Genomic DNA, 72,089 nt, shown 5'->3' with positions numbered 1-72,089 from the left:
CTCGGCGATTCCCGCTACGACGACGACGACCGGTCTCTCCGGCGTCGGCTCATCTGCAGGCAGACCATTTTGGCCTCCGCCTCCTCTCCTCGTCGCGCGTGTGCTATCTTCGCCAGAGGGTTGGTCCTTTCCTAGTCATCATCCACTGTTGAGGGACGATTACCCCGCCAGGAGGGCCGCGGAATCATCCTTCCCCCGTCGGTTGGTTGTGTACCACCGGGGAGCTCGTCCATTGCCAAGGAGCGGTAGGGCGGGGGCTGGTGGCCAGATCTGGCCGGCCCGAGGGTGGGTCTCGAGGCTGGGGGTCGCCCAGGGGTGGGAAAAGAGGGTCCTTTCCGCCCATCTCTTTGGTCGTTGTAGTTACACATCTAGGATAGAGGTAGTGTCAAGGTCTTGGATTCCGGGGCAGCGGCCTTGGTGGTGGTAGCCGTGGTGCTCGTGGGTGGAGCTCGCAGTTGGGGGTGTGGACTGGTTGCCATGGTCAATGGCGGCGGCGGCTGGTGATGGTGGTACGACAAATGGGCTTGGTGTACTCTGTCTGGGAGATGTAGAGGGCATGCCGAGGTGAAAACCCATTTTGGCTATGCCAGGTCGAGGATCACAACATCTATGGTGTCGTTCCCTTCTTGAATACGTCGTCGCGAGTCTTCTTCGTCTACGTTGTTCCTCCAGGGGAACCCCGACCCCTGGATCGGGCGGTGGCGGTATTTTACTGTCGTTTCCTTCTTAAAGGCGCCATCTTGGAGCTCCTGACTCGTCATACACAGCTTCTGTTTGTAGCTATTCTTATCACCCTTGTATTGAGCCTTGAGTGTGTGTATTGTGGTGCTGAGTGGGGTGTGTTGAGTTGTATGATGATTGATCGTTGCTTTATATATAAAACAGGGACACCCTACCCTTATGAACACCTTCGAGAGACTGAGCCGGCATATTATCTTGAGATTTACGAAGTCGCCGTAGGTGCCTCGCTGTCGATGGGAACGTGTCCTTCCATTGAAAACGCATCGCCGAAAATCTTGAAATAAATTCAGAAATAATGCGAGTATCAGGACTTGAACCCTGGTGGGTTAGGATACCATTGTCCCTCTAACCACCCAACCACAGGATGGTTTGCATATACATGTGATGCATTTGATGCTAATAAAATGTATTCATGAAACAAAACATGGTCGGTCGGTCTTATGTATGACCTCACCCCACTCACATGCATGACCGATCGACTAGTTCTTGTCAATCCGATTTGATCACCAAAACAATGAATGATGCTAGAGCAGCAAGCTAGCCTTAGAATATTCCATGCATGCATGACTAAATTTTTCAAACCATCCATTGGCCACATATTTGACGATACTAATTAAACAAGCCGGTGGGTTTGATGCAAATCAGATGATTTTTATTTAAACCGGACCACATTCTTGACATATTTAATTAAACAAAAGCGTCCAAAAGTTAACATAGTATAAATCTTCGTTGGCCTCCGTGCTCGAAGTCCTTGTTCCTCATGTCCAGCATCTTCCCAGACAGGGTGCCTCGGGAAGTGAAACTGTGGGCCGCAGACAAGGAAGCATAAGGCATGGGGCATGTCTGTGCCCACATGGGACAGGAAATACCTCCCTCTCCCATTCCCTACTCTTCCTTGTTGGAGTCTGTATCCAGGACGTCACCAGTGGAGGTAAGGTCCATAATGGACGTGGACGGCGCGGCCTCGTGGTTCCAAGTGGGCGGGGGCACCGACTTGTTGTCAGAGGCCTCCTCCAGTGCTCGGTTGTCATCGCTCACACACGGCGAGCTAGCCGTCCAGCCGACCTCTATCCGCAGCGCACGAGGGTCTGCCAACGAGCCGCAAGGCCGTCCAGCTCGTGCTTCTGCTATGTCGAGATGCTCTCCCACATCTCTTTAGAGCTCGCGGTCATGGCGAAGGTGGTGCACGGAGTAGGAACAAGAGTGGGGATGGTGCGGTGTGGTTCGTGCCGGGCGTGGGCATGTATAAATAGCGGACACCAGCTAGGCCAAGCGGTGGGTTGTTTCAATGCGGACGGTAGAGTGGGTTTATCGGCTGTCGCGCATGTTTTATGCCGCCAGGCGGACAGACAAGCAACCATTGCGAATGCGGCCGATAGTCATCTCGTCATGTCCAGTCACGTATCTTCGGCACTGAACATGCGCAGAGACCAAGAGAACACATGGGCAGTGCTCTCGGCCAACGTGCCGCTACAATGTCCGCTCCAGTGTCAAGTAGCGTCTGCTCTGGGTCGGCATGAATGCGGCGGCAGGGAGTTGAGGTGCGTTCATGCGGGAGAGGCTTTTGGGCAAGGCTGAGGTGTCCGACGCGTATATGGCAGAGATCCGGACGGCCGCAAAGCTGCCCCTCGTTTGCGGGATTTCGAACAACCGGGCGCGTCCATGAACCGATGAGATACCATGTTGGATGACAAGCTGCGTCCGAACAGATACATCTAGACATTTGTGTGCGTTTTGAGGGTACGTGTTGGAGATGCCTAATTCTGTTCTTTTAAGCGCCAACTTTCACAATTTCAAAAAGTTTCCCGAACCGGCAAGCCACTAAGTGATGCTATATGGTGCCTTTAATGCCGAATCTCGGGAGCAACTAATTAACAAGCGCTTCTTCGGGAGCCTCGTAATGATCACATGATGGTGGGATGAGAGCGTGCCACTTGGCGCGCTTTGGGTGCTCTCTTTGGATTTTTTTTATTTTCCGCACGCGTTTTCAGCTTTTTAAACGGGTTTTCCCTGTTTTTTCGACCTTTTGGTTTTCCACCGGTCTTCCTTAGCTTTTGGGAAAAAAATTTAAACTTTTGTTTTGTGCGAACAAACATGTTTTTTTTCTTCTGCGAGAGACACGATTTTGCTTTTGCGAAAGCCACTGAGTGATGCTATATGGTGCCTTTAACACCGAATCTCGGGAGCAACTAGTTAACAAGCGCTCCTTCGGGAGCCTCACAACGATCACTTGGTGGTGGGCTGAGAGTGTGCCACTTGGCGCGCTTTGGGCACTCCCTTTGGATTTTGTTTTTTTTAATTTTTCCGCACGCGTTTTCGGCTTTTTAAATGGGTTTCCTTGTTTTTTTGACCTTTTGGTTTTCCATGGGTCTTTTTTAGCTTTTGGGAAAAAAAATTGAACCTTTTTTTGCTTCCGCGAGAGGCACGATTTTGCTTTTGCGAAAGGCACAATCATGCCTCTCGGAAACGAAAAAAAACACGTTTTTTGTTTTTTTTTTCCTTCTGCGAGAGGCACGGTTTTGCTTCTGCGAGAGACACGGTTGTGCTTTTATGAGAGACTCGGCCATGCCTCTCGAAAACGAAAAAATACGTGTTTTTGTTTTTTTATTCCGCGAGAGGCACGGTTGTGCTTTCGCGAGAGGCACAGCCGTGCCTCTCAGAAATGAAAAAAATGCATTTTTTTTGTTCTTTCGCGAAAGCCACGGTCGTGCCTCTTTCGGAAAGTGGAAGAACGTGCTACCGGTTTGGTTTTTCTATCCGTTTTTCTGTGAAAAAAAGTTCATCAAAACCTATGAACATGAGATTTAATTTTGAAGATCTCATCACAAGGAATCCAATGATGATAACTACTCGAGATTTTGACGTACGGTAAGAGATACAATGTTTTGAATAAACGGATGTACGAAAAAAAAAAACTTTTAGGTTGCGACAAGTGACATGCATGTAGTGTGCCATTTGTTGTAACATAAAAAGATGGGAGTGATCTTTGAAAGAAGTAATCTTAACTACTGATTTCGCCGAATCTCCGCTCACGCGCAGGCTCACCTGGGCCTAGCCGAATAAAGGCGGACAGACCTGGTCGCTCGGGCTGTAGGCACCTGGGCCTAGCCGAACAAAGGCGGACATACCTGGTTGCTCGGGCTGCAGGCTCCTTCTTTAGCGCCGTACGATAGTTAGTTGATGGGTGAACCACAAGTCAAGGCGCCATATATACATTTAACATTCTTGAAATGCTTGATTAGCATTTTTAAAATACATGTTTATATTTTTTAATACAATACGAAAATAATATTTTTATGAATAGTTTTTAATATATACATTTAACACTTTTCAAATACATGTAAACATTTTTTAAAATATGGACAACATTTTTCTATACACATTTATTTTTTTTCAAATGATTGATTAATATTTTTCAGATACTTTTTTTCTTGATTAATATTTTTTAAATACATGAACTTTTTTTACACAAATTCTATATTTTTTGTGAACATTGTTCTTATATATGAGAAATAGTTTCTCTATACACATTAAACATTTTTTGAATGCTTGGTTAGCACTTTTTTTCAAATGTTTTATGTAAAGTGTTTTTCTAATATATCCATTTAGAGTATTTGGTAGTAAAGACAAAAGTGGAGTAATGAAAAAAAAACGTAAGAAAAAACAAAGAAACGATGTCGTGGCTTCGCTGCGTATCACTATAAGCAAGACATAGGGGCACCCCGATGGAAGTGTTTGTTGCGTGGTGCACATGGGCCACATTATCTAGTCCCGGCCCATGAACTCCTGTACGCACGCACGATTAATTTGCGAAGTATTTGAAGGACGCGGATTTGATGAACATGGTTCCACCCGCACCTATTATGAATAGTAAATTCAGAAAAATACTAGAAAAAATATATGATTTTTTTCTAACATACATAGTCAACCGGTAGCATATGAAGTTTCACAAAAAAATGGCATCCATGGAAATCTGGGCAAAAATGACGAAATTGAAGCTATCTTAAAAAAACACTATTTGATGAATAGTATGGTCCCAATTGTATTTTATTCACTAAGAATACCCTCATGTGTCGGTACTTCCCGAAACTTCACACATGAGTGGAATGGCCAAATCAAATTTCATACCCAAAATTTTAGATTTTTTTAATTTTTTTCTAGTAACTTTTTTCAAGCAACGCACATACTCAACCAATGGGCACCAAGGGGCCACAACGGCGGTAGAGAATGCATGGGATCCGTTGATCCAGCCCAGCCTGTTGGATGTATACGTTTTTAAAATTATGTATGTTGACAATTTGTAATGTAGATTTACATAGTTAAATACGATTATAAAACTATTTCTGTTTTGCACCATACGTTTAGCAAAATATTGATCCCCCCTCCCCCGCAACCAAGCAACCGAGCGGGGCTTGGCATCTGAAAATCATCCCGCGCAAGGGCACAATAAGTTTTAATCGTTGAAACTTACGATTTTGCATCTGAAAATTCTGATTTTCTCGGTCGCGAGTATGAAGTTTCAGAGTTGAAATTTTAAGCTTTTTTTTTGTCGGCCGCAGGTGCTAAAGTCGTGATTTTATCAGTCGTTCGTAGTAAGTTTCAAGAGTTGAAACTTAACATTTTTTTTGAAATTTCACCAAAAACGTATTCAAAATGAGTCTTATTTGAAAGCTCTTGTCACGAAAAATATGAATATGAAAATAGAATTTAATTTGATTTTTCCATTCGAAAGATATGAAAGTTTGAAAATCAAAAGCTAAAAGAAAAAACACGCGCGATAGACTCAATGACGCCGCACATGCGTGCCACAGATTCTCAACATTCTTGAACACAACCGCGAAGCCACACTGTCGACCTAGACTGTAGAATTGTTTTCAGCAGTGTCCTAGACTGTAGACTGGAACGCTATGTCAGTGATGGGCTGCATTATATGGGTTTGGGTATCACTCGGCCGGCTCATGGACTCGCTGCTAAGGAGTGCGAGTACAGCGACGGCGGGCCCAAAATGCGCGTCCTTCTCCACCAGGGAATCCCGGAGCGCGCATCTGGTCGCCGCGGCACACCCATCCCCTCCCCTCGCCTCCGGTCCGACACAAGCCAGCGAGAGCTGCTCATTTCCTGCTACTGTTTTAGGGCATGTACAATGATGTTATCTTAGGAGTGCCACGTAAGATAAATGATGAGGTGGAGAAGAGAGAACTCATAAGAAAAAGTTTGTTTTCTCTTGAGTTTTAGGCTATATGTGCATTGCGCACATGGTACCACCACGACACGAGGCAGCTCATGGCTCTCGTGTGCTGGGTGTGCTTCCATTTGGGCACAAAAGGTTTGTCTTCTTGTATTTAAGAGAAGACAAAAGATGATCTCTTAGCACAATATGTCTCACCACGTTTTTAGAAATAACTAGTTATTGAAGATAAGGCTAACAGATGACCCATTGTAGAATTTTTTTTTGTTATTTCTAAATTACATGCAAGACTTAAGATAAGACTATTTTATCAACCATTGTACATGCCTGCGTACGACTATGGTTTATTTCTGGCGGTTAGAATTAATTTTCACTTTACTCTGCCCTCGGTTGCTGCATGAGCAAACAATTGCTTAAATTGAGGATGGAGTTCAGTTACTTACTTTTACCTAGCATTCTCATGAGTGGCATTTTTATACCATTGCTACATGAACGACGTTTGTCCAGCCGAAACTTGCACGACATGGCCTAGACAACAGCATGCGGTGAGATTAGATATCGTGCATGTGTCGTTCATCAAAAGGTCGTCCTTGAAGTAATTCCGTTTTATACCGCAGTTCTGCATGCACAGCAAGGACTGTCTGCTGTGGGTATTATATGGTTGCTCTACCTGCAAGTTTGGCATGAGATTCGTTATTCGTGTCATGTTGGCAATCCTTCTCTCTGTGCAGCACAAGCCAAAAATGCAATCTGGTTTATTGTGGGCGGAAATCAGCCCCCATTGATGGGCTAGACTAATCTGCACAAGAAGGCAGGCACTGACTGACTCGCGAGGCCACTGTACACGACCACAAGAAATTAGTCGAATGCGAGCAAAACAACCAACGTCAACGTCCTCTTGAGTCAAGGTGCGTATCTTTGTCCCGTATGGACTTGGCAGCGGCGACGCTCTGCGCGCCGTTCCCTTTCTTGGGTGCGTTATCGTGGAGCTTAGATGTGCTAGGTCGTAGCATGGTGGGTGTTTAGTTCGTTCGGTGCTCGTTGCTGGTAGCATGGTCGCGTGCGTTCTACGTGTGCAAGATATCTCAGAATTGGCTTTGTAAGAGGGCTACCTCACCATTTTGTCTTGTTCGACCGTGTACTTCTTCGGATGTTACTTTATTTACAAAACGGGGTAAAAGTCTGTTTTGGAAGAACGATGTTGTTCATGTTCTTGTCAACCCTATACAACCCATGCCCTCACACCTACATCATAAATATCTTTTAATGATCACTTTCATCTTAAAGTTCATTTCTTACAAGAGACACTTGGATTTGCTCTTGCCCTCCCACAACTATAGACACTTACCTAAAGGCAGCCTACAGAAATTAGACCTTTCCATTTACATGGAAGACCTTCTCTTATCTCTATTTCTAATGTCTCAGTTGGTAGAATAACCTCCACGCTTTATTTTCGTTTGACTTTTTTGTCCCACCTCGCACCACCCCTACCTAAAAAAATCCTGTTCGCCGCCCCTCCTCTCGATCCACCCCCTCCTGCTGCAACCTCTCGCTTTCCCTCGTTTCCCGCTCCACCGCCGCTGCCCCATCTCCCGCTCCGCCACCGCCGCCCCTACTGCTCCACCGGACCGACCGCTTCTTCGAGCGCGGCGGCAGGAGCAGGTCCACCTCTCCTCACTTTCCCCCACCGCCGCCCCCACTGTGCCTCCTCTTATGTTTCGACCTGCACAGCGGGAAGGAGAAGATGAGTAGAGCTCCTAGCACGATGAGCGGTCAAATCCATGGTGGGTGGTGCCTCCCCAAGCTCCCGTCGGGGCGATGCACTGGCAGCCGCACCCTCCCCTCTCACGTGCATCGTGATACGTCTCCGTCGTATCTACTTTTCCAAACACTTGTGCCCTTGTTTTGGACTCTAACCTGTATGATTTGAATGAAATTAACCCGGACTGACGCTGTTTTCAACAAAATTGCCATGATGTTGTTTTATGTGCAGAAAACAAATATTCTCGGAATGACCTGAAACTCCACGGAACATCTTAGAAAAAATAATAAAAAAATCCTCGCCAAAGATGAAGACCAGGGGGCCCACACCCTGTCCACGAGGGTGGGGGGCGCGCCCCCTACCTCGTGGGCCCCCTGGAAACCCTCCGACGCCAACTCCAACTCTATATATGTGCTTTCGGAGAGAAAAAATTAGAGAGAAGAAATCATCGCGTTTTACGATACGGAGCCGCCGCCAAGCCCTAAAACCTCTCGGGAGGGCTGATCTGGAGTCCGTTCGGGGCTCCGGAGAGGGGGATTCGTCGCCGTCGTCATCATCAACCATCCTCCATCACCAATTTCATGATGCTCACCGCCGAGTAATTCCATCATAGGCTTGCTGGACGGTGATGGGTTGGATGAGATTTATCATGTAATCGAGTTAGTTTTGTTAGGGTTTGATCCCTAGTATCCACTATGTTCTGAGATTGATGTTGCTATGACTTTGCTATGCTTAATGCTTGTCACTAGGGACCGAGTGCCATGATTTTAGATCTGAACCTATTATGTTTCCATGAATATATATGTGTGTTCTTTATCCTATCTTGCAAGTCTATAGTCACCTATTATGTGTTATGATCCGACAACTCCGAAGTGACAATAATCGGGATACTTCTCGGTGATGACCATAGTTTGAGGAGTTCATGTATTCACTATGTGCTAATCCTTTGTTTCGGTTCTCTATTAAAAGGAGGCCTTAGTATCCCTTAGTTTCCATTAGGAGCCCGCTGCCACGGGAGGGTAGGACAAAAGAGTTGTTATGGGAAATAGTATGTGGTTACCGAAGGTTGTTCGGAGTCCTGGATGAGATCCCGGACGTGACGAGGAGCTCCAGAATGGTCCGGAGGTGAAGATCGGTATATTGGACAAAGAGTATTGGAGTCCGGAATTGTTCCGGGGGTACCAGGTGATGACCAGCGTGTCCGAAAGGGGTTTCGGAGGCCCCGGAAAGCGTTGGGGGGGGGGAGGGGCTTATGGGCCAAGGGGAGAGGGCACATCAGCCCACTAAGGGTCTGAGCGCCCCTCCCATCCCATCTTACGTAACCAGGAGAGGTGGGGGCGCCACCCCTAGGGCAGCCGCCCCTCCCGGCTTGGGGGGCAAGTTTCCTAGGGGGTGGGGGCGCCCAAACCCATCTAGGGTTTCCCCTGTGGCCGCCGCCCCTCTCCTAGGGAACCCTAGGGCGCCTCCCCCTCCTCCCTTCCCCCTATATATAGTGAGGGAGAGAGAGGGCAGCCGCACCCTTCCCCTGGCGCAGCCCTCTCCCTCCTCCAACACCTCGTCTTCCTCCGTAGTGCTTGGCGAAGCCCTGCCGGAGAACCACGAGCTCCATCACCACCATGCCGTCGTGCTGTCGGAGTTTTCCGTCAACTTCTCCTCTCCCCTTGCTGGATCAAGAAGGAGGAGACGTCCCCGGGCTGTACGTGTGTTGAACGCGGAGGTGCCGTCCGTTCGGCACTAGGATCATCGGTGATTTGGATCACGACGAGTACGACTCCACCAACCCCGTTCACTTGAACGCTTCCGCTTAGCGATCTACAAGGGTATGTAGATGCACTCTCCTTCCCCTCGTTGCTAGATTACTCCATAGATTGATCTTGGTGATGCGTAGAAAATTTTGAATTTCTGCTACGATCCCCAACAATGGCATCATGAGCTAGGTCTATGCGTAGTTTCTATGCACGAGTAGAACACAAAGTAGTTGTGGGCGTCGATTTTGTCAATTTACTTGCCGTTACTAGTCTTATCTTGATTCGGCGGCATCGTGGGATGAAGCGGCCCGGACCGACCTTACACGTACTCTTACGTGAGACAGGTTCCACCGACTGACATGCACTAGTTGCATAAGGTGGCTAGCGGGTGTCTGTCTCTCCCACTTTAGTCGGAATGGATTCGATGAAAAGGGTCCTTATGAAGGGTAAATAGAAATTGGCATATCATGTTGTGGTTTTGGCGTAGGTAAGAAACGTTCTTGCTAAGAAACCTATAGCAGCCACGTAAAAATTTGCAACAACAATTAGGGGACGTCTAACTTGTTTTTGCAGCATATGCCGTGTGATGTGATATGGCCAAAAGGATGTGATGAATGATATATGTGATGTATGAGATTGATCATGTTCTTGTAATAGGAATCACAACTTGCATGTCGATGAGTATGACAACCAGCAGGAGCCATAGGAGTTGTCTTAATTTATTTATGACCTGCGTGTCAACATAAACGTCATGTAATTACTTTACTTTATTGCTAACCGTTTGCTGTAGTAGTAGAAGTAATAGTTGGCGAGACAACTTCATGAAGACACAATGATGGAGATCATGATGATGGAGATCATGGTGTCATGCCGGTGACGATGATAATCATGGGGCCCAGAAGATGGAGATCAAAAGGAGCGAAGTGATGATGGCCATATCATGTCACTATTTGATTGCATGTGATGTTTATCATGTTTTTACATCTTATTTGCTTAGAACGACGGTAGCTTAAATAAGATGATCCCTCCCTAAAATTTCAAGAAAAGTGTTCTCCCTAACTGTGCACCGTTGCGAAGGTTCGTTGTTTCGAAGCACCACGTGATGATCGGGTGTGATAGATTCTAACGTTCGAATACAACGGGTGTTGACGAGCCTCGCATGTACAGACATGGCCTCGGAACACATGCGAAATACTTAGGTTGACTTGACGAGCCTAACATGTACAGACATGGCCTCGGAACATGGAGGACCTAAAGGTCAAACATGAGTCGTATAGAAGATGCGATCAACATGAGATGTTCACCGATGATGACTAGTCCGTCTCACGTGATGATCGGACACGGCCTAGTCGATTCGGATCATGTATCACTTAGATGACTAGAGGGATGTCTATCTGAGTGGGAGTTCATGAAATAATTAGATGAACTCAATTATCATGAACATAGTCAAAAGGACTTTGTAAATTATGTCGTAGCTTACGCTTTAGTTCTACTGTTTTAGATATGTTCCTAAAGAAAATTTAGTTGAAAGTTGATAGTAGCAATTATGCGGACTGGGTCCGTAAACTGAGGATTGTCCTCATTGCTGCGCAGAAGTATTATGTCCCTAATGCACCGCTCAGTGAGCTGAACCTCGAGCGTCGGTTGTGGATGTTGCAAACATCTGACATACACGTTTTGATGACTACATGATAGTTCAGTGCGTAATGCTAAATGGTTTAGAATTGAGGCACCAAGGACGTTTTTGAAACATCGCAGAACATATGAGATGTTCCAAGGACTGAAATTGGGATTTCAGGCTAGTGCCCACGTCAAGAGGTATGAGACCTTTGACAAGTTTCCTAAGCCTACAAACTAAGGAGAAAAGCTCAATCGTTGAGCATGTGCTCAGATTGTATGAGTACTACAATCGCTTGAATCGAGTGGGAGTTAATCTTCCAGATAAGATAGTGATGGTTCTCCAAAGTCACTGCCATCAAGATACTAGAGCTTCGTGATGAACTATAACATATCAGGGATAGATATGATCCTTGAGCTATTCGCGACACCGCGAAAGTAGAAATCAAAAGGAAGCATCAATTGTTGATGGCTAGTAAAACCACTAGTTTCAAGAAGGGCAAGGGCAAGAAAGGGATACTTCATGAAACAACAAATCAGTTGCTGCTCTAATGAAGAAACCCAAAGTTGAACCCAAGCCCGAGACTAAGTGCTTCTGTAATAAGGGGAACGGTCACTGAAGCAGAACCACCCTAGATACTTGGTAGATGAGAAGGCTGGCAAGGATGACAGAAGTATGTATTGGACATACATTATATTAAATGTGTACTTTACTAGTACTCCTAGTAACAGCAGGGTATTAGATACCAGTTCGGTTGCTAAGTGTTAGTAACTCGAAATAAAGGGCTACAGAATAAACGGAGACTAGCCAAAGGTGAGACGACGATATGTGTTGGAAGTGTTTCCAAGGTTGATGTGATCAAACATCGCACGCTCCGTCTGCCATCGAGATTGGTGTTTGCGTTGAGCATAGACATGATTGGATTATGTTTATCGCAATACGATTATTCATTTAAGGAGAATAATGGTTACTCTATTTATTTGAATAATACCTTCAATGGTCTTGCACCTAAAATGAATGGTTTATTGAATCCCGATCGTAGTGATACACATGTTCATGCCAAAAGATATAAAATAGTGGTGATAGTACCACATACTTGTGGCACTGCAATTTGAGTCATAATGGTATAAAACGCATGAAGAAGCTCCATGTTGATGGATCTTTGGACTCACTTGATTTTGAATCACTTGAGACATGCGAACCATGCCTATTGGTATATATGCATGAAGAAACTCCATACAGATGGATCGTTTGGGCTCACTTGATTTTGAATCACTTGAGACATGCAAATCATACCACATGGGCAAGATGACTGAAAGGCCTCGTTTCAGTAAGATGGAACAAGAAAGCAACTTGTTGGAAGTAATACATTTTGATGTGTGCAGTCCAATGAGTGCTGAGGCATGTAGTGGATATCGTTATGTTCTTACTTCACAGAAGATTTGAGTAGATGCTGAGTATATTTACTTGATGAAACAAAAGTCTGAATTATTGAAAGCTTCAAGTAATTTCAGAGTGAAGTTGAAGATCATCGTGACAAGAGGATAAAATGTCTATGATATGATCATAGAGATGAATATCTGAGTTACGAGTTTGGCACACAATTAAGACATTGTGGAAATTGTTTCACGACTAATGCCGCCTGGAACACCATAGTGTGATGGTGTGTCCGAACATCATAGCTGCACCCTATTGGATGTGGTGCATACCATGATGTCTCTTATCGAATTACCACTATAGTTTATGGGTAGGCATTAGAGACAACCGCATTCACTTTAAATAGGGCACCACACAATTCCGTTTGAGTCGACACCGTATGAACTATGGTTCAGAGAAACTTAAGCTGTCGTTTCTTAAAAGTTTGGGGCTGCGATGCTTATGTGAAAAAGTTTCAGGCTGATAAGCTCGAACCCAAAGCGGATAAATGCATCTTCATAGGACACCCAAAACAGTTGGGTATACCTCCTGTCTCAGATCCGAAAGCAATAGGGATTGTTTCTAGAACCGGGTCCTTTCTCGAGGAAAAGTTTCTCTCGAAAGAATTGAGTGGGAGGATGGTGGAGACTTGATGAGGTTATTGAACCGTCACTTCAACTAGTGTGTAGCAAGGCACAGGGAGTTGTTCCTGTGGCACTTACACCAATTGAAGTGGAAGCTTATGATAGTGATCATGAAACTTCGGATCAAGTCACTACCAAACCTCGTATGACGACAAGGATGCATACTACTTCAGAGTGGTACGTAATCCTGTCTTGGAAGTCATGTTGCTAGACAATAATGAACCTATGAGCTATGGAGAAGCGATGGTGGGCCCGGATTCCAAGAATGGCTCGAGGCCATAAAATCCGAGAGAGGATCCATATATGAAAACAAAGTGTAGACTTTGGAAGAACTACTTGATGGTCGTAAGGCTGTTAGGTACATATGGATTTTAAGAAGAAGACGGACGTGGACGGTAATGTCACCATCTGTGAAGCTCGACTTGTGGCGAAGAGTTTTTCACAAGTTCAAGTAGTTGACTACGATGAGATTTTCTCACCCGTAGCGATGCTTAAGTCCGTCAGAATCATGTTAGCATAAGCTGCATTTATGAAATCTGGCAGATGGATGTAAAAGCAAGTTTCCTTACCAGTTTTCGTAAGGAAAGGTTGTATGTGATACAATCAGAAAGGTTTTGTCTATCCTAAGGATGCTAAAAGGTATGCTAGCTCCAGCGATCCTTCCATGGACTAGAGCAAGCATCTCGGAGTCGGAATATACACTATGATGGAGTAATCAAAGTTTATGGGTTTATACAAAGTTTGTTAGAAACTTGTATTTACAATAAAGTGAGTGGGAGCAGTACGACATTTCTGATAAGTATATGTGGATGACATATTGTTGATCCGAAATGATGTAGAATTTCTGGAAAGCATATAGGGTTATTTGAAAGGTGTTTTTCAATGGAAAACCTGGATTAAGCTACTTGAACATTGAGCATCAAGATCTATAAGGATAGATCAAAAACGCTTAATGGTACTTTCAAATGAGCACATACCTTGACATGATCTTGAAGGTGTTCAAGATGGATCAGCCAAAGAAGGAGTTCTTGCCTGAGTTGTAAGGTATGAAGTTAAGACGTAAAGCTCGACCACGGCAGAAGAAAGAGGAAGGACGAAGGTCGTCCCCTATGCTTTTGTCATAGGCTCTATATGGTATGCCATGCTGAGTACCGCACCTGATGTGTGCCTTGCCACATGTCTGGCAAGAGGGTACAAAGGTGATCTAGGAGTAGATCACCAGTAGCTGTCAAAATTATCCTTAGAGGAATAAGGATATGTTTCTCGGTTATGGAGGTGATAAAGAGTTCGACGTAAAGAGTTACGTCGATGCAAGCTTAACACCTATCTAGATAGCTCTGAGTAGAGATACCGGATATGTATAATGGAGCAACAGTTTAGAATAGCTCCAAGTAGAACAGTTATTTGAAATGGCTCCAAATATAGCGTAGAGATTTGCGAAGTACATACGGATCTGAATGTTGCAGACCCGTTGACTAAAACCTCTCTCACAAGCAACATGATCAAACCCAGAACTCATTGAGTGTTAATCACATAGTGAGGTGAACTAGATTATTGACTCTAGTAAACTCTTTGGATGTTGGTCACATGGCGATGTGACCTGTGAGTGTTAATCACATGGTGATGTGAACTAGATTATTGACTCTAGTGCAAGTGGGAGACTGTTGGAAATATGCCCTAGAGGCAATAACAAATTAGTTATTATTATATTTCCTTGTTCATGATAATCAATTATTATCCATGCTATAATTGTATTGATAGGAAACTCAGATACATGTGTGGATACATAGACAACACCATGTCCCTAGTAAGCCTCTAGTTGACTAGCTTGTTGATCAATAGATGGTTACGGTTTCCTGACCATGGACATTGGATGTCGTCGATAACGGGATCACGTCATTAGGAGAATGATGTGATGGACAAGACCCAATCCTAAGCCTAGCACAAAGATCGTGTAGTTCGTATGCTAAAGCTTTTCTAATGTCAAGTATCATTTCCTTAGACCATGAGATTGTGCAACTCCTGGATACCGTAGGAATGCTTTGGGTGTACCAAACATCACCACGTAACTGGGTGGCTATAAAGGTGCACTACGGGTATCTTCGAAAGTGTCTGTTGGGTTGGCACGAATCGAGACTGGGATTTGTCACTCCGTGTGACGGAGAGGTATCTCTGGGCCCACTCGGTAGGACATCATCATAATGTGCACAATGTGACCAAGGAGTTGATCACGGGATGATGTGTTACGGAACGAGTAAAAGAGACTTGCCGGTAACGAGATTGAACAAGGTATCGGATACCGACGATCGAATCTCGGGCAAGTACAATACCGCTGGACAAAGGGAATTGAATACGGGATTGATCGAATCCCCGACATCGTGGTTCATCCGATGAGATCATCGTGGAACATGTGGGAGCCAATATGGGTATCCAGATCCCGCTATTGGTTATTGGCCGGAGAGGTGTCTCGGTCATGTCTGTATGGTTCCCGAACCCGTAGGGTCTACACACTTAAGGTTCGGTGACGCTAGAGTTGTTATGGGAAATAGTATGTGGTTACCGAAGGTTGTTCGGAGTCCTGGATGAGATCCCGGACGTGATGAGGAGCTCCAGAATGGTCCGGAGGTGAAGATCGGTATATTGGACGAAGAGTATTGGAGTCCGGAATTGTTCCGGGGGTACCAGGTGATGACCAGCGTGTCCGAAAGGGGTTTCGGAGGCCCCGGCAAGCGTTGGGGGGGGGGCTTATGGGCCAAGGGGAGAGGGCACATCAGCCCACTAAGGGTCTGAGCGCCCCTCCCATCCCATCTTACGTAACCAGGAGAGGTGGGGGCGCCACCCCTAGGGCAGCCGCCCCTCCCGGCTTGGGGGGCAAGTTTCCTAGGGGGTGGGGGCGCCCAAACCCATCTAGGGTTTCCCCTGTGGCCGCCGCCCCTCTCCTAGGGAACCCTAGGGCGCCTCCCCCTCCTCCCTTCCCCCTATATATAGTGAGGGAGAGAGAGGGCAGCTGCACCCTTCCCCTGGCGCAGCCCTCTCCCTCCTCCAACACCTCGTCTTCCTCCGTAGTGCTTGGCGAAGCCCTGTTGGAGAACCACGAGCTCCATCACCACCATGCCGTCGTGCTGTCGGAGTTTTCCCTCAAATTCTCCTCTCCCCTTGCTGGATCAAGAAGGAGGAGACGTCCCCGGGCTGTACGTGTGTTGAACGCAGAGGTGCCGTCCGTTCAGCACTAGGATCATCGATGATTTGGATCACGACGAGTACGACTCCACCAACCCCGTTCACTTGAACGCTTCCGCTTAGCGATCTACAAGGGTATGTAGATGCACTCTCCTTCCCCTCGTTGCTAGATTACTCCATAGATTGATCTTGGTGATGCGTAGAAAATTTTGAATTTCTGCTACGATCCCCAACAAAGACAACAATTTATCCCTCAACTACGAGGGGAGGTAAGGAACTGCCATCTAGCCTTGCACTTGATTCACCTTCTGTTATGAGTAAGCTAGCGACACCTAAACCTGCTTCTGCTATTCGTTCCGATATGTCGCATGTTATTAATGATGCCACTTCTGCTATGCATGATACTTATGATGAAACTTCTTCTATGCCTGATACTACTGTGCCCCTTAGTGAATTTCTTGATGAACAAATTGCTAGGGCTAGAGAGAAAGAAATTATTGAATCTGAATACGATGATGAAAGTGATGATGAAGATATGCCTCTTATTCCTGAGGGTTATCTTTTTGATATGGAATCTTCTGCCGCTATTTTAGCTTGCAAAGATAGATATGAGCTCAAGAGGTTATTAGTTAAATGGAACAAAGAATCACTTAGAGATAAAATGAAACCTGACCCTGCTTTTGCTACTTCACCTATCTGTGTTCCCGATAAGGATTATGAATTCTCTGTTGATCCTGATATAATTACTTTGGTTGAATCTGATCCTTTTTATGGCTATGAATCTGAAACTGTTGTGGCACATCTTACTAAATTAAATGATATAGCTGCCCTGTTCACAAAAGATGAGAGATCTCATTACTTTTATATACTTAAAATATTTCTGTTCTCACTAAAGGGCGATGCTAAGATATGGTTTAATTCTCTTGATCCTGGTTGTGTGCGTAGTCCCCAGGATATGATTTATTACTTCTCTGCTAAATATTTCCCTGCTCATAAGAAACAAGCTGCTTTGAGGGAAATATACAACTTTGTGCAAATTAAAGAAGAGAGCCTCCCACAAGCTTGGGGGAGGCTTCTCAAGTTACTTAATGCTTTGCCTGATCATCCTCTTAAGAAACCTGAAATACTTGATATCTTTTATAATGGACTAACCGATGCTTCCAGAGATTAACTGGATAGTTGTGCTGGTTCTCTTTTCAGGGAAACAACACCGGATGAAGCTGAAATTCTATTGAATAATATGTTGACAAATGAAAATAATTGGGCACCTCCTGAGCCAGCTCCTGCTCCAATTACTGAGCTTATTCTTAAACCAACTCCGAAGAAGAGAGGTGTTCTATTTCTTAGTCCCGAAGATATGCAAGAGGCAAAGAAATCTATGAAAGAAAAAGGTATTAAAGCTGAAGATGTTAAGAATTTACCTCCTATTGAAGAAATACATGGTCTTAATATACCGCCTGTTGAAGAATATATGATCTCAATCCTTTATTTATTGAAGAACCTCCTGATCCCGATATCCCGACACAGGTAGTAAAGGTAAATTCTCTCTATAGATATGATAAAGCTGAAGTCCCTCCTACTAAAATTGCTAGTCAGTGCTTGGATGAGTTTGATAGCTTTATGTTTAAGCAAGACGACTTCAATGTTTATTTTGGAAGACAATTAAAAGAAAATGCTTATATGATTAGACGCTTGGGTGATTATATGGCTAATATTAGAGGTGAACTTAAACTTGTTAGCAAACATGCTTCTATGGTTACCACTCAAGTAGAACAAGTACTTAAAGCTCAAAAAGATGTGCTTGATGAAATGAATAGTAAGAAAAATGATTATGCTGTTAGAGTGCCTACTAGAACTGGTAGAATGACTCAGGAACCTTTGTATCCTGAAGGCCACCCTAAGAGAATCGAGCAAGATGCTCAAAGAAATAATATTGATGCACCTAGTTCTTCTAAAAAGAAGAAAAAGAAAAATGATAGAACTGTGCAAACTTCTAGTGAACCTATTGCTGAACCACCTGATAATCCAAATGATATATCTATGTCTGATGCTGAAACACAATCTGGTAATGATCATGAACCTAGTGAAAATATTAATGATGATGTTCATGATGATGCTCAACCTAGTAATAATAATGATGTAGAAATTGAACCTGCTGTTGATCTTGATAACCCACAATCAAAGAATCAACGTTACGATAAAAGAGACTTTGTTGCTAGGAAACATGGTAAAGAAAGAGAACCATGGGCTCAGAAACCCATGCCTTTTCCTCCCAAATCATCCAAGAAAAAGGATGATGAGGATTTTGAGCGATCTGCTGAAATGATTAGACCTATCTTTTTACGTATGCGATTGACTGATGTGCTCAAAACAAATCCTTATGCTAAATATATGAAGGATATTATTACTAATAAAAGAAAGATACCGGAAGCTGAAATTTCCACCATGCTAGCTAATTATACTTTTAAGGGTGGAATACCAAAGAAACTTGGAGATCCCGAAGTACCTACTATACCATGCTCCATTAAAAGAAATTATATTAAAACTGCTTTATGTGATCTTGGAGCCGGTGTTAGTGTTATGCCTCTCTCTTTATATCATAGACTTGACTTGAATAAGTTGACACCTACTGAAATATCTTTGCAAATGGCTGATAAATCAACTGCTATACCTGTCGGTATTTGTGAGGACGTGCTTGTTGTGGTTGCAAATGTTACTATTTTAACGGACTTTGTTATTCTTGATATTCCCGAGGATGATAGTATGTCTATTATTCTTGGAAGACCTTTTCTTAATACTGCAGGGGCTGTTATTGATTGCAACAAAGGCAATGTGACTTTTCATGTTAATGGTAATGAGCATACGGTACACTTTCCGAGGAAACAACCTCAAGTTCATAGTATCAACTCTATTGGAAAAATTCCATCAATTATAATTGGAGGTTTTGAATTTCCTCTCCCTACTGTCAAAAAGAAATATGATATACTTATTATTGGGGATGTGCATATCCCCGTTGAGTTAACCTAGTGCTATTCAAAATTTCTTCGATTTCATGATTATCGGAATGAGTTTGTTAACAAGGCTTGATCAACCTTGTTAGTGGATTCCTTTTGGTGAGCATGAGATGGATGAAACTAGAAGCACAAACTTCTGTACCCCTTCTATACTTTCTGTTATTTAGTAGAAATAAAGTAAAAATAGTATTTTTCTGTCTATTTCCTGACTTATCCGTGCAATGTAAAAATATCCTGAAAATAAAAGTCCTCATAATGCCATGCCAATTTAATATGATTTTTTCAGGAATATTTGAGGATTTACTGTGCAAAAATTACCGCGGTGGGAGCTGCCACCTGGCCACGAGGGTGGAGGGCGCGCCCTACCCCCCTGGGCGTGCCCCCTGCCTCGTGGGCCCACGGTGGCCCTTCTCCACTTATCCCAGCACCCATCTTCTTCCTCTGTCTCACACAAACCCGAAAAACCAACTCAAGCACGAGTTCCAGCAACTTTTGCTATGATTTTCGATCTCCTTGCTCAAAGCACCTCTCGCAAAACTGCTTGGGGAGATTGTTCCTTGGTATGTGACTCCTCCATTGGTCCAATTAGTTTTTGTTCTAGTGCTTTATTCTTTGCAAATTTGTGCTGCATAGGTGGCCATGTTCTTGAGCTTGCATGTCAAATTTATATGGTTCCAAGTAGTTCTAATGCTTGATATAGGCTCTAGGCACTTGTAGGCGTAGTTGCTATCAGTTTTATTGAAGTTGGTTCACTTTTGTTTGAAGTTACTAAAAATTTCAGATTATTTTAGAAAAATAATGAAGAGACTTTTGAGGGGCTCATCGAGCCGAAGCTCAAAGGAGAAACAAAATGAAGAAGCTCAGAGGCCCAAATATAATTTGCCTCGTACCGCGGAGATTCGGCCGTGTGAATGGCCTTCTGATAATTTCTTGAGAGAGGCCGGGATTTATGAGGACTTCTATTCATTGATTGAAAATGCTGGCCTCACCGACTTCATCCGCGACCAACGTCCACAGTATCTCTTACTCACAAATACTTTTGTGCAAAACTTCTACTTTTACCCTAAGGAATCACCTCCTTCAGTAGAGTTTCATTTATATGACGTTGTGAAGAAAATGCCATTGTCTGAATTTTACGCAGTTTGCAACATACCCCCTGAGGGTACTTTAGAGGAACCACCCCGTAAGGAGTTGGAACCATTTATTAAACTTATCTCTATGGGAGAAACCAGGAAGGTTTCTGATGCGAGGATCACTAGCATATATTTTCCTGTCTTACGCTATTTTGCTTTATTTGCTAGTTGATGCTTGATTGGTCGTGGGAACTGTGGGAACCTTAGTGTTCCTGATATTATTATTCTGTTCCATGGTTTATACCATGACAACACTGTTAGTATGGGCGGAATTATTGCTAGACGGTTAAGGCTTAACCGTACTAAGGGTCCCATCTTTGGAGGCATTTATGCTTCACGTCTCACTGCATACTTTAACATAGCTATTAGGCATGATGAGAAAGAAGAAAAATTGCTGCGTAGTGCTTATCTAGATTATAAGAGTATGTTAGCACATGATTTTCTTGTTAAGGGCAAGGATGGAGAGCTCAAATATAAGTTATATTTTGATAAACATTATCCTGAAATTATTACATTTCCTGCTCCTTCTTTGTTTAATTTTGTAGGACCCTATCTCGTTACGTGGGCTGCCGTCCAGGCTTACAAGAACCCTACACCAGCCCCGGAACCGGAACCACAAGATGAGCCTCCACGACAATCTGTTTATTCTTGGGATCCAGAGATGACTGTCAGCCAGTGGCAGTCAGAGTCCTCTTCTTCGTCACAGTATGATCCCAACTATTCTTCGCCGCAGTACGACCCCTACTACACTTACGGGTATCCGCCAGGCTACACCTGGCAATAGACCAACTTATGCCAAAAGCCTAAGCTTGGGGGAGTACGTATTTCTCACCGACATTACATTTATGTTCACACACACTCATTGCTAGATGTCGGTGCTCATACTTTTTCACTATAATATCCATGCTAGTTTATTTTCTTTTTCTTGCTTTCTTCTTGTGTGTTTGTTAAACCTTAAGAAAAACCAAAAAAATTAGTAGTAGTTTGCTTTTCTGTTGTAGTAGTAGTAATTAAAAAGAAAACCCAAAAATATTTCCCATTCTTTTTTTGCTTGTTGGGAGCTTTCCCATGTAAATAGTTTTATTTTCTTTCCTTCTCTTTGGGGGTCAGTAGGAGAAGACCATGATTAAATTGTTGTAGTGACTCTTATATGCATTATTGTTGAATTAACCCAGAGCCCATATTGCCTTGTCTTCTCCTGTCTATTGAATGCTCGCAGATTCCAGCTTAGTCCAATGCACATGCACTCTTATTATTATTCACACCATTCGGTCGTGCAAGTGAAAGGCAATTATGATGATATATGATGGACTGACTGAGATGAGAAAAGCTGGTATGAACTCGACATCTTTTGTTTTTGTAAATATGATGAGTTCATCATTCCTGATTTAGCTTATTATGAATAAACATGCTTGCAATGACAATTAGTTCATAGTTGCTTATGCCATGCTTGATTAGCTATGAGTTATAATGGTTTACCTTGCGTGCCAACATGCTATTGAGATGGTTATGATGTGGTATGATGGGGTGGTATCCTCCTTAAATGATTTAAGTGACTTGACTTGGCACATGTTCACGCATGTAGTTGAAACAAATCAACATAGCCTTCACGATATTTATGTTCATGGTGGATTATATCCTACTCATGCTTGCATCCAATGTTTATTAATTTTAATGCATGTACATGGCTGTTGTCGCTCTCTAGTTGGTCGCTTCCCAGTCTTTTGCTAGCCTTCACTTGTACTAAGCGGGAATACTGCTTGTGTATGAAATCCCTTAAACCCCAAAGTTATTCCAGATGAGTCCACTATACCTTCCTATATGCGGTATCTACCTGCCGTTCCAAGTAAATTTGTATGTGCCAAACTCTAAACCTTCAAATAAACATTCTGTTTTGTATGCTCGAATAGCTCATGTATCAACCAAGGCTGTCCTTATCTTCCGTGTTAGGCGGGTTATTCTCAAGAGGAGTGGACTCCGCTCCTCACTCACGAGAAAATGGCTGGTCACCGGGATGCCCAGTCCCATGCTTTATGCAAACTAAATCAAAATTAATTGCAAACAAAACTCCCCCTGGGACCTGATGTATGTTGGAGACACTCGTTGTTTCGAGCAAGTCATGGATTGATGCTTGTTGGTGGAGGGGGAGTATAAACTTTACCATTCTGTTTGGGAACCGCCTATAATGTGTTTAGCATGGAAGATATCGCCATCTCTTAGTTGCTATGTTGACAATGAAAGTATACCGCTCAAAATACAATTTATCTCTATTTCAAAACCGAGCTCTGGCACCTCTACAAATCCCTGCTTCCCTCTGCGAAGGGCCTATCCATTTACTTTTATGTTGAGTCATCACCCTCTTATTAAAAAGCACTAGCTGGAGAGCACAGCTGTCATTTGCATTCATCACTGTTAATTTATATTGGGTGTGACTATGATTGGATCTCTTTTACCATGAATTACAATGTCTAGTCAGTCCTTGATCTTTAAAGGTGCTCTGCATTTATGTTTTGCGGTCTCAGAAAGGGCTAGCGAGATACCATCTTGTTATATCATATTATGATTGTTTTGAGAAAGTGTTGTCATCCGAGATTTATTATTATGGCTCGCTAGTTGATTATGCTATTGATATGAGTAATTATGAGACCTGAGAATTATTGCAAATGTGGTTAGTTATGATCTTTGCTGAAAACTTGAATGCTGGCTTGACATAGTTACAACAACAAGAGCAAACAGAGTTTGTAAAAGTTTTTCTTTCTTTCTTTCAGTTTGTCAACTGAATTGCTTGAGGACAAGCAAGGGTTTAAGCTTGGGGGAGTTGATACGTCTCCGTCGTATCTACTTTTCCAAACACTTTTGCCCTTGTTTTGGACTCTAACTTGTATGATTTGAATGGAACTAACCCGGACTGACGCTGTTTTCAGCAGAATTGCCATGTGTTGTTTTATGTGCAGAAAACAAATATTCTCGGAATGACCTGAAACTCCACGGAACATCTTAGAAAAAATAATAAAAAATCCTCGCCAAAGATGAAGACCAGGGGGCCCACACCCTGTCCACGAGGGTGGGGGGCGTGCCCCCCTCCCTAGGGCGCGCCCCCTACCTCGTGAGCCCCCTGGAAACCCTCCGACGCCAACTCCAACTCTATATATGTGCTTTCAGAGAGAAAAAATCAGAGAGAAGAAATCATCGCGTTTTACGATACGGAGCCGCCGCCAAGCCCTAAAACCTCTCGGGAGGGCTAATCTGGAGTCCGTTCGGGGCTCCGGAGAGGGGGATTCATCGCCGTCGTCATCATCAACCATCCTCCATCACCAATTTCATGATGCTCACCGCCGTGCGTGAGTAATTCCATCATAGGCTTGCTGGACGGTGATGGGTTGGATGAGATTTATCATGTAATCGAGTTAGTTTTGTTAGGGTTTGATCCCTAGTATCCACTATGTTCTGAGATTGATGTTACTATGACTTTGCTATGCTTAATGCTTGTCACTAGGGCCCGAGTGCCATGATTTCAGATCTGAACCTATTATGTTTCCATGAATATATGTGTGTTCTTGATCCTATCTTGCAAGTCTATAGTCACCTATTATGTGTTATGATCCGACAACTCCGAAGTGACAATAATCGGGATACTTCTCGGTGATGACCATAGTTTGAGGAGTTCATGTATTCACTATGTGCTAATGCTTTGTTCCGGTTCTCTATTAAAAGGAGGCCTTAATATCCCTTAGTTTCCATTAGGACCCCGCTGCCACGGGAGGGTAGGACAAAATATGTCATGCAAGTTCTTTTCCATAAGCACGTATGACTATATTCGGAATACATGCCTACATTACATTGATGAATTGGAGCTAGTTCTGTGTCACCCTATGTTATGACTGTTACATGATGAACCGCATCCAGCATAATTATCCATCACTAATCCGGTGCCTACGAGTTTTCCATATACTGGTTCTCGCTTATTTACTTTCCCGCTGCTACAGTTACAATCACTACAAAATACCAAAAATATTTACTTTTGCTTGCACTACTCTTTTGTTACCGTTACCACCACTATCATATTACTGTGCTACTAAACACTTTGCTGCAGATACTAAGTTTCCAGGTGTGGTTGAATTGACAACTCAGCTGCTAATACTTGAGAATATTCTTTGGCTCCCCTTGTGTCAAATCAACACATTTGGGTTGAATACTCTACCCTCGAAAGCTGTTGCGATCCCCTATACTTGTGGGTTATCAAGACCTTTTTCTGGCGCCGTTGCCAGGGATCATAGCTCTATTCTTTGAGTCACTTGGGATTTATATCTGCTGGACACTATGAAGAACTTGAAAGACGCTAAGACAACAATTTATCCCTCAACTACGAGGGGAGGTAAGGAACTGCCATCTAGCCTTGCACTTGATTCACCTTCTGTTACGAGGGGAGGTAAGGAATCTCGGGCAAGTAACATACCAATGGACAAAGGGAATTACGTATGTTGTCATTGCGGTTTGATTGATAAAGATCTTCGTAGAATATGTAGGAGCTAATATGGGCATCCAGGTTCCGGTATTGATTATTGACCGAAGAGGTGTCTCGGTCAAGTCTACATAGTTCTAGAACCTGTAGGGTACGCACGCTTAACACTCGTTGATGATATAATGTTATATGAGTTATGTGTTTTGGTGACCGAATGTTGTTCAGAGTCCCGGATGAGATCACGGACATGCCGAGAGTCTCAAAATGGTCAAGAGCTAAAGATTGATATATAGGACGATGGTATTTGGACATCGGAAGTGCTTTGGGACGTACCGGGAAGGAATAGGGTCACCGAAAGGGGTTCCAGGCACCCCCCCGGCAAGTTATGGGCCTTATGGGCCAAAGGAGTGGACAGACCAGCCCACAAGGGGGCTGGTGCGCCCCCTCCCTTTGGCCAGCCCTAGGGAAGGAAAACGGGGAGGGCTAGCCCCTACTGCCTTTCCCTCTGATGGAAGAAAGGAAAGGGGGGGGCACCCTCCTCTGCCTTTCCCCGCACTCCAAATAAGGAAAGGGGGGGGGGGTGGTGGCTTGGAAGGGATCCCAAGTAGGATTCCTCCTACTTGGGCGCCTCCTTTGGCTGCTCCTCCCTCCCTCCCACCTATATATATGTGGGAGCGGGGCGCCTAGCACACACCAGACAATTGTTTAGCCATGTGCGGTGCCCCCCTCCACCGTTTACACCATCGGTCATATTTTCGTAGTGCTTAGGCGCAGTCCTGCGGAGGTCACTTCACCATCACTGTCACCACGCCGTCGTGATGACGGAACTCATCTACTACCTCGCTGTTTTCCTGGATCAAGAAGGCGGAGGACATCACCGAGCTGAACGTGTGCTGAACGCGGAGGTGCCGTACGTTCGGTACTAGATCAGTTGGATCGCGAAGAAAGTTCAACTACATCAACCGCGTTGTGAAACACTTCCATTTACGGTCTACGAGGGTACGTAGACACACTCTCCCCTCTCGTTACTATGCATCTCCTTGATAGATCTTGCGTGTGCGTAGAAATTTTTTGGTTTTCCATGCAACATTTCTCAATAGCGGCATCCGAGCCAGGTCTATGCGTAGATGATATGCACGAGTAGAACACAAAGAGTTGTGGGTGGTGATAGTCGTACTGCTTACCACCAACGTCTTATTTTGATTCGGCGGTATTGTGGGATGAAGCGGCCCGGACCAACCTTACATGTCCACGCACATGAGACCGGTTCCACCGACAGACATACAACTAGTTTTTCATAAAGTTTGCTGGCAGGTGTCTGTTTCTCCTACTTTAGTTGAATCGAATTTGACTACGTCCGGTCCTTGAAGAAGGTTGAAACAATAAAACTTGATGAAACACCGTTGTGGTTTTTGCGTAGGTAAGAACGGTTCTTGCTAGAAGCCCATAGCAGCCGCGTAAAACTTGCAATAACAAAGTAGAGGAAGTCTAATTTGTTTTTGCAGGGCATGTTGTGATGTGATATGGTCAAGATATGATGTGATATATGTTGATGTATGAGATGATCATGTTTTGTAATATCGACAACCGGCAGGAGCCTTAGTGTTGTCTCTTTATTGTATGAAGTGCAAACGCCATGTAATTGCTTTTCTTTATCACTATGCGTTAGCGATAGTTGTAGAAGCAATAGTTGGCATGACGACCTCGACGCAACGACCCTACGATGGAGATCAAGGTGTCAAGCCGGTGACGATGGAGATCATGACGATGCTTTGGCGATGGAGATCAAAAGCACAAGATGATGATGGCCATATCCTATCACATATTTTGATTGCATGTGATGTTTATATTTTATGCATCTTATTTTGCTTAGATCGGCGGTAGCATTATAAGATGACCCCTTCACTAAATTTCAAGATAAAAATATTCTCCCCGAGTAATCACTATTGCCAAAGTTCATCGTTTCGAAGCACCATGTGATGATCGGGTGTGATAGACTCTACATTCACATACAATGGGTGTAAGACAATTTTTGCACATGCAGAATACTTGGGTTAAACTTGACAAGCCTAGCATGTACATACATGGTCTCGGAACACTAGAGACCGAAAGGTCGAACGTGCGTCATATAGTAGATATGCTCAACATAGAGATGTTCACTATTGATGACTACCCCATCTCACGTGATGATCGGACTTGGGTTAGTTGATTTGGATCATGTATCACTTAGATAACTTGAGGGATGTTTATTTAAGTGGGAGTTATTTAGTAATTTGATTAATTAAACTTAATTTATCATGAACTTAGTCTTATAGTTTTGCATGTCTATGTTGTAGATCAATAGCTCGTGACATAGCTCCCCTATATTTTTGATATGTTCCTAAAGAAAACTAAGTTGAAAGATGACGGTAGCAATAATGCGGACTAGGTCCGTAATCTGAGGATTATCCTCATTGCTGCACATAAGAATTATGTCCTTGATGCACCGCTAGGTGAGACCTGTTGCAGGAGCTGATGCAGACATTATGAACGTTTGACAAGCTCGATATGATGACTACTTGATAGTTTAGTGCGCCATGCTTTACGGCTTAGAATCGGGGCTTGAAAGACGTTTTGAACGCCATGGAACATATGAGATGTTCTAAGAGCTGAAATTGGCATTTCAGACTTATGCCCGTGTTGAGAGGTATGAGACCTCTGACAAGTACTTTGCCTACAAGATGAAGGAGAATAGCTCAGCCAGTGAGCATGTACTCAGAATGTCTAAGTACTAAAATTTCTTGAATCAAGTGGGAGTTAATCTTCGAAATAAGATAGTGATTGACAAATTTCTCTAGTCACTATCACCAAGCTACTAGAACTTCGTGATGAACTATAATATGCAAGGGATGACGAAAATGATTCCCGAGCTCTTCGCGATGCTGAAATCGGCGAAGGTAGAATTAAAGAAAGAGCATAAAGTGTTGATGGTTAACAAGACCACTAGTTTCAAGAAAAAAGGTGAGGAAAAGAAAGAAAACTTCAAGAAGAATGGCAAGCAAGTTGCCACTCACGTGAAGAAGCCCAAAGCTGGACCCAAGCCTAAAACTGAGTGCTTCTACTACAAAGGGAATAGTCACTGAAAGCGGAACTACCTCAAATACTTGGTGGATAAGAAGGTTGACAAAGTGAACAAAAGTATATTTGATATACATGTTATTGATGTGTACTTTACTAGTGTTCATAGCAATCCCTGGGTATTTGATACCGGTTCAGTTGCTGAGATTAGTAGTTCGAAACGGGAGTTGCAGAATGAAGGGAGACTAGTTAAGGACGAGGTGACGATGTGTGTTGGAGGTAATTCCAAGGTTGATACGATCACCATCGCACACTCCCTCTACCTTCGGGATTAGTGTTGAACCTAAATAAATGTTATTTGGTGTTTGCGTTGAGCATGAATATGATTAGATCATGTTTATTGCAATACAGTTATTCATTTAAATCAGAAAATAATTGTTGTTCTGTTTACATGAATAAAACCTTCTATGGTCATACACCCGATGTGAATGGTTTATTGAATCTCGATTATAGTGATACACATATTCATAATATTGATGGCAAAAAATGCAAAGGGTACAATGATAGTGCAACATACTTGTGGCACTGCCGTTTAGGTCATATTGGTGTGAAGCGCATGAAGAAACTCCATGCGGTTGGATTTTTGGAATCACTTGATTATGAATCATTTGATGCTTGCGAACCATGCCTCATGGGCAAGATGACTAAAACTCCGTTCTTCGGAACAATGGATCGAGCTAATGACTTGTTGGAAATAATACATACCGATATATGCGGTCCAATGAGTATTGAGGCACGCGGCGGGTATCGTTATTTTTTAACCTTCACAGATGATTTGAGTAGGTATGTGTATATCTACTTAATGAAACACAAGTCTGAAACATTTGAAAGTTCAAAGAATTTTAGAGTGAAGTGGAGAATTATCGTAACAAAAAATAAAGTTTCTACGATCTGATCACGGAGACGAATATTTGAGTTACGAGTTTGTCCTTCATTTAAAACAATGTGAAATTGTTTCACAACTCACACCACCTGAAACACCACAGCGTAATGGTATGTCTGAACGTCGTAACCGTACTTTATCGGATATGGTGCGTTCTATGATGTCTCTTACTGATATACCACTATCGTTTTGGGATTATGCATTAGAGAAAACCGCATTCACGTTAAATAGAGCACCGTCTAAATCCGTTGAGCAAACAATTACTTAGTATTCTCCTGATTGACATCTTCATACTCGCAGTTCTTCATGGACAGCAAGGACTCGCTGCTGTGGCTATGTATGATTGGTCTACTCTGCAGACTGCAAGTTTGGCATGAGATTCGTGTCATGCTGGCAATTCTTTTCTCTTTGCACCACGAAGCACAAACCGAAACAATGCCATGCGATTTCAAAGACTTGTCAGTGCCCCCTTTGATGGGCTAGAGTAACGTGCACAAGAAGACAGTCATTGACCGACTGACTTGGGAGGTCATTGCTGTGCGACCGGCTGGCAACAAGTAGTGGAGTGTGGCCAAATCAACCACCTCGACGTCCACAAGTAAGTAGTGGAGTGTGGCCAAATTAACCACGTCAACGTCTACTGGAGTCTTGTTGTCCGCCATGTCTTGTTAGTTGGGTCAAGTGTCGTCATTTATTTTGACTAACAAGCCACTAAAAAGCTCTTTGGGGCCTCGTTAGATAGTTTTGTCTCCCTATATATATGAAGGAAGGGTGGGGGATATCGCACAACATGGGGCGGATGAGAATGAGGTGCTTAAAGCTTCTTTTACAGAAAGAGAGGCTAATTTTGAGGCTATCGCGCAATGAAACATAATAAGGCACATGGGCCGGATGGATTTTCGATAGCATTCTATCACAAGTGTTGGAAGATCATTAAGGAGGGGGGGGGGGGTCTTATGCCCGTGTTTCAGGATGTGCTTAATGGACAGCTTCATCTTTTTAAACTTAACTTTGGGACAATCGCTCTGCTGCCCAAGAAGGAAGAGGCAGTTCGCAATGAACAATTCAGACCAATTTATTTGCTTAATCTTAGTTCTAAGTTTTTTTATTAAAATGGATACTAATCGTCTCACACAGATTGCGCACTCTATGATCAAGCCAACTTAGACTGACTTGCGAGGTCAATGTTATGGGACCAACAACAAGTATTGGAATGTGGCCAAATCAACCATGTAAACTTCCACAAGTAAGTAGTGGAGTGTGGCCAAATCAAGCACGTCAATGTCTTCTGGAGTCCTGGTGTGTACTTCCTCCGTTTCTAAATATTCGACCTTTTAAAGATTTCAATATAGACTATATACGAAGCAAAATGAGTGAATCTGCACTTTAAAATGTGTCTATATACATCCGTAGGTAGTACATATTGAAATCTCTAAAAGGTCTTATATTGAAAAACGGAGGGAGTACCATTCTTGTTCTCCAGCATGTCTTGTTAGTTGGGACAAGTATCACCATATGTTTCCGCTAGCAAGCTATATAAGAGAAGGCCCTCCTGAACCATTCACTTTACAACACTGTGAAATCCTCAAATACATATACTGATGTCTAAACTGAATCTCAAGTGCAATTGGGAGCTGTGAAAGGGGGTGTGGATCATGAGCATTTTGCCAGTGATCTATGCACTACTCCCTTTGTTGGTACTCGGGTCACGAGGAAAGCTAGCTGCGCTAGCATCAGGAGGCGTAACAAGTTACAACCCTACAGGAGGCTGGGTGCAACCCTCACATGGCACGCTCCACGGTTGCCCAAAGAGCTGTGGAAATGTGAGCATCGGCTACCCCTTCGGCATCGGATCCAGGTGTTCCCGGGGGGCCGACTTCAACCTCACCTACAACGACACCGCGCGTTCCCCTAGACTGTATTTGCGTGATGGCATCACCCAGGTGATTAGCTTTGAAGAATCTTTTCTGGTAGTAACTCCATCACGGCCTCCTTCTCGCATACCATGCCTATGCAACCTGGTGTCAGTGTCTACAACTTGTCTTTGAAACTGCCAATCCAACTGTGTTGCTGCCAAGAAAAACAGGACAGACTATGCATGTATCAGTGAGCATGCCGAGTGCTTTGACGGAAGCCATGGCTACAACTGCATGTGCAGCATTGGCTATACAGGCAACCCCTACTTTCCAGATGGTTGCTCCAAGCTCGACAACAGAGGTAAATCCTCTTTTCCTAATCTGGCGACCAAACATACAACTATTAAGAATTTTGTGCATTGATAGTACATGCTAACTTTTGACTGATTAAACTAGGGTATAATCCAATTCCGAGCAGGGCTGATTGCACCCGTTGGTGTGGTAACGCTACTGTGCAATTCCCATTTGGCTTAGAAGAGGGTTGCTTTGCAAGTGAAGATTTTCACCTCAACTGCACAAATACGACGTCATCAGCTGCCCTGATCTTGTTGGAGGCGAAACAGGTCATCGGCATAAATATTGACGAAGGGACCGTTAATGTCACCAGTCTTGACCAACAAGGGATATACAGCTTGACTGAAAATTTTGTTTTTCCTATTCCTGGGTCATTCTCCTCTGCGCAATGGGTTGCTGCTAATCTAAGTTGTTTAGAGGCCCAACAGAATAGCTCTAGATATGCTTGCGTGAGTATCAATAGCGAGTGCGTGGAAGTAAGTGTTAAAGACCTTGATTCTGTTGATAGTGTCTATGTTGGTTACCGTTGCAAATGCTTAGATGGCTTCCAAGGAAATCCATACATCCAAACCGGTTGTCAAGGTATCGCCCCCTCTGTAGGCTTAAAAATGTACTACTAGCTATCTGTTAACTGCCTAAAAGATAGGTTTACAGATGTATAAAAACATGTGCTATTTCAAAAAGTTGCTTATTATTAATAGACAGTGTTATTTTTTCCTAATTCTAGTTTGTTTTGTCATTCGTGTAGGCTTAATTTAATTGACTGACTTACCTTTGATATTAACTAAATGTTAAATGTTGTACAGTCTTCCGGTTTCCATGTCATAGATTTATCGACCTGCCTTATTAGAATTTTGTTAATTTCAGATATCAATGAATGCCTTCTACCGAGCAAATGTAAAGGGATCTGCCGTAATATGGAAGGAAGCTTTAGTTGTACTGAATGTCCTCGCAAGACTGAGTATGATCCAATTAAAATGCTGTGTACTAAGAGGCAACAACCTCTGCTCTTAGGTAAGACTATTATTGTTCCATTTTTTATAAACAAGTTAGAACGGAAACTTAAAAGAGCTTAATGCCTACAAGTATAATTATTGGGTTGGCTTGTGGTTTCGGCATTCTATTTCTGAGCTTCAGTGCAGCACTTCTCATTCGTAGATGGAAAAGAAATGTTCAAAAGCAACTACGGAAGAACTATTTCCGGAAGAACCAAGGTCTTCTACTAGAAACGTTGATAATATCGGATGAAACTGCAAATGAGAATACTAATATTTTCCCTTTAGAAGAGCTGGAGAAGGCAACAAACAACTTTGATCCTACACGTATCATCAGACATGGGGGCCACGGCATGGTTTTCAAAGGCATATTGTCTGATCGGCATGTTGTTGCAATAAAAAAGTCTAAGATCATTAGGCAGTGTGAGATCAGTCAATTCATTAATGAGGTCGCAGTCCTCTCACAGATAAATCACAGAAATATTGTGAAGCTCTTTGGATGTTGCCTTGAAACCGAGGTTCCACTACTGGTGTATGATTATGTATCCAACGGCTCACTGTCTGGAGTTCTTCATGCAGATGCAAGTGATGGTTTTTCTTTATCCTGGGGCGATTGCTTAAGGATTGCAATCGAAACAGCAGGAGCTCTATCTTATCTCCACTCTTCAGCTTCGATATCAATCTTCCATCATGATGTGAAGTCCTCAAATATACTCTTAGATGTGAACTACACAGCCAAAGTTTCAGATTTTGGCGCGTCCAGATTGGTTCCGATTGATCAGACACACATTGTCACGAATGTGCAAGGTACATTTGGGTACTTAGATCCAGAGTATTTCCATTCCAGGCAGCTGAACGGGAAGAGCGACGTGTACAGTTTTGGTGTGGTACTAGTGGAGTTGCTTCTCAGAATGAAGCCTGTATTTACAAGTGAATCAGGCACAGTCAAAAGTTTGTCAAACTATTTCCTCCAGGAGTTCAATGAGGGAAGAATCACAGATATTTTTAATTCTCAGGTCCTTGAGGAGGCAACTGAGGAAGAGATCGACAGTGTCGCATCTTTGGCAGACCGGTGCTTGAGGTTACATGGCGAAGAAAGACCAACCATGAAACAGGTGGAGACAGAACTACAGACTCTACGGACAAAACGGATGAACTCATCTCAGCCTGATCTGAGAAATGGAGAACAAATGCAACCAAGGTCATTAACTCGAAGGACTAGATCTGCTCGTCAATCGTTTGCACAGCAAGGAGGTAGCCAACGACGCTATAGCATGGAGGCAGAGTTCTTGTCATCTGCTAGCCTACCACGTTAGATGAGGCTATTGAGCTTATAATAATGGATAATTTTCTTCCCTCTTTTATGAACTGTTGCTAGGACTTGTATTACAGGCTAGTTAGGTCGGTACTGTAATAAGCCATGATTTCAGGCATCATGATTATATCAGTTTCTCGGTTGGAATTATGCTTGCTGATACTATATGTAGACTGAATTTTGTTACCCTGAGATGTGTAGTGAATTGCTGTCATATGCATAGTGTTGCTGAGATGTCTAGAACAGATGTAGTGGATTATATTAGCAATGATTTTGAGCACTCATGCCGTCTTGTCGTTGCCACCGTTAGTACACTGCTGTGTTTTCTTGGCGCTTCTTTTAATATAAATATATGGTTCGAGTTTTTTCTCTCGGCGCAAATGTGACAGGCATAAAGATACTTGTTGGGGAAACAGAAGGAGAATGCACTATATAGCCAGCACTAATATTCATTGGGGCACATCACACCGCTGCTGCCCTTCTCCAACTTAATTGTACCTCCAGTGTCACACAGCAAAGGCGTCTGAAGAATTGAATGCGTATTTTGTTTGCCGAAATCGAGGATGTCGAAACAATCTCAGGCATTGGGTTCTCTCCAGTTCTTGAGATGAACCCATCTGTTCCACAAAAATGTACAGATGCTCATTTCTGTTAGTATCGTTTTAGTTGATTCTCTATAAGTATCTACTTTATCTCCAGTAGTGAGATTTTTTACTTTGATGTCTCCACTTGATCTTGAGCTAATAGTTAGCCTTTCAGGATGGATTCAGTTGCTGTTGGCGATCTCAGTCAGTTAGCTTATCTTCCACTGGATGGGACTGAAGATCGCAAGCCGCTTGTCGCTGTTGATGAGTAGGATGGCATCCACCATACAGTTATGCATTCTCCTGATGCCCCTCTGCTAGTGAGCTCCTTTTTTTTGAACCGGGCGTTACCCCTTTTCATTGCAAACAACGGAAATACAACCAGTTTCGAATACAGAGTCAGGGGGAGGGAAAGAGGTAAGGCGAGTTCAAACATTACCAGGAAACCCACTGCCACTCAGGTCGCCGTCGACCCGAGCGCTGTGGGGCGAAAACCTGGCAACACCTACAGTTAACAGAGAGCTAAGTCCCACGACACCCAGAGAGGGTAACAAACCAACACACCAAAAGTATCAACGAAAACAAAAGAGAGAGGAAACTGCTATGAGGAAGATGGCCCTCCCGACAGAACATTCCATCGCCACGTCCTTGAAGCAGAACACCTCCACCACGATCTTTCACGCTCCTCCAATTGGCTGGGTATTGGTTCCGCAAAGTCTCATCAGCTGCATCGTGCTGGTCCTGATCATCTCGGCGCCTGAGCGAAGCTTGTCAGCGTCATCACCCTTCTGCAGTCCTGTCCAGTACAAAAGAAAGGAGCATATAGAGAACACAATTTCAAAGAGAGACTTAATTTGCTTTTTCTCAAAGGTAGCCTTATTGCGAGCAAGCCAGATCGCCCAGCAGGTGGCAGCAAGACCAACAGTATAAAACTTGTCTCCTCCTGGAAGAAAGGAATAGCACCAAGCAAAGAATTGCCAATAGTTATCAGGGCACTTATCAGTACCAATAACCACCCCAATAGATCGCCACACCACCCTAGCGACCGAACAAGTAAAGAATAAGTGCTGTGAAGTCTCAATTTCATTACATAATGAACAAACAGGGTTCCCAGACCAATTCCTATGACGCATCACCTGTCTAGTCAGCACCGCATCTTGCGAAAGTTTCCACATAAATTTTTTAATCTTGAGTGGGATTTTGGCCTTCCAAATCCATTTATAATGGCACCCACTGAGGGGTTTCTCCAGCAACTTATAAACAGATTTGGTACTAAAGTTACCATTCTGGTTCAGACTCCAAACCACTCGATCCTCCTTGTCAGTTAAGGGAATTTTATTAACCGCATCCAAAACAGCCCCCCATTGCTCAGACAGCATAGGAGTAAGCCTTCTTCTAAAAAAGGAAGCACTATCTACATTCAGCACTTGTTTGATAGTACATTCAGGGATGTTGCAAATGTCAAAGAGTTGAGGGTAACTCTCCTTAAACGGAAGCAATCCGTTAATGGAGTCACTCCATACCCTGGCAATGTTACCAGATTCGATGTTGACTTTTCTACCAGTCATGTAAACTTCCTTGACTTTCAGCAAAGCTTTCCAACAGGGGGAGTCAGAAAACCTTGGGACAACATCAGCTACCGTTCTATTCCGCAAGTAGCGAGCGCGAAAGATATCTTGCCACAACCCACTTTGAGTCTCGAGCTTCCACCACCATTTCACCATCAGACTAATGTTTTGCTTGCGCAGGTCTTTAATACCCAGGCCCCCTTTTTCTTTGGATCTGCAGATCCTGTTCCATCTCACAAGATGGTATCTTTTTTTTTTGGTACAGCCTTGCCAGAAGAATCTTCTTCTATGTTTATCCAATCTCTCAATGAACGTTTTGTTCAACAACCACATGGACATATGGTACAACGATAACTGAGTGACAACAGAGTCAACTAAAGTGTGTCTCCCTCCTATGGATGCAGCATTACCTACCCAAGCGTCAAATCTTTTCAAATATTTGCAAACAATGAACTCCCAATTGGAGTTTCTCAAGGTAGTATAACTGACAGACATGCCCAAATATTTAATGGGGAAACTGCCTATATCACAATCGAAGAGGTCGGCATATTGCTTAATCACAGCATCGTCTCCCCCAACAGTCAGATTTTCACTTTTTTGAAAATTAAGTTTCAACCCGGACATCATTTCGAACATATACAGCAGCAACTTCAGGTTGACTGCTTTATCAATGTCATGCTCAAGACAGATAATTGTGTCATCCGCGTACTGAAGTACCGCAACTCCATCAAGGATCAGATCCGCAGCTAAACCAACTAGCAACTTATTACGCTGAGCATTTTTAATCATCTTCGTAAGGCATTCAGCAGCTAAGTTAAATAAGAATGGGGAGTGAGGATCGCCTTGTCGCACCCCTTTCGCACTTTGGAAGTACGGCCCCACACTGTTATTTAACTTGATGCTAACCGTGCCATTCCGAAGGATCTGATTAATCCATCCACACCAGGTATCATTGAATCCCCGCAGCTTGTGGCATTCTAACAGGAACTCCCAGTTAACCTTATCATACGCTTTTTCAAAATCCACTTTCAACACCACCCCAACTTTTTTCTTCACATGAGTGTAATTAAGGATTTCATGGAGTGAAAGCACCCCATCCATAATGTTCCTACCCTTGACAAAGGCATTCTGGACTGGGCTAATTAGCTTGTTAGCATAGACCGAGACTCGGCGATCTAGGACTTTTGTGATGAGTTTATAAGGACAACGAAGCAGGCAAATAGGTCTGAACTGTTGGATTTTGTCAGCCCCAGAGAGCTTCGGGAGTAAAGTGATGATTCCGTAGTTCAACCTTTGAACATCCAGCGTCCCTCGATGAAAGTGTCTAAACAAGGCCATGATATCATCCTTGACGATATCCCAGCAAACTTGGTAGAATTCAACCGGGATATTGTCAGGTCCAGGAGCCCTATTGGGAGCCATATCAAAAAGGGCCTCCTTGACCTCCTCTTCAGAAGACTCTCTGCACAAGTTAGCGTTATCTTCCTCACTAAGTTTTTCCTCCAGAGTCCATGTGTCAGGGTCCATGTGAAATTGGTTTCCAGGAGCTAGCCCGAAAAGTTCTTTATAGAACTCTGTGGCGTGAGCGATCAGCTTATCAGTACCTTCTATCTCCGTGTCCCCCACCTTAAGGGAGTGGATCGTGTTTTTCCTTTTACGCCCATTAGCTATGCGATGCAAGTAATCTGTATTTAAATCCCCTTTGAGCAACCATCGCTCATGCGATTGTTGCAACCAAAAAATTTCCTCAACTAATTTTTTATGCGGTTGGCATTTTTTATGCGGTAATTTTGTGTCAGCAAATTAAATTGATGGAACGGGCACACATGAGCTCGGGGCCTCGGGCAGGGGCGGAGCTACAGGGTGGCCAGGGTGGGCCGCGGCCCACCCTGGGATTTTGGAGCGGCCTATATATCTATGGGTATTTAACTGGGCAAGAAAAAGGTGGCCCAATAACACTAGTCAGCCCTCGTTCAGCCACAGCCCACAAGGCCACGACCCCCTCGTTCCACATCGAGGCAGAGCAGAGGACGCCCTCGTCCCGATGACCGACGCCCGCGCCTCACGCCCTCACCGCCGCGGCGCCGCCGTTCCTCACGGCCTCGCCGGTCGCCGGCCGGATCCCAGGCCGCCTCCCCTTCCCGACCAGCGCCCCTGGCCCTCGGCTCCACCGCTCCCCCGCGCCCCTGCCCTGCCCTTCTACGCCCTTGACCAGAGCCGCGGCCGCCTGGCCCTGCAGCCCGCCCGCCCGTGCCTCCGCCCCCTCCGCCCTCCCTGCAAAGCCGCCGCCCGTCGGTGCCGCTCACCAGCCAGTCTCCGGCCGTCCGGCGGCAAACATCGCAGCAAGCTAGTGTGCAAATCAATTTAAGGTACCGAAACCCCCTATTTTTTGACTTAGGGTTTGCTTTTTTGCACTATACTATCATGAATGAATGAACACATATATAAGTTTGCACATCATTTCTGCCTGAATTAGCTTTATTGATAGAAACATAGTCTTTTCGAGCTATGGTCCATATAGTGTGTACTATGTATGCTTCTTTATACAAAAGTTAGACTTAATTGAGAACTTTAGTGTGTTCGTAAGACCATATTGATCTATTTTTATGTGATATTGGTAACTAGTTAGAACGCCCACACCACATGTCATATTTCTTGTGAAAATTTTTTTTTTTGAGGAGGGGGGGGGGGGGGGTGTCGGACCACCCTGATGTCAAATGCTAGCTCCGCCACTGGTGGTAAGATATACAGGATCAATTGAAAAGTAACTGAAGAGTGCCTGTACATGGGTTGAGGACAGCCCTCATTTTTGCCTGGGGGGAAGGAAAGTGACGGGCGAAGCCCATAATGCGGCGCATGCTCGAGCGTTCTTCTCCTGCTCGGTCCAATGTAACTCCATTTCCCATAAAAAAATGCAACTCCATTTTTACCAAACAACACTTTTTTTAGTTTCCTTGCCCTAGCGAAGCGCGTCAAACAAACACAAACAAAAAGACAACTGTTTGAGATTCGCACAAACACGTATATACAGTCACCACTATAAACATATGCACGTACACTCTATCTACCTCGCTATTGCCTCCCACTGAAAGAATAGAATATTCCCTCTTTATGGGAGACTAAAGTGTTAAATCTGACAGTTGATACCTAAAGATTTTGGGGTTTGGGTAATCACTGTACTCCTAGCCATCCAACCATATAGTGGTTCAATGTTTACACAAACTAAACAAGAAAAAAAAACTAAAAATAAAATAGTGGTCTCTAACTCCAGCCTCAACACCCAAAATTTTCAAAAATACAAACCATTGCCCCCACAACTTTGACACTCCACTAGGACCCTAGATAAGAGGCTTTTTTTGCAAAAATGCCATATGATATATACTAAGTAGTACAAACCCTTAGAAAAACACCCTTACATACATTAGAAAAATACATCCAAATTCTTGGGATGTCGAAATCTTCTTTCTACTGCATCCACCGATGGCGCATGTTGAGAAAAGCTCGTTGCCGCCTCTAGGCCTCCATCTGTGCGGAGCAAATATATTGTACTCGGAAGCTTGTAGAAGCAGCACCCCAAAAGTCATCGATGTAGACTAGAAGACACCGCTACAGAAAAGAAAATGATTGACGGAGCTTGTAGAACGCCCAGATCCGACTAGGTGGACTTGGTGACACAAATCTCACAAGCTCCCAGGTGAGGCCGAGATTGGGAGACTTTTGTTGGTTGGAATTCGAGCTAGTGTACTAAAACGCACAAGCACGTTGTACGCTCCGTAGGAGAACGCCATCGAGACAATCCCGCTAAAGAAAAAGGCAAATCTGAAAATATACCATCCTCCACACGCCTCCGGTGATACGAAGAGGCATCATCAGAATGGGCGCTTGACATGAAGACACCGATGAAGATACCATCGTCACGCCACCGTCGTCCGAAGATCAAACCCTAAATATTCCTAACCATACCTCCATCAAGCCAAAGCACTGGGATCCCCCTCCCTCCCAATGCCGGAGCGACAGATGGAGGGAGAGGGGCGCCTTGGTCTTGCTAGAAAGTTGTAGATCAGCCGTTTTCGCCCTGCCCAGGTTGCATGAGCAGAGAAAAATAACGCCCAACTCAGGCCTAAGTGAGTGCATGGATGAAGTAGCGGATCCCCCAAATCCACAAAATAGGATGAATTACTTCGAAATGTATTGCAAGCATATCAAACAACCCAATGAATAGACACAACCGTAGTTTTTTTTGTTGCAAATAGACTCAATCGCAGCTTGATCATGAAGTGGGTTTACTTGCATCCCTAGGTGAGTGTCCTTTTCGGCCTACCCTAGGACCCGAGCTTGTGATGGTGAAAATGTCGATCAATTCACGTGCTTCATTCATTATTTGGTTGGCACCTCTAGTTAAACTAGATGATGCCCCGCATGTTGCTGCGGGAATGTTTTGCAATATTTTGATGAGGTTTTTGTTATATGAAACATGAATATTTGAAATAATAGTTTTTGAATGAATATAAAAATTAAATGTAAATAACATAATAGAATGGAATTTTCCATGCATGCATGTTTGCATGTTGAGGTGGGTTTTTATTATGCATAGTTCCATGTTGAAGTGGGCCTTTTTCATGCATGTTGAATGATGGGGTGGCATGCTTGCATGTTGAGAGAAATATGTTAGTGGGGGCTAGCTATTTAGATATAGAAGATACCATGTAAACACCTAGGATGCAAGTAAGAATTAGATGTATTTGATACTACGATATGGTTTATATAGCTTTTCGTACCTGCACACGTGTATTCAATTTATTTTACGGATGTTTCATCTTCCTCTATCATTTTCAGAGTTGGATGTTTTCTGTCTTCTTGAGTTGGACTAGTGGGGAAAACGTCATATGTGTAGGACTGAGTGAGGAGAGCAAATATCCAAAGGTGAATATGGTTCTATGCACACCCTTGTGATATTAGATTTGAAAAATATACGCTGTTTTAAAAAAACTAAAATTTTGGGGTACCAAACTTAGCCGACCATTCTACTCACGTGTGAAATCTTGTGAAGCATTGACACCAATGGCACTCTTAGTGAAGAAAATACAATTAAAACCTTATTACTCATCGAAACGGTGTTTTTCAATATAGCTTTGATTTTCTTTTCATTTTTTCCAAGAATACCATGGATGCCAATTCTTCATGAAACTTCATATGCGAGTATATTTATGTTAAAAAAATGAGATTTTGTTTCTAGTACTTTTTCAGAATTTATAATTTATATGGGATGTGTGTGGAAGCATATTCATCATATCCGCCTGCGCGAGGAGTTTTTTTTCTTTCTTTCTATCTGTGGAGGGAAGAAGAGGAGGGATCCCGGAGAGTATGGGCCGAGCAGCACAAGAATTCGTCTTGGCTTTTGTTTGTCAACACACACACTGTGTGACAGACTCAAAAAAAACACACACTGTGTGACAAGGGCCGAATCCGCGGCGACCACCTTCTTCTCTCTTTCCTCCACTCTATCACGGGCGGTCCATGGCCTTCTTCTTCCTCGCCAGCACCTCGGCCGTACAACCCCACCCAAGCTACCAAGAGTTCATTCACCGCCCACCCTGTCCTCCAGGTGCTGCCTCGGTTTGTCTTCCTACCCCTACACTAAGATCCCGCATTGTACCATGGCCCCCGACCGCAACCGCGCGCAGTAGCTCGCCGCCTCCCGGCAGCGAGGCCGTCGAAGAGGAAGCCCAAGCTTCATGGCAGTCGCCCACCCCGTAGCTGTGTTGCCTCCCCACTCCCCACATGTCCAAGTTGGAGTTGCCACTGGGAATTTAGCGGTGGCCAAGCAACCTCAGGCATTGGGTTCTCTTCTGTTCTTTTTTCTTTTACTCTGTCTCGAAGGGTCGTTGGCCGAATTTTATTAGAAAGAAGGGAAGAGTACAACAAGGTCAGACAGGCTAGACGGTCTAGCACTGAAAAGACCTCCAGAGGATGCCACACCAAGGATACAACGCCTCATCGTCCGCGTCAAGCCGCACTACAAGAGGCTTTTACATAGCAAGGTCAACAACACACCCCGCTGCCCTCCAGACTTGAAGATCTTCTCTAATCTGGTCCAAGACTCTGTCGACGCTACTGGCGGTGTGGTCAAAAATTCTAGCATTGCTTTCCTTCCACAACCTCTAGTGGATGAGAATGATGACCGTGTCAAAGTTCCTGCGCATCTGCTTGGGGACCTTGCTCCTGGCCTTCAACCACCAGTCTTCCGTGCTACTGTGGCTTTCATCAGGCGTGATAAAGTTATCTCCTGTTGACAGTTTGAAGCATCTCCACAAATGTTGCGTGTATCGACAATGTACGAACAAGTGCGTACAACACTCTTGCTCAGTCATGCAGAGAGGGCAGGAGTCATTAGATGGCCAGCCACGGCGAATGAGATTGTCCGCAGTGAGGCAGCGCTGGTGCACCACCAGCCACATGAAGAATTTGCACCTAGGCGGTGCCTTTGACTTCCAAATAGGCTTGTTGCAGGCAAAATGGACATTGGCCATGAAAAACATTCCGTAGGCGTTCCTGACCGAGAAGCGCTGATCGTCGGTAAGTTTCCACTGTAGTCTGTCCATTGTAGTTGGCGACAATTGAGTGTCGTGTGTGCTATATCCCATACCTGCAGATATTGTGCTAAAGCCGTAGTGGAGGTACCGCCCCTGATATCTTTGATCCATCTGCTATTATGTAGTGCCTCGTAGACTGTTAGATTGGAGTCTTTCACAAACGAAAAGAGTGCTGGAACCTTTGTAGCGAGGGATCGGTCATCCGGCAGCCAGTTGTCCGTCCAAAATTTTGCAGTGTTGCCGTCACCCAAAGCCACGACACTGGCCGTGGAAAACATCTGTGCCACTTCCTTCTCCACCTGGTCGGGGAACCTCTGCCATGGCCTCTCTACTTCATCCCACCTTATCCATGGCCAGCGGCATCTAAGAGAGGTACCAAAATACCTGAGATTAATGATTCCGAGGCCACCAAATTCCTTAGGACGGCAGACTTGCGCCCAAGGGAGCAAGCAGTGGCCTCCGTTTGTCTCCTCCTCCCCTTTCCAGACAAAACCCCGACACCTTCTCTCAATGATCTTGATCGCCCAAGCAGGCAGGGGAAGTACAGACGAGAAGTGTATTGGAAGGGCCATGAGTACTGAACTTGTCAGAGCGAGGCGCCCCGCTGGCGCCAATAATTTTGGCTTCCATCCCTTCATCTTGCTCGAGTATTTATCAATCAAAGACATCACATCCTGCTTCCTCAACCTGTAAATTGAAAGCGGCAGCCCGAGGTATTTGAGAGGAAAATCTTGGTTTTGGCATTGGAAATGTTGAGCAACCTGAACCGCCAGTGCTTCTCCACATCTAATGCATGTGCTGGTGCTCTTTTGCAGATTGATGCGCAACCCGGAAGATTCCCCAAACAGTTCCAAGATGGCGGAGATCACTTGCAAGTCTGTAGGATCCGGCTTGAGGAAAAGAACTGCATCATCCGCAAAGATAGAGGCTCTAGGAGTCCTACAGTCGAAGCCAAGAGGTGCCAACAGATTTTGACGCGCAACCCATTTCATCATTGCCTGAAGAGAGTCCATGGTCAAGATAAAAAGTGCCGGAGACAGCGGATCACCCTGCCGCACACCACATGCCAAGGTGAACGGATCACTAGGCTCCCCATTGGTAAGTACAGAAGAGGAAGCCGTGCTCAGCAGCCCACAAATCCATGAGCACCACTTAGGTCCGAAACCCCTACACCTCAGCACCTCCAGGAGAAAATCCCAAGATAGGGTGTCTATATGTTCATGTACCGTTGATCCATTTGTTCATGTACCGTTGCTCATTCCAGTTACCCTTTTACTTATCTTGTGTCTATATGTACTTCATCTGCAGTCTTCAGAGTTTTTGCTCTTTGCTCCTTGGACTTGGTTGCAGCTTAATCAATCGACGACGGTGGGACGAAACGTTGGCACCCATGACATGCTATCCGTGACTCGTACACGGACACGGTGACTTGACATACCACATCAGCTTTGTGTTCTGGTCTTTTTTGCACTCAAGATGTCACACACTGCATCAGCTTTGCACTCAAGATTCTTTCTTACATACTTCAGATGTGTAGCCCACCAGATTCTTGGAAAATTTCCAAAATAATCATTGCAAACACCAGTCATGTACATGATTCTTTGTCTGTAGTTTATCTCCAGCAATCACAATGTTTACCCTCTGCTCTTGCTTGCAGCTTGAGCAAGCAGCAGCTAAGTTGGAGATGGACTTCAGTTAATGTTGCTTAGCTCAGTTAGCTTATCAAAAGTTTGTGTTACTCTCCTCTCTAAAAAAAATATTGTTTTACTGTTTTGCTTCTGAATCTGTAAATTCATCTCCAGCGGTTAGTGTTTTTTACGTCGTGATTCCCTCGGTCGCAGGTTAAGCGACCACCGGCTAATGTTGTTGATGGATTCAGTCACTGTCACCTAGCTCGGGTGGAAGATATCAGTTAGAGCATCTCTAGCAGATCTGCTAAATTCCTGACCCACAAAAATACTATACGGCACACCCTAAAACAGATTTGCAGTACCGCACAACATTGGGCGGAACAGATTCCGTAAAATTGTTTCCGGTTAGATGTGGAGCCCAATAGTCAGTAGTTAAGTTTACAAGAAGGTCCCTACAAAATAGCACAACAAACCCTAAATACAAAACCTAGATTACAATTGGGTCCCCAAAAGACCCCAAAGAGGGCACATGAGCATCATATGACCGGAACAAGGGCACAGCAGCGGCCGGAGCTCTTTTATTGGGCCGGAATGGAGCTCAGGAGGCGGCGGCGCCAGTGGTGCCGGCTGCGATGTAAGGGGTTGGCGCTGAAATTTCCCTCCCGCCAAAGATAGAGGAAACTATAAAACGAGAGGAAAAAATGGTGATATAGTGGATGAGTGCCGAAATATACAGCTCCCCGTAAAAAAAATTACAGGACATGACTATATACGGTACCTGTTTGGGACTTCTTTTGTTCTGGTACCGTATATTGGCGGTTATTTTGCGGGTTGGGCGGATATAGTGGCTCTGCTAGAGATGCTCTTAGATTTCCTCCACGAGATGGGGACTGAAGAAGAATGCTAGCTGGCTTCTGGTATTGATGTGCAGGATGGCATTTACAACAGGTTGCATGGTAAGATTCCACCTCGTCCTACTGCCCTGCCTACTGCTGGGGAGTTTCTTGTGTGGTTTCCCCATTTTCCTCTGTATGTTGTCATCTTATCTTACATTATGTGGGACTACTGAAGATTGCTGACCGGCAGTGGCTGTTGGAGCAGAAAAATTTCCTCGTGCGGTTCACATTCTTCTGATGCCCCCCCTCCCCCTGCTGGCTGGCGTAATTTTCAGTGCACATATGTTCCTATTAATTGGAGCTTCCTAGCTCTTTAGTAATTTTTTTTGTTGATGCGGCATAGACCTTTGGAAACTTATAAAAATCATAGATGCAAGTCAGAAACATGTAATATGATTTATATGGGACAAAGACTGGCCAGTTTGCAAACAATTGTTAATGCTCTCTCTAACAGTATTGAGTTTGCAAATAAAGGATGGCCTGCACAGCCGATTGTATGTTGAGTTTCTTGTGTGGTTTGCTATTTTCATTCTGCAATTTTGGGTGTTTATATGTTTCCATTAGTTTGCCCAGCAAGACTATGGTCAATTTACTCTCTCGATTGGCATGAATTTCGTTGCATGTTAGTGATTCGTTGTGCTGTGACGCACGAACCTTCGAAGAACCCACAGAATCCACAAGAGAAATATGTAATGGGATCTATTAGGGGTAGAGATAGGCCGGCTGGCAATGACTTCCGTCATGGCCCCCTTTGCTAGGCTGAGGTTACCTACACCAGATAGCATCGACTGACCTGTGTGCATTGTTCTTAACATTGTACCAGCTGCAACCTGAAGCTATACTCTGTTGGAGATGATACCAGCCGGCGGATCTGCGGAATGTGTGCCTGCATGCAGGATCCTAGAACTGGTGGCTATGAGTAACCGTAAAAATGCCGGCGTATGCCTCTTGTGGCAGATTGTTGATCAACCCACCCCTGTTGCCGCCAAAAAAAACAGAAAAAATATATACCTGTATTAGTGAGCATGCCGAGGGCACTGACGGTACAACCAATTTATGTGACAATGTAATTAGCTCACCAGAAGTACGACGGTTATAGGGTATTTCAAAATGTCCATAGTACCCTCCTCGACTCTTGATTAAGTTGAGAAATGTATGTCCTAAACCTTTTGGATCAGTATCTCTTTGGTGATGAATCGGTGTAACTAGCCACTGGTACCGCCTTTGGACATCATTGAAGTGCCGAATTTGACACATACAAAAGCGTAGACCATCCTGTTACATATGTCAGGTGTGTCTACCTTTCGTTGAAAAGCACATGTATATGGAATGCCCACACATGCACCAAAATAAATAAGCATATATACACCAGACAAATCCCTGCATGAACATGATCACATCTCTATTTTCTTTTTCACTAGAACATGATCACATCTCTATATCTTGAATAACGTAAGTGATATCTTTCTGAATCACGACCTCGCTATGTTGTCCAACTTTTGCATGATCTCACCAATTGCAGGTCTATCATGTTGGTTAAAAGCCACACATGTTTGAGCTATTTCAACACATGTCTTTACTTGTGGGCCGTCGTCCATGTCTACAGATGTATGCCACTACAAAATTCAAAACATACAATAAGCATAATAGTTTCCATATGTTGAACCTATAGTAATACATGAAAATGTGCCCTCCCTTACAATATTCTTGGCAATGTATTAGTCAACTATATATTGTAACATGTACTTCATAATGTATAACTCACTATCATCTAGAGCATGTATTTCATGAAGACGAGTGGTCCCACTATAATGATCTAGCGACTTCCAACATAATTTTTAACACTGAAACATACTCCTTAAATAAACTTTGTTGCTTTTATAACTTCTGGTAGTAGTACTCTGAGCATTATTGGTAATATTGAGTGACACACGTCTCTAAATTTTCAGTTTTAGTAACAAAACACGAACATTGAGGTATGCATGTGCTCCAAGTTTTCACTTTTGATATTTGATATTAATTAAAGAGAAATCTCATTGTTACCTTTGGGATGTGGCAAAATACAAGAACTAACATGTAAAGTTCCTTCACGATGTTATATATCAAATGAAGATTCTGAATGTTTTTTTTTTGCAATCCTCTGTGTATCAAACTAATTTATCGCCACTACAAAATGTCACTGATTCAAAATGACTTAACGTGCCATGCATTTCGAGTTTTAGAGTGCTCTAAAACTGCTTGTGACTATTAGCAAATTTCGCACATAACATCCACACCTTCATTGCTGCTTGAATTGAATGTGTGACTTCAAGCTAGTATTTTGTTTATATATTATGGAACTACAAAATTTGGTTTTCCTAAAAGACATGAATTGAAATGGATGAGTGGAACGTTCTTACATTTTCAAAGTCATAGTTGTTACACCCAGTTAATAGTTTTATGATTATGATATCCAAACCATAAATGTCTGACTTGAACGTTATTTCTCCACTGTCAATGATCTCTGGTGCAATACAACCCCTGCAAGGCAATATGATTACCAATTTTAATATTCTTGGATACAGCAAATTGAACATACTCAATATTAAGAAAAACATATCTTGATAGGCTTATCTTACGGTGTTCCACGAACGATTTTAGTGTAAACTCTTGATATTCCTTCATCAAAGCATCTTGATATCCCGAAGTCCGTGATTTTTGGTTCCAAACATGCATCCAAAAGAATATTGTCGGGTTTTAAATCTAAATGATTAACACGTTGGTTGTGGAGATAGTTCAAACCATGACAAATTCCCATAATCATTTGGTACCGTATTTGCCAGTCATCTTTATGCGACTTATCTGCAACAACAAAAAAGTGAAACAAATTGATGCATATTTTTGGTATTGCGTGAATTTCTTTACAGAAAATTGACTATATACCTTTAATAAAAGATAATGAGGAACCACAAGTAGAACATTGACAACATTAAGCTGGAATATTTTGATCGTATATTGCTAGGATCACAAGGTTCATATATACCCATCATTTTCTTCCTTTATATTCGGATGCAAAATTATAAGTTTAATTACTTTATATTTTGATGTATATGTGACTAGAAAAGTCCAGTTGATCGTTATTGAAATTTATAGTTACTAGGAGAATGCCCGTGCATTGCAACGTAGCTTCGGTTTTACCTGCCCATATTAATGTGATGGTGTAAATAAGTGTTTGTTAAATCCTACTCACGATTTACCTTATAGTCTGACGAGTAATTTGGTAAGAAAATTAAAGTGGAATTGGTTTAGAAGGTAAGTAAATTAAGATGATTGATTATCATACATGTAAGGTTGGACGAAAGTATGGTGGGAAGAAAGTGAAACATGGAACCTTACATCCTTTTTAAGTAGTAGAGATAATCATTGTGCAAGATTACGATAATCTGTTCCAATGTCGGACGAAGCATCGAAAATGTGCATCATCTGATATTTATAGTACTAATAATTGAAAGGAAAGAAAAAACAACCCCAAATGTTATGGTTGCAACTAGTCATCAACATAACTCTAGCACTATGGTCACACATGTCATGCTTGGACATAAAATAACCCATCTGAACTTTGATAGAAAAAAACACTCCAAATTAAACAAGTTAACGTACCTAGGTTTTATTCTAGGTCCTTAGGAATACGCTTTAATGTGGGGGGGGGGGGGGGGGGGGGGAGTTTATGGGGGATTGGATGTACAAACTTCTCCACCACCTAGGGTCAAATCACTAACACTATAAATTTTGGTTCCTATGTATGTTTAGTGGTATCACGTACAGTTTTGTTGTGAAACAAAAAAAAAGATAAGTTAAGGAACTTATGTCATATTGAATACAGTACATAAAGTTCGAAGCTTTCAGAAGCCAGCATAGTTAGCTGAGTCGGCTGGGGGAATGGGCTTATAGTCCCATTATTTGGATTCATCCTTGTAACGACGAGTGGTGTTCCTAGTTGTATTGGTGTTACATTTTTTCTGAAAAGAAGCAAAAGAAAATATGCAAGCTTTACCATTGAGATACTTCTGAAGGTTTCCATTAGGGACATACTCGAAGCAAAGCAACCGTTGTGGTACCTCTGCTAGCACATAGCTTCCATTGAATGGCACCAATTCCCCGTGTGTATCCGCACAATAACCTAGAAATCTCACTATATTATGGTGTTCTGTCCTTATTAAACACTTAATCTCATCTACAAAGAGCGTGTCAGAAAAACCCATTGTTATGGAAAGTCTCTTCACAGCAACCTTCCCAGTACCAAGATCACCCTGTTTAGTTACATATTAATTAGCAATTAATAAATAACATGATAATTTTTCTTTAGTAGGAAAATACATGCATGTACAGTTACCAGTTGCTTCACAATCAATAAATCATACCAGGTAAACTACTCCAAACCCACCACGACCGATCTCTTGAGAGAAATCTCTTGTGATGCATTTTATAAATGGATATGATAGCTTGGCTGGCTCTGCATTTGCACCAATCAATACGCTCTAAAGGGCTTTAAGCTCTGTTACTTGATCAGTCTTTTCTGTAATACAAAAATTTCTCAATCAAGACCAACTGTAATTTTTCTTTTCACGGAGTAGATAGTAACATATCATCAACATGAACTTCCCCTTTTCAAAAAAATCAACATGAACTTCCATGTTATCGACAAGGTTATCTTTTCTATCTAGAGCTTTTACATTAATGTGATAACTTTCCACACCTCAAGACAGAATGTGGTGTTATATATGGATCTCACGTCTAATTTCAAGATACATGGATTTAGCCTTCAAACATTTAAAATAGTTTAATAGCATTAACCTGAAGAAGACAATAAGGTGCTGATGCTCTTTGAAGATAGGCTGGATTGTCCAGCATCGTGTTCTCCAGTGTTGTAAGCCTGTCAGGAAACTTCACTATGTATAAAACTGGCACACATAATGAAACATATTTTTTTTGGAAATGGAGGCATGCCCTCGGCCTCTGCATCATGACGATGCATGCATCCATCTTATTAAAAAAGTTTCGAAGTAGCACAAAGTCGTTAAAGTATTACAGCTCGCAAGAGGAGCGAAAAAAGAAAAAAAAAGTACATGCTCAAGATCACAACCGGTATGGCAATGTATAGGACAAGCTCCTTAGACTCCTATCCTGTTATGCAACCGCCATCCGAACCGGTTGAATATAGCCCGTGCTACCATCTCCCACTAGTTGCGCCCAGTAACCAAAGGCTCTACCAACTAGGAAATGAAAATGCAACTTGCTACAATGATTGAGTCTATTGGCCAATTTCCTGATATCACTTGATCTCATATGGAGCAAAAGATAAACTGGTGCCAATGTCAAACTAAGGTCATCCATGAGACGAAACAGTTAGCAGCATATACGCACTCTTTATGTTCGGTAGCAATAATGGCCGTGAGCATCATTCGATGCAGAGGCAGGGGGTCACAGCACCTCCTTTGATAAAACTTGCTAGAGATAAAATATGATCTACTCATGTATATGTGTAGCAACCTGACCCAAGTTTACTCGATATCAAGCCTACCAATGGGGCAGGCCATGTATGCATAGCACCCAACCTACTCTTTTATTCTAGATTTGTGTAAAAGGATTAACCCGGATGTTCTATGTTTCGATCACAGTATTTATGCTAGTGAAACTATACGTAAACTTTTCACACACAACTGAGCTTGGGCCATATGAGCCTCTACTAATGGGCCAGGGTATTACAGCCTTACAGTGGACTTTACCTCGTAGTTTGATTGCTTGGGGGGTATTGTGGTTGTGTCAATCTGACCGATGCAGTACTCATCCATCATTGCCCGAGCTGTGGAGTTGTGTCCCGCGTCTTCGAAGTCGTTGGTTGCATCCTTGGCTGCAATGTAAAAGTACTTGTAAGCTAAAACGGTGTTCCTGTTTTTAGCCTAATTTACCAAAGGAACACGCGATGGGGCAGTACCAGTTGAAGACAGCAAGACATGGGCACCTCCAGGGTGATCCACGAGAAACTTTGTCACATCGTACACCTATGGAAGAAGAAGAAGAATATATTTTTCGGTGAGTTTTGTTTGCGGAAAGGATGAACAAGGCCTTGTTAATATAGAATCAATGATGCAAGTAAAGAAGTGCATGCCACTTTGGAAATGTAACCAAGTTGGGAATCCTAATCATAATCAAGAGAACTGTAACCAACTTGAGAAAATTTTGGCATCTCACTGCCACGGTCGTCATCAAGCTCGCAAGGAAACTACACCAAAGGCACATGCTAGCAATAGACAAAGTATCTAACAGACATTTAATCAGATCTTTCGCCTAAACACTACCAGGAGCCAGACCAGGAATAGAGAAGTCTACTACTACTCTAACAGATAATATTAAATCAAGGGCCGCGCAACACCACCACGGAGCATATATTTAACTCATAAGTCTATGGTCGCAAGAAAGAATAAGAAGAGACCTTGCCGGCGATGAGGACCCAACAGTCGTGCTTGAAGTTGTGCTTGGCAACCTCCTCCAAGGTAAACACCTTTGGCCTCTTTTCCCCCTCGAACTCAACCTTCGTTTGTCGCTGTTTTTCTTTTCTTTTGCGGCGGAGCATTTGCTGGTTATTGACGTGAGGTTTGTCCTTCAAGTTGCTTACATCAGTCCACTTCGTTTCATGGTCAACACGCTCCTTCCAGCAATCAAGAAGACATTTAGCCTTCCTCTGTATCTCCAGATCTTTATGGCTGCACAGATGATTGATAGATATCCCAATACTGCAGCTTCTTAAGGCAGTCAGACTGACAGGCAATTTCGCTAGTGCACGAATCAGGGCCAGGACAAGTTCTTTAATAGGTTTGTCAGATTCTTTAGGACTACCCCCTTCAGCAGACTCCCCTTTCTGAGTCTCTTGAAGCCAATCGTTCAAGATATAATGGCCCCTTAGTTGCAAAAACCTGCTAAGGCAGGTAGGATTTTCTGTAGCTGTGATAATATCGGCGACCCTTGCTTGCTCGGCAAGGTCCATTTTCCGTTCAGTTTGATCAAGTTGCATGAAACAAACTAGCTTGTAGACTGCTTCAGTATGAGAAAGTCCACCCTTTTCTGTTATCTCTGTGATTTCAAACTGCATATTGTTATCAACCATAAAAGGGTGGACTTTCTCATACTGAAGCAATAATAAGGCAATAAGGCAATCACGATCTTCCTTAGCTGGATTATTTTGTTGCTTGTCTCTGTCTAGTGGCGTAGCCAGGCCCCAGGCAAGAGGGGACATGGCCTGGTACGTGTGGCTGAAATCCTTCAGTGACTGTAACAGTGTAGCTACTGCAGCTATTGTCATGCCTACGCCACTATCTCTGTCCATCTCCTTCCTTTCAGATGGACCACAATTTTGAGCACCATCTGAATAAGCCTTGAATTGCTGGAAACCTGGCTGAACATTTTTCTGCTTTCTTGAGCCCGCCCCTGAAAGGAGGAACATCGAAAAAGAGCACAGTCGCCAACTCGAATCTCCCGTCCGTCAAAATAAATGAATATTGTTATCTGCTCAAGGAACAAATAATCTTCATGTTACCAAGAGAACACATAGTCTAATACTTCAGAAATCATTGAGTGAAGAAGAATAGTCGAGCTTCATTGTTAAAAAGAAAAATCTGTGGCAATAGCAAAACTGCTAAACCGCAAAATAATTAAATTATCTTCTTGGTGTAATTTGTAGAACAGCCAAAAATAAGTCTGCTCCATAAACTTATCAACTGCTGTGCAAATTTACAAGGAAAAGTCAGCAACTTGAATGTACATGAAGCAGACAAAAGGGAAGTAAATGTTAATACTTGAAGATCTCTATGGTTGATATTTAGGCGTGCGATACATAGTTATATTGGAGAATAAAGTATTTCACCTATTTGAAGGAGAGAGCATGGTATATATAGAATTCAAGGGTGGCAGGACAAATTGCTATGGAGGCTGGGAAACAAATTATCATTAAAGCTATTGTCTAAGCCATTCCAACCTTCACAAGGTAGTGTTTCTATCTTACTAAAATGATATATGATCTGATTAGTATATTGTACCATGGTGGCCAGATATTGGTGGAGCCAGCAGGATAAGGAGATAGAGTTCATTGGTTGAATACTAAAAAGTTAACAAAAGCAAAAAAAAAAACAGACGGACGCCTAGGCTTTAGAGATATTTACGGCTTTAACATGCCGACTTGCTCAGGAAGGATGGATGACGATCCAAAGTCTTGAAGGTTTTGTGTTCTAGTGTGCTAGGAGCTAAACACTTGCAACTTGCCGATCGCAAAACCCACAAGGTGCATATCATACACGTGGAGGAGCATCTTAAAAGGAGTTGACCGATCAAATCAATCCCTTTGAGGGAGAATTTTAAAGACTGTCTTGCTTGGCACTATGACAACAGAGACAGAGGAGTGTTTCTCCGTAGATATATTCTACTTACAAGCTATTTATCGAAGATAGAAATCTTAACACAATACTAGAATCTGAGATTTTGCCCAGATCTAAATGTTTGCCGAGTGCATTTTATCTGGGAACCTGACAAAGAATTATTTGCTGAGTTTATTATTACTTTTTTGCACCGGGCAAAGAATTATTTGCCAAGTTTTTTCTTTTGCACCGGGCAAAGGAATCTTTGCCTAGTTCTTTTTCTTTTAGTAGTTGGCAAACATATTTTTTCCTTTTTCTTTGCCGAGTGTATTTTTATTGCACATGGCAAACAATTAAATTTTCCGTTTTCTTCTCCTTTTTGTTGTTTCTTATCATTTGTACGTTATTTGTTTTCCTTTTCTGTTTCATGCTCATTTAGTTTCTACACAATTTATTTTGTATTCCACCTCCTATATTTTCCATTTATATGCATTAAGTGAATTTTTTAGGCACTGGACATTTTAGTGAATATAATAATAATTTGGCGATGCAACCGGTGCTTCATCCGTTGGCATTGAGTTTTTTTCTACACTCAATGTACACCATTACATGATCCATGTAAAAATTTGGCATCTTCGGAGTCCGTTCGCAATATTTAAACCATCAAGTGTGTTTCTAGACATTTAACGAATATAATTCAAATTTGAACTACCATTGAATGAAAAGGTTGGCAAAATTGTATTGAAAAATTATATATGTATTCTTGAGTCCATATTTAGGACTTATACAAGAAAATGAAAGTAATTCCAAACATGAGGGCGCCAAGCCTTGACCTCGAACATGGAGTTTTTAGGTTTTTAAATTTCAAAAAATGCAAACGAACTCCGGAAAGCATGAAACTTTGCATGGTTTCATCATACGATCCCTGTAGTGCGTGTTAAAAAATAGAGAAGGTTTCGTAAAATTATGACATAAATTTCTTAGAAATCGAATCAACTCCGAGGAAGAAATATTGTTTCGAGAGAAAATGTGTCTAGTGTGAAGATACAGTCCCCGACGCTTCATTCATGGGCATTGAATTTTTTTCTACACTCAATACAAACCATTACATGATCTATGTAAAAATTTGGCATCTTTCCGAGTCCATTTGCTATATTTAAATCATTAAATGCATTTCTAGACATATAACAGATGTAATTCAAATTTGAATTGTAAGTGCCCGAAATGATTATTGAAATTGGATTGAAAAAATTCATATTTTTGTTCTTGAGTCTATGTTAGGCCTCATGCAAGAAAATGCAAGTATTTCCAAACATGAGGGCGCTAAGATTCGACCGCAAACATGGAGTTCTGTCATTTTTTCTAATTCCAAAAAATGCAAACAAACTCTGAAGAACATGAAATTTGGCATGGTACACTCACATGACATCTAGAAGTTATGATAAAATTTTGAAATTGTTTGGCTAGGAATTCCAAACATGAGGGTGCCAAGACTCGACCCCGAGCGTGAGCTTTTTTGTTTTTTAATTCCGAAAAAAGCAAACGAACTGCAAGAAGCATGAAATTTGGCATGGTATCATCATATGATCCCTGTAGTGCATGGTGATTTTTTTGGAAAGTTTCACAAAAGTTATAACGTACAACCCTTGGAAACCGGACCATCTCGGAAAAACAAACGTGGTTTCAAGAGGGAATGGGTCTGTTTCGAGGGCGATGCAACCGATGCTTCATTCGTTGACACTATTTTTTTCTGCACCCAATATACACCATTACAAGATCCATGTGAAAATTTGGAATTTTTTGAAGTTTGTTTGCTATATTTAAGCCATTAAGTACATTTCTAGACATGTAACAAATATAATTGAAATTTGAACTAAAAATGCTTGAAAAGGTTGGAAATTTTGGATTGAAAAATCATATTTGTATTGCTGACTCTACATTTAAGCTTTATAGTACAAGAAAAAGAAAAAAAAAGTAATATCAAACATGAGAATGCCAAAACTCGACCCCGAACAATTAGTTTTCCGATTTTTTTAACTCCAGAAAATTCATGCAAACTCCAGAAAATCTGAAACTTAGCAAGAAGGAAGTAAGCTAACCAATGTTTGTTCACAAAAAAATCAGAGCTTAATGCGCGTGCATGCGAGCGCTCAGTTTCACACCGTTGAATTAGGAAACTGGGAAATTAGGTGCTGTAAGAGCATTACTAGTAGAACCCTCAAACCCTCAAACCCTCACTAGCGTTTTAGGGGTCCAAAAATGATTTTTTTGTGCACTTTTACGGGTTGAAAAATAGGGGCAAAGATTAGAACCCTCAAACCCAACCCTTATAACGGAATATTCCCCATGAATGACGTTGTCGTTGCGCGCGGGAGGTCGACGGGGCGGCCGCCGGCGACGGGGGCGACTAGTAGCGGCGGTCGCGGGCGTGGGCGCGGGAGTTGGGAGGATTTTTCCCTCCCGCGCGAGAATAACCGCCAAATGAGGGTTGGGGTAGGTTTTGCTCCCCAACCCTTACTTTTGAGGATTGGGAGAGGGTTTAAGAGTTGGACCTTTAAAAAAATTTGAGGGTTTGAGGATTAAGGAGTTCTAGTCTACGGTTTTTTTTCGACGAAAATTATAAAAAAGCAGTTATTTTTAGGGGTCTGAGGATTTGAGAGCTCTGCTAGTAATCGCGCGCGCTGCAGCGAGCGGTTTCAGACAAGCTACACTTACCCTTTTTAGCAAATTTGGAGATTATGTTTGAGGTAAATCCTGGCCTCAGGCTGGTCACAATGGACAAGAACATAAGCTAGTAACTTCACACTTCCCTAGACTATGTTACTACTTTCATAGTGGATAGGAACATCTATGTAGTGTCATGCAACGATGTATTTATTAGGTTATAGACTCATTGTTTTTTGAAGTGTATGATGTTCCGGTAACTTAGCTAGTTACCACAAGCACCTCTCTCTTCATTAAATACATGCCACATAAGTAAAGTTGTATTGGAGTGTGTGATGTTACTTCTAAGTTCCTCCCCACTATGACCAGCCTCACCCCTGGCCCCACCCGTTGGAATCAGGGGCGGTGAGATTATGTTTCACGGGGAGAGAAAAGGAGGGAGGGTCCAGTGCTGTACGCACGTATGTGGGCTGATATGGAAAGATGTGTGGGCCCATCTATTGTTGGTTTCCGAGAGCGCGAGGAAAGAGGAATCACTCGTTCCAACGCTCGCTCGTGAAGGAGCGTTTCCGGCTAGTAATGCTCTAATTAGGGAAAAGCGGGTTGGCCCCGCATGATTACTACATGGGATCTAGAGGAAAATTACGCCCCGCCCCCCCCCCTCCCCCGAAATTCAGGGGGAGTGATTAGTTGTCGATTTTTAATGGGCGTCACAGCGTGTGCATGCATCCGTTTCCTAGGTGGGCCGTACTTCCTACGGGTTGGGTTTCATAAAATGGCTTGATTCGTTTCGGGTTTTTGGTCTGTTTTTTTATTATGTTTTAATCAGTAAAGGAAGCACACAATTTGCTTAATGCATACGTATTTTCTAGGCACTTCACGGGATTGATAAGACTGGCCATAATGAGTAGTAACATAAAAGTGGGAGCAACATTTTTTTTAGAAAAGGAGGATGATCCCCGGCCTCTGTATCTGGGAGATGCATACAACCATTTTTTTTTATTATTCTCGAGGACCTTAGAAAGTAGTACAACAATATGCCTGAATCCGCCATCTTGGCAACATATACCGCTACTCCTATCCATATGATGAAGGGGGTGCAAGCTGGGCCAAATACCCAGACTTCTCACCTAAGCCTAACATCTAAAGCCGGCCCCGACCGAGCCACATACCGGGTCCGGGGCACAATCCGGTCTGACGCACTCACATGTGTCGTCGCCGCCATCTTGCACCGGTCCATCTTCAGAGCAGATTGAGGTGCCAACCTTGGCAGGATCCTCCGCCATCAATGTCATCAAGACGCCAAACGACGACCACCATCTATGCTAGTCCATCTCCAAGCAGAAGGAGCGCTACCACAGGACGAAGACCGGCGGAGAATAGGTGAAGCGCTGCACACAATGCCGCCGCCAAACACCTCACACGCAAGCGCCCACCATGCTTCCGGGAACCCCATGCGATGCCTTCAAGAAGGAGCGCGACGAGGGTACGACATCGTCGCCCGCAAGGGGAACTAGAGCTTTTGCCCAAAGGAAGATCACAGTGAAAGACGGGAGAAGACCTCGACAAGGTCTCCAAGAAGGGGACCGATGCCCAGAAAAGGCGCCGCCATTTTCGTGGCCTCCACTGACGGCCAAGGGTTTCCCCCGGTCCCGCCCCGATCCCATCCACCCAGCCAAAGACCTGACCAGGGGAGCGCACGCAGCCGGAGAAAACGTTGGACATCATCGAAGCAGGCACGCCGGGTAACGGGGCACCCCGACCCAGCCCTCGCCGCCCGCACGGCCGAAGTCGCGGGCCAGCAGCACCCACGACCGTCGCCCGCCGAAGAGGCAACGCCGTCCTCACCGCCCGAGGCCGCCGCCCCGGCATCGACCCACCGCACACATCTCGTCGAAACATGTAGAACGACCCACACCACCGCCACCAGGAAGCACCACATCGCGAACATCCAAGCCGGGCAGGACGAGGCAAGGCCACGCCGGCCAGATCCGGGCGGATCCGGCGAACCCCGGCCCACCAGCCGCCAGATCAGAGTATGGCTCCGATCCCAGGGCCTAGGCGGCCGGATCTGATGGGCGGAGCCGTCCCCGGCGATAGGCGCGGGGCGACAACGCTGGCGGCAGCCGCCGCAGAGGGCCGGCCTAGGCGGCCACCAGCGAAAAGCGGGCGGCGGCGCCCGATGCGGGGTGGGGGGCCGGCACTCCAGAGGTCGAGGCGGGTGCGCGGGGAAGCCCCCGCCCCCGCCTACCGCCGCGCGGGCAAGCCCGACGACGGCTGCCGGCAGCGGCGGGGAAGGAGGAGAAGGGGAGGCGGGGGACCGGCGGCGCCTAGGGTTTCGCCCCCGGGTTGCCCGAGAGCGGACGACGCGGGAGGGGGAGGAGGGGGAGAAGTTCATAGTGGGAGTAACATATGTGTGATAACATGCAACACTTCATTTATTAGGCTATAGACTCATTTTGCCTTGATACGTGTGATGTTACTCATACTACTAGTAACTAGCTATGTTACCACTTTTCTCTATTTTTTTATTTATTACTTGTCACATCATCTATTTTATCTAGATATGTGTGATGTTACTACCTATGTTACTCCCACTGGGTAGTATAACATGGCACGCATGTGCAGGACCACGCACTACTCTGCAGCCCCACGCCCCACGTTCCTCTCTATTTCCTTCTTCTCACAAACCAAACCAGAAGCAAATCCTCCCAGCCACCGACGCCGATCGATCTACTTCTTCCTCTCTCATCTGTGAGCAAATAAGCCTAGACACTGGCGCTGGAGTGGACACCGGCGACAAGCATCGACCTCACCCAGGCGCTGATGGAGTCGCGTGTCACGCCATGGAGGCCATCGCGGCATGGTCTGGCCGCACCTCTCCGCCACTGGCGCTGACGGGTGGTTCGCCGGCGCCACTTGCGACGTGACTGCCCCCGCCAACAAGCACCGGCGTTCATCGGACGAACACATCTGCGAGGAGGCAGTGCGGCACCACACATCGCCAAACGACATGGACCCCCAGAGCAACACCATGCTCCAACTTAGGGGTCTTCCTCGGCGTGCTCCAAGACATGGACGCCCTGGCGTGCTTGCTGGTCTCCTTGGCCGTGACCACCTCGCTTGGATGAAGCGCTCGAGGCACTGCTGCTTTTTTTTTTAAAAATTCTACTAAAAACAATTGCCGTGCATGGTCCTAAATTTCATACTTTGGCTATCAAGGTCAACCTCATTAAAAAAGGGATGGTAGTCCAAAATGATTGCTTTGCAGCATGGATTTTGAAGATTGTGGGATGTTCCTCGAGCACAAAATTGTTGTAGGATGTAGCAGTATACCAAACTACATATATAGGGAATAGAGACACATATATAGCTGCTCAAACATACATATATAGTTGGAATTAACAGAAAGCAAATCAAGCAGACACAGTACTACTGGATGCTAGATCTGTACAGATGTTCAGCCAGAAGAAATTTCACAAGCACTCCCAACACGAGCGGAACAGATTGAAACAACTCAAGTTTATAATCTGATTCAAGACAACGTGGACATACATACCTGCAGTTCGCGAATAATGGACGGAGCGCTCACTTCAGGGGAGATAGATATGAGTGGATCGATGCTAGCTCTAGATGGATATGAGTTCCGCTTCCGCCTTTTATATCGGAAAAAAATATGGATATGAGGGCAATGAAACCATCGAACTATGAAGCCTCTCTTCTTTCTCTATTTAGCTTGAGGGAAGACTTGGCGAAGTCTTCTACACCTATGGAGGCCCAATTAATTAGCAGCGATGAATCAAGATGCCCTTTCGCGTCCTTTGCTTGCATGCATGTGACTGACTGCCACTGTCAGTGTGTTAGTTTTATAATGGTATCTAGCTAGTTGCCGATTGTATATGAGATCTTGCTAACAGCACCGTGTTATAATTATATACCCATCTTGTGAGTGGTATCGATGTGCCCATGTGATATGGTGTGATCAGCACGGCTGCCTAGGACATTGTCTATTGTGAAGGAAAGACTTTAGGTACGTAGGGAGCGCTCAAGTCTTTCGTCGATTAGAGCATAGTTAATAGTATAGACAGCTGCTGGCTATGTTGAAGTTGACACATCATTTATAATCAAGCTTATAGCTGGCAAGTATAATACTTAGATGTAATTTAAAAGAAAGTATAATAGTTAGATATAAATAAGTACTAATTTATTGATACATGGCTCACCTTCCTCTCCCACAAAGTGTTTAGGAGCACGTGCTATAGCTGTTAGTTAGTAGCCCGCTTCTTCTCTCTCTTCTAACTCAGCACAAATATACTATTTTATGTCTTACAGCCCGCCTACGCCATCCTATTATACTTGCTCTTAGGCTATAGTCTCATGCAAAACTCGGCTTGTACACAACCTACAAAACTCGCATATTAAGGGCGTCTCCAATGTGTGGTGAACAGGGGCTCTTGAGCTACAAAATCTTTACAGTTTCTTTTTGTTTTGTTTCTTGCATTAATATTTTCTTTTGTGTTTTTCTTTTGTTTTTTAATTCTTTTTCCTGTTAGGACACAAAAATTATAAACTTTCTGTTAGTGCCATTATTTTTTAAATATGAATAGTTTAAATTTGAATTCTTTAAAATTTGTGTGAATCACTAGTTTTGTGAATAACTTTACTATAAAAATAGATTTTTTAAGTGATTCTTTTTCCGGTTATTTAATATTACTGTGTTTTATCATTATATTCAAAAACAGATTTTGTTATTTTAGTTTCTAACACAAAAATTCTTTATGATAATTCTTTTTGCTATTAGAGTTTCTAACAAAAACATTCTTTATGAAAATTCTTTTTGCTATTAATGTTTTAACAAAAAATACTTTGATAATTTAAGTTGCATAAATTTTATAAAAAAATAGTTTCAAAAATACTAGAGGTTTTGAAAATCTTTTTAGATGATTCCTTTTGCCATTAGAGTTTTATAAAAGCTTTTTAGTTGATTCTTTTTGCAATTGAAGAGTATTATAGTTTTGTATTAGTTGATCATAATGGAATATTTTAATTGATTATTTTTATTTCATTATTTTTGCTATTAGAGTTTCATAAAAGTTTTCTAGTTCATTTTTTTGCTATTAGTTCCTTCTTTAAGCTAAATGACCCTGAAATTGAAAAGCACTACAAATGAACTATGAAACGGTTGAAAGTTGGCATGGTATCATCATTTCACCCACATAGCATGTACTAAAAGGTTGAGAGGGTTACGGCAAAAGCTGGATGCACTTCGTGTACAAAATGGACAATCTCTTTCGAAGTATCAGGGTTTCGGACGAAAACTCATCTGTTACAAAGGAATTTCATTTTTTTGAACTTATTTGAACTCCAGACTTTTTGTCTGTTCAAAATGTACCATTCAAAGCCACATCATCAATTTTCAACCCTTTCTGACTTAAATTGGTATTTTAAATGCATTTACAGATTTTTTAAGCTAAATGACCCTGAAATTGAAAAGCACTACAAATGAACTCTGAAAAGGTTGAAAGTTGGCATGGCATCATCATTTCACCTAGATAGCATGTTATAAAATGTTGAGAGGGTTACGGCAAAAACTGGATACACTTCATGTACAAAACGGACAATCTCCTTTGAAGTATCAGGGTTTCGGACGAAAACTCATCTGTTACAAAGGGATATCATTTTTTGAACTTATTTGAACTCCAGACTTTTTGTGTGTTCAAAATGAACCACTCAAAGCCACATCATCAATTTTCAACCCTTTCTGACTCCATCTGGTATTTTTCATGCATTTACTGATTTTTTAAAGCTAAATGACCCTGAAATTGAAAAGCAATACAAATGAACTCTGAAAAGGTTAAAAGTTGGCATGGTATCATAATTTCACCCACATAGCATGTGCTAAAAAGTTGAGAGGGTTACGTCAAAAACTGGATGTACTTCGTGTACAAAACGGACAATCTCTTTTGAAATATCAGGGTTTCGGATGGAAACTCATCTGTTACAAAAGGCACTTCATTTCTTCACATGTAACTGCGGTGATATTCTAGATCAAAGGCATCATCATAATAGTTCAGAGAGAAAGTCTTCACATTTTCTTCGCTTGTGTCCTTTGCTTATTGCGCCGTAACCGTGGATATTCTTCATCTTTTAACATGGTGCTTGGGTCAGCCTTGACTTTGAAGGCAGGAATTTCATGAAACTTTTCATAATCTTCAGACATGTCTGTCTTGCCCTCCAATCCCACGACGTCTCTTTTCCCTGAAAGAACTATGTGGCGCTTTGGCTCATCGTATGATGTATTCGCTTCCTTATCTTTTCTTTTTCTCGGGTTGGTAGACATGTCCGTCACATAGAAAACCTGCGCCACATCATTGGCTAGGAAGAATGGTTCGTCTGTGTACCCAAGATTGTTCAGATCCACTGTTGTCATTTCGTACTGTGGGTCTACCTGTACCCCGCTGATACCTCTGTCATATCTATAATTTTTGATTGTTCCATGCCAATATTATACAACTTTCATATACTTTTGCAACTTTTATACTATTTTTGGGACTAACATATTGATCTAGTGCCCAGTGCCAGTTCCTGTTTGTTGCATGTTTTATGTTTCACAGAAACCCCATATCAAACGGAGTCCAAACGGGATAAAAACGGACGGAGAATATTTTTGGAATATTTGTGATATCTGGGAAGAAGAATCAACGCGAGACGGTGCCCGAGGGGGCCACGAGGCAGGGGGCGCGCCCCTGACCCGCGTGGGCACCCCGTAATGCGGTTGCTGCCATTCTTTTGCCGCAAGAAAGCTAATTTTTGGAAAAAAAATGTAGCGAAGGTTTCAATCCAATCAGAGTTACGGATCTCCGGTTATAAAAGAAACGATGAAAGGGCAGAATCCAGAGCGCAGAAACAGAGAGAGACAGAGAGACAGATCCAATCTCGGAGGGGCTCTCGCCCCTCCCATGCCATGGTGACCAAGGACCAGAGGGGAAACCCTTCTCCCATCTAGGGAGAAGGTCAAGGAAGAAGAAGAAGAAGGGGGCTCTCTCCCCCTCGCTTCCGGTGGCGCCAGAGTGCCACCGGGGGCCATCATTGTCACCGCGATCTACACCAACACCTCCATCATCTTCACCAACATCTTCATCACCTTCCCCCATCTATCTACAGCGGTCCACTCTCCCACAACCCGATGTACCCTCTACTTGAACATGGTGCTTTATGCTTCATATTATTATCCAATGATGTGTAGCCATCCTATGATGTCTGAGTAGATTTTCGTTGTCCTACCGGTAATTGGTGAATTGCTATGATTGGTTTAATTTGCTTGTGGTTATCACTACAAGAAGTATGTCAACTTGTGACCACCACTATTGGCCACTGAAAGATCACAAATTTCCATTTGCGACCTTTTTGTGACCAAAAACAAAAGGTCAAAAGCTGGCGGTCGTAAACTGACTATAGCGACCTTTCTTCTGGAATGGTCGAATACGTTTATGACCAAAATATGTCTACTGTGGCGTTTTGGTCACTAGCAACCTCCCCAGGCCACGTAGGCATCCAGCGTGGCAATCTGACGTGGCACAAGATTCAGCCCGGTCCGATTAGGTGTTTTACATGGGCCGAGCCCATTAATTCAGCCTTTTTTGTTCCCTAAGCTTCGTTCAGTGATTTTGGGCCTCAGCCTTTCTGCGGTCCATTTCTTTTTGGGTCTCATCTATTTTTCTTTTTGACCTCGGCCTTTTTTTTGTCAATTTCCTTAATTTTCAGCCTTTCATGTGAATATTATTTGGTAAATGCCAAATACTACTAGGTTCCACTTCTCAGGTTCTAATTAACAATGGCCCAAGTTTCAACTTCCACAATTTGAAACAATTATGTCAATGAGAATAGTAAACTGATGAAAATTATCAAAGCACATGCCAATTAGCCAAAATATACAAATATACTTCTCAGGTTGTCCTAGGTTAGAGCTCTTGTAATAGCATAATCTTTACATTGTTCATTTCACCAAGATACTATCATACTACAAATATACTTCTGACTTCTTCACTTCCAGCCTAGAGCTCTTGTAAATGTTTGTAGAGGCTGAACGAAGCAGCATGACCGTGTTGAGCAACAGATCATCATCATCATCCCAGGTTGGATCAGCTCAGCAGAGCATCCCCGGTCATCACCATGACTTGAGAAGCAACATCTCAGGTTGATAACCAGATCCTGCAGCGAGCAGCAGCAGCTGATCCAGCATTCCTGCAATAGCAAAAGCAGATCCAATCAGCAACAGTACAACATATAGTATCGGCAACATTAACTACTCCAAATCAACAGCAACTACATCATATCAGATCAACTACTACAGCAGATCATACAGCAACTACAGAATATCCAGGAGTTAAAGATTTAGCATGTAGTGAACATGGAATCTTTCACATACACAACAACTCTAAAAATAGATCAACTACTGCATCAAATCAGATCAACTACTACAGCAGATCAGACAGCAACTACAGAATATCAGATCAACTACTACAGCAGATCAGACAGCAACTACAGAATATCCAGGAGTTAAAGATTTAGCATGTAGTGAACATGGAATCTTTCACATACATAACAACTCTAAAAATAGAAAATGCATGCAATTCCGAGGACCAACGACACATAAACAACGACCTCCCCCATGAGCATCTCAGTATCACTTACATCATAGACTCCAAACAGAAAGCAACATGTACAACGGTGAGCATGTAAATCAGGACACACACCTGTACTGCTGTACAACATCTAGCCACCGTGGCAGAGGCCATGCTACATGTGTGCCTTCCTTGTGAGTGGGACTGCATCTATACAATTGTACAGTGGAAAAGGAATTAGAACTAAACAACAATTATTAGTATAACAGAAGGCAGAGACTGTACTGTGCTCTGTGCAATTTTATCAGCAAAAGCTGAAGTTATAGAACAAAATTTAACAGTATAAACAGGTAGAGACCATGCAAGTTCATCAGTACAAGCTAGATATATAAACAACATTTAACTGTATAAACAAAAGGCAAAGACTGTACTGCACTAGCATATCACTATAAACTGAATCTATAAACAAAATTTAATAGTACAAATGAAATGCGGACTATACTGAGTGTAGTACTATTGTGATAATTTATTAGTATAAACTGAACTTTTGTTCAGTGATGCATCATGTGCTTCTATGCTTGTTCTAGCCGAGGAGAACCTGTGTAATTGACTACTGACGTGTACTAGCAAGTGAGCTATATACTAGCTACCTGGCATGATTATGTGCATCGTGTAATTGACTATTTGTACTTCAATGCCGCAGTGAGCAGTGAGCTATGTACAGACATGAACTCTAGTATCCGGCAGATCAGAATAGGAAGGACAGAACATGAACAACCTTCCATGACGTCATGTACTAAACCTACAACATTCTGATTGTCCCATTGGAAACAAAAATTCCAATGGATTAAGCCATGTTTGTACTAAACCTACCATATATTCCCATCTAATTTATTCCAATGGATTATGCCATGTTAGTACTGAACCTACAATATTCTAATTACCTGCAACAAATCTGTAGCATACATGACATCAAAGGGATGCAAACTAGATAATTTAGTAGTCTTCTACAACACAGAACAGTAGGCACTCTAACTTGCAGCACCAAATCAGTAGCTAGATGACCACCAACAACACAAACCAGCTCAAACAAATCAACAGTCAGTCAGTCAGTTAGGTGTAAGCTGCCCATGTGTACAGAAACAAGAACATATGGATCAATATGCATTAGCAGCAATAGAAATTGACCCTAGCTAATCCGGTTGTAGCTCATCCATGGCAGGGAACCACATCACATGTCAGTCAAGGGAAATATTAGAACAGATGAGTAGTACAAGCTATCAATGATTTTCCACTTTAGAACAGGGCACATGCATCAATTTTTATAGTCAGGAACAAAGAAGACAATGATTTTCCACTTTAGTACAGTTATGGTTATCTCAAAGAATTTGTGCCTCATAAACATGCATGGAATTTCTATCTCAAAGAAGTATACATATTTATCTTGTTTAATTAGGCCAGCAGCACAAAACAACCATGCAGAAATGTCAGGGCAACAGAGCAGCAAGGTATCATGCATACCAACATAGTTAGACTGCAGATATGTTAGACCAAAAGATGTGAGCGACGGTAGACTACACCAACACTAACTAGGTAACAGAATTACTTAAGACTGTAGCTCAGGAATTCGTTATCCACGCTAATATAAAATTCGCTCAAATGGAGCCTTGGAAACACCCTTTCCCAAGTAGTGAGATCCATATATCGGCCCTCAGTTCCAAAGCTTCATAAAGACCTACAGAAGAGGGATGATTCAGACAAGATTAGTTCAACAAAAATAATACAATAACATTCAGTAAATAATGATATAAACAAGAGTTTGTGCGTTCACTAGTCAGGAACTCAGGAACCAAACCAAATTTTAAGGTTGAAAAGGAGAGAGCGACGATAATAACAAAATGCATGACAAGCAGGCAGCGTCCGACAGTTCCTCGAAGCTGCAGATTTAGCAGACTAGAAAACACAAGAAATGTATGGTTGGTTTGCCTAATCAAACTAGTAGAATCCACTGTTGACACATGAAGCACGGAGCGGAGGCGTACGAGGCTAAACATAATGATAGAGCTACGGAACTTGCTATTACAACAAGATAATACACAGGTGCCTGGATGTATCCAAAGAATCGTGCAGGTCTTTAAAGTCTGCACATTCTAGTAAGAGAAGTGACAAAATTGATGGGAAAAGTGTATACTTTCAGGCCAAACTGATTGTTTCTATTTCGCTCACTGAATCGTAACTTCGCCTGAAATCATAACTTGCATATTCCCAGATACCAAGCATTCGAGCCTACCCCAGATTTGCATGCTCAACTGCCTAGAATATAGATGATGGGAAAATGTGGCAAGCAATCAATCCTATTTCTGCATTGAGATCCCAGACCGAATGCTGGGGTCACCGATTGATAGGCAAGAGAACGAATCATATGCAGAAGAAAACTTGAGCGACTGAAACCATACGCTGTTGGCATTTGCCGTTCTTCGATACAACGTGCTCCCATGGAATTCCCAGACTGGCCGAGGGGCAGCTGTAATCCGCATCCTACCAACCTACCGGCCCACCCACCCAAAACACCTCGAATCTAGCGTGTCAGAAACCTACGGGCCCGGCGACGGCCGAACCACCAGATCGAAAACAAGCCATTGCTGCGTACACCTGCCCTACCAGGTCTAATCGAACCGGACCACAACGTACAGATCGGGGAGATGGACGGGGGATGGGCGCGTGCGGGTACCTCGACGGTGGGTTTGCCGCGGCTGTCGAAGATCTGGCGGGACTTCACGGACTGGATCGTCCCTGCCATGGCCGGGGCCGAAGCTTGGAGAAGAAGAAGCCGTGGTAGCTACCACCTGAGTAGTACAGGCATCCTCATCGTCGGTGAGGATCCATCTTTGCCTTCATGGGTGCCTGCAGAGAGAGAGATTCAGATAGAGAAATCATGAGAAATAGAGAGTAGGGGAAGAGAGAGAGGCGGCCAGATCCGGCGAACGGAGCGGGCGACGCGAGCTTGGGCTGGCCGGTCATGGCGGCGCGCTGGCCGGTCGAGGCGGAGGAGGGGGCCGGGGCGAGGGAGGAGGGCCAGCAGGGAGAGCAACAGGGGGCAGAGGTTGTGTGCGCGCGGACAGCAGAGAGGCTCGCCGGCGGAGGGGATGGGGTAAACTCAAGACCCTCGCGGGAGAGGGTGGAGCAGCTTCGCTTGGGGGTGGGGGTCGAGCTCCGCCGGAGCGAGGTGGCCGACGCGCGTAGGAATGGAGATGGAGGCCGGGGGCTCTGACTTGGATTGGATCTGGGAGGGAGAAGGCGGCAGCGGCGATTGGGAGAAGGGGGCTAGGGTTTCGTGGGTGGACGAGGGTGAGAGGGATACGGGGTGATTCGGGAGGGGTGAGAGCGACGGGGGGGGGGGGGGGGTGTGGGCTGTCGTTGGATCCGGGCGCATCCGACGGTGCTTAATCCATGATCCGTGTGAGCTGATTTTAGACCAATCAGAACACAGTATCCTCTTTGATGATGTTAAGACCATTTAAATTGGTCGTAATCGATTGAAAACAAGATTTTGAATCATGTCTGCTATTTGACCACCTAAGAAATTTTAAAAAATATAGAAATAAAAAAACCTTCGCATTATGTCACCAAGTGTGACCTACTCGCTCCGTCTCATAATATAAGAACGTTTTTAACATTAGTGTAGTGTCAAAAGCATTCTTATATTATGGGACGGAGGGAGTACTTTTCAGTAAAAATAACAAACTTTGAATAATGTTAACATCATTAAAAAAAGTGTTCTAAGATATGATTTTTTTTGTAAGAGAATCATTTTTCAAGTGTCCAAAATGATGTTTTTTATAAAGAACTTAGCAAATATATGTTGCAAATTTGGAGCACATCAATTTTATAATTCACAATCATAGCACATGTGGAGCACATCAAATACTTTTTCAAGCTTATGTTATTGTGTTTTTTCTATTTGTGTCTCTTATTTTTTGCACAAGGGTGCATTTTGGAATGGCATAGTTTGTTCAAATGATCTCATATTGTGCACAAGGGCGCATCATGGAATTCCAAACATTGTTGCCTAAGGGAGTTTTCATTTTCTTTACACGGAAAATTCATTTTCCATTTTCGGAGTGCCCGAAATGAGTTCTTTCTGTGAAGGACCTACCATATATTTGTTGCAAAATTGGACCAAATCATTTTTTGAAAATACTAGGCCATATTTGATTCACAATAGACAAAATGGTTGGGTGTCAAAAGTTTTGATCCACCTCTGGTGAAAAAGACAAATTCATGCCGATTCAGTAGGAAGCGGGTCAAATTTGAACTGGAGCTGCCTCATAGTTTGCTCTTTATTTTTTCAAAAAATCATTTCTAGGTACATAAGTATCTATTTGATCATAGAAACATCAAAAGTTTTGCAAGATTCAACCACTAGCTAGGAACGGTCAAGCCCGCCGTTTTGACCGCATTTTGAAACGGGCATAAAAAATTCAAAAAAAATCAAAAAATTAGGAAACATTCGCATTGTGTCATTATATGTGACCAAGTTTCCAGGAAAAATAATAAACTTGTAATACGGCAATTATTTTAAAAAAGTGTTCTCAGAAATGAGCTATCACGCGTGAAGATTCAGGGTTTTCAAGCCAAATGATCAATCTTATGGCCACATTCATGGCATAGTTTGTTCAAATAATCTCATATTGTGCACAAGGGTGCATCTTGGAATTCCAAACATTGTTGCCTAAGGGAGTTTTCATTTTCTTTGCATGGAAAATTCATTTTCCATTTTCCGAGTGCCCGAAATGAGTTCTTTTTGTGAAGGACCTACCATATATTTGTTGCAAAATTGGACCAAATCATTTTTCGAAAATACTAGGCCATATTTATTCACAATTGACAAAATGGTTGGGTGTCAAAAGTTTTGATCCACCTCTGGTGAAAAAGACAAATTCCCGCCGATTCAGTAGGAAGTGGGTCAAATTTGAACTGGAGCTGCCTCATAGTTTGCTCTTTATTTTTTCAAAAAATCATTTCTAGGTACATAAGTATCTATTTAATCATAGAAACACCAAAAAAATTCCAAGATTCAACCACTAGCTAGGAACGGTCATTCCCGCCGTTTTGACCGCATTTTGAAACGGGCATAAAAAATTCAAAAAAAATCAAATAATTGTGAAACCTTCGCATTGTGTCATTATATGTGGCCAAGTTACCAGGAAAAATAACAAACTTGCAATACGGCAATTATTTTAAAAAAGTGTTCTCAGAAATGAGCTATCATGCGTGAAGATTCATGGCTTTCGAGCCAAATGATCAATCTTATGGCCACATTCTTGGCATAGTTTGTTCAAATGATCTCATATTGTGCACAAGGGTGCATCTTGGAATGGCAAACAATGTTTCCTAAGGAAGTTTTCATTTTCTGTGCACGGAAAAACCATTTTCCATTTTTCGAGTGCCCAAAATGAGGTTTTTTTGTGAAGGACCTACCAAATAATTGTTGCAAAATTGGACCAAATCATTTTTATAAAATACTAGGCCATATTTAATGCACAATTGACCAAATGGTTGGGTGTAAAAAGTTTTGATCCACCTCTCGTGAAAAAGACAAATTTCCGTCTATTCAGGTGGAAGCGGGTCAAATTTGAACTGTAGCTGCCTTCTAGTTTGCTCTTTATTTTTTCCAAAAATCATTTCTAGGTACATAAGTATCTATTTAATCATAGAAACACCAAAAAAATTCCAAGATTCAACCACTAGCTAGGAACAGTCATTCCCGCTGTTTTGACCGCATTTTGAAATGGGCATAAAAAATTCAAAAAAATCAAATAATTGCGAAACCTTCGCATTGTGTCATTATATGTGGCCAAGTTACCAGGAAAAATAACAAACTGCAATACGGCAATTATTTTAAAAAAGTGTTCTCAGAAATGAGCTATCATGCGTGAAGATTCATGGCTTTCAAGCCAAATGATCAATCTTATGGCCACATTCTTGGCATATTTTGTTCAAATGATCTCATATTGTGCACAAGGGTGCATCTTGGAATGGCAAACAATGTTTCCTAAGGAAGTTTTCATTTTCTGTGCACGGAAAAACCATTTTCCATTTTTCGAGTGCCCCAAATGAGGTTTTTTTGTGAAGGACCTACCAAATAATTGTTGCAAAATTGGACCAAATCATTTTTATAAAATACTAGGCCATATTTAATGCACAATTGACCAAATTGTTGGGTGTAAAAAGTTTTGATCCACCTCTCGTGAAAAAGACAAATTTCCGTCTATTCAGTTGGAAGCGGGTCAAATTTGAACTGTAGCTGCCTTGTAGTTTGCTCTTTATTTTTTCCAAAAATAATTTCTAGGTACATAAGTATCTATTTAATCATAGAGACACCAAAAAAAATTCCAAGATTCAACCACTAGCTAGGAACGGTCATTCCCGCCGTTTTGACCGCATTTTGAAACGGGCATAAAAAATTCAAAAAAATCAAATAATTGGGAAACCTTCACATTGTCTCATTATATGTGGCCAAGTTACCAGGAAAAATAACAAACTTGCAATACAGCAATTATTTTAAAAAAGTGTTCTCAGAAATGAGCTATCATGCGTGAAGATTCATGGCTTTCAAGCCAAATGATCAATCTTATGGCCACATTCTTGGCATAGTTTGTTCAAATGATCTCATATTGTGAACAAGGGTGCATCTTGGAATTCCAAACAATTTTGCCTAAGGAAGTTTTCATTTTCTTTGCACGGAAAATACATTTTTCATTTTCCGAGTGCCTGAAATGAGTTTTTTTATGAAGGACCTACCATATATTTGTTGCAAAATTGGACCTAATCAATTTTATAAAATACTAGGCCATATTTAATGCACAATTGACAAAATGGTTGGGTGTCAAAAATTTTGATCCACCTCTGGTGAAAAAGACAAATTCCCATCGATTCAGCTGGAAGCGGGTCAAATTTGAACTGCAGCTGCGTCATAGTTTGCTCTTTATTTTTTTCAAAAATCATTTCTATGTAAATAAGTATCTATTTAATCAGAAATACATGGTTTGATGGAGAGACATCAAGGTTTGGACGGTGGCCGAGGGCCCCAACTCTAGAGCGCGTAAGCTCGCATGCCCGCTGCGTGGTCACCGCGTGACCGTGGCATTGCCATGTGTTCTGGGCGGCCTAGGCATGTCTAGTGGGTTGGGCACTCCCCAGGTAGGTGCTAGGAAGAAAATCACAACATAAGATTCTCATGAGGAGACCGATCGATGCTCAAACATGAATAAGCAGCCAAGTGTTTGATTAGTGGTACGGGAAATGTACATGGCTAATGGGCGTGAGTTTTGGCTGAGGATGATCAGTTACTAAGAAGACCGTCTTCACAAATTTTCAGCTCAAAAGGAGGAGCCTAGGTGGTACTTGCTTTGCAAACCACCACACTGGACATAAATACGAATGTTGAAGCTCGGCTCAAAATAATGAATGGATTGAGCTAGCATTTGGTGGAGGATGGTTATTTGGGCATAGGAAAGCACTGTAGAAAATGGATACTATTTGGACATGCCAAAGTGGTACTTCCTTCACAAACTGTTACTCTGAACAGAATAGGAAAATGAATATTTTTGAATTATTTTTGAACTAGGCAAGGAAGGTTTTTACATATTTGACGAAGATATGACCCAAAGAATTTATGAGATTTTTTTGGGAATTTTGGGAATGACAGAAATA

General features: G+C 43.0%; 2 protein-coding genes and 1 pseudogene across 2 annotated transcripts; 1 reads left to right on the top strand and 2 right to left on the bottom strand.

Moving 5' to 3' along the window:
* The first annotated feature begins 26,944 nt into the window (after positions 1 to 26,944).
* On the top strand, positions 26,945 to 33,427 carry LOC123059637 (uncharacterized; annotated as a pseudogene).
* Positions 33,428 to 46,114: 12,687 nt separating this feature from the next.
* Positions 46,115 to 48,982, bottom strand: LOC123059636 (cysteine-rich receptor-like protein kinase 40). Its single transcript, XM_044482152.1, has 4 exons — positions 48,732 to 48,982; positions 47,317 to 47,539; positions 47,098 to 47,218; positions 46,115 to 46,314 (listed from the first exon to the last, which is right to left on the bottom strand). Exons 1-4 carry the CDS (start codon positions 48,937 to 48,939, stop codon positions 46,171 to 46,173), a joined length of 696 nt encoding a protein of 231 aa, XP_044338087.1. The 5' UTR covers positions 48,940 to 48,982; the 3' UTR covers positions 46,115 to 46,170.
* Positions 48,746 to 59,567, bottom strand: LOC123059635 (uncharacterized). The gene is made up of 7 exons (XM_044482151.1): positions 59,309 to 59,567; positions 51,171 to 52,240; positions 50,673 to 50,739; positions 50,464 to 50,588; positions 49,532 to 49,610; positions 49,099 to 49,253; positions 48,746 to 48,987 (listed from the first exon to the last, which is right to left on the bottom strand). Exons 2-6 carry the CDS (start codon positions 52,176 to 52,178, stop codon positions 49,216 to 49,218), a joined length of 1,317 nt encoding a protein of 438 aa, XP_044338086.1. The 5' UTR covers positions 52,179 to 52,240; positions 59,309 to 59,567; the 3' UTR covers positions 48,746 to 48,987; positions 49,099 to 49,215.
* Positions 59,568 to 72,089: the final 12,522 nt, after the last annotated feature.

Source organism: Triticum aestivum, chromosome 3A, assembly GCF_018294505.1.
Source record: "Triticum aestivum cultivar Chinese Spring chromosome 3A, IWGSC CS RefSeq v2.1, whole genome shotgun sequence".
Classification (NCBI taxonomy): Eukaryota; Viridiplantae; Streptophyta; class Magnoliopsida; order Poales; family Poaceae; genus Triticum; species Triticum aestivum.
Note: the sequence above shows the minus strand (reverse complement) of the source record. Positions and strands in the feature narration are given on the sequence as shown.

What these genes read in the sequence shown, in the direction of transcription:
- LOC123059636 (XM_044482152.1), bottom strand. Translation starts at nt 48,939, where the DNA reads ATGGGTTTTTCTGACACGCTCTTTGTAGATGAGATTAAGTGTTTAATA. An exon ending in CCTTCAGAAGTATCTCAATG is followed by an intron (nt 47,540 to 48,731) that starts GTAAAGCTTGCA and finishes TTGTTGTTGCAG; the next exon opens with ATAAGTCGCATAAAGATGAC. An exon ending in ACAACTATGACTTTGAAAAT is followed by an intron (nt 46,315 to 47,097) that starts GTAAGAACGTTC and finishes TGAATTTTGTAG; the next exon opens with TGGCATACATCTGTAGACAT.
- LOC123059635 (XM_044482151.1), bottom strand. Translation starts at nt 52,178, where the DNA reads ATGTTCCTCCTTTCAGGGGCGGGCTCAAGAAAGCAGAAAAATGTTCAG. An exon ending in GGGTCCTCATCGCCGGCAAG is followed by an intron (nt 50,740 to 51,170) that starts GTCTCTTCTTAT and finishes CTTCTTCCATAG; the next exon opens with GTGTACGATGTGACAAAGTT. An exon ending in CACCTTATTGTCTTCTTCAG is followed by an intron (nt 49,254 to 49,531) that starts GTTAATGCTATT and finishes TTTGTATTACAG; the next exon opens with AAAAGACTGATCAAGTAACA.